The sequence below is a fragment of the Mirounga leonina genome, unplaced genomic scaffold, assembly GCF_011800145.1.
Source record: "Mirounga leonina isolate KUSES-001 unplaced genomic scaffold, KU_Mleo_1.0 Mir_93, whole genome shotgun sequence".
Taxonomy (NCBI): Eukaryota; Metazoa; Chordata; class Mammalia; order Carnivora; family Phocidae; genus Mirounga; species Mirounga leonina.
Window position 1 is genome coordinate 49,841,549 of NW_023270854.1, and position 72,089 is coordinate 49,913,637.

At 40.0% G+C, this 72,089-nt stretch overlaps 1 protein-coding gene and 1 non-coding gene across 2 annotated transcripts; one reads left to right on the top strand and one right to left on the bottom strand.

Annotated features, from left to right (window-relative positions):
* Positions 1-40,404: 40,404 nt before the first annotated feature.
* Positions 40,405-47,525, top strand: ADCYAP1 (adenylate cyclase activating polypeptide 1). The gene is made up of 4 exons (XM_034995944.1): positions 40,405-40,572; positions 42,777-42,908; positions 43,365-43,463; positions 44,615-47,525. Exons 1-4 carry the CDS (start codon positions 40,463-40,465, stop codon positions 44,802-44,804), a joined length of 531 nt encoding a protein of 176 aa, XP_034851835.1. The 5' UTR covers positions 40,405-40,462; the 3' UTR covers positions 44,805-47,525.
* Positions 47,526-56,557: 9,032 nt separating this feature from the next.
* On the bottom strand, positions 56,558-56,664 carry LOC118004840. Its single transcript, XR_004677717.1, has one exon. It is a non-coding gene; the product is annotated as a U6 spliceosomal RNA (small nuclear RNA).
* Positions 56,665-72,089: the final 15,425 nt, after the last annotated feature.

Here is a 72,089-nt window from a genome sequence, read left to right on the forward strand (position 1 = left end):
TTCCTGACTATATCCAGAAATAACCAAGCACTTCCTTGGCTCAAGATACTAACTTTGGTAAATACATAGATGTAGTATGTTTCCATTTCATTTTTGTGTTCTCTTTTCCGTCGTATTGAAGGTTTCTGTGAAATGGTACACTTCAAATTGCTTCTGTCAATTCCAGTTTTGCTTCCTTTCAGTTAGGCAGCAGCTGGGGAAAAAAAGTGCAATTTAAATAATTGAGTTATTTAAAGTGAAAGATATGAAGGCTGAAGTTCTTGCTCACTAGTATAAATTGTTTCTGGTCTCAATTGGCTTTATGATAGATGGTTCCTATTTGCTGGGTGGATTGTACTCTGTGGGTCAGAGGATTTCCTATAATAAGGTAGAAGTAGTTTCAGGACTATATCTTGGTCCAGATGGTCTTAAAAAAAGATCGCTAACCTACAAAGGCCAACTGCAGCACTTTTGGCAGTGAGAAAGAGGCCTTCAAATGGGCCACTAGGTGGTGGTGCTGCACCGTAGGAGCTGAATGCTGTCTGCCCTCTATTTCAGGGCTGGGAATATTTGTGTGGAGGTAACTGATCACTGATGTCTGTGCTCAGAAGCAATACCGTTGGCCCACGCAAAGGTGGTTTTTATATGTTATATATCTGGTAACTGGATATTCTGTTAACCTTTTGTCGAGGCTGTGATTTGTTGAGTGAACAAACTATTGTTTGTCTAAAGACCATGATGGTTTTTGTTTTTAATTGGAAAGGAACCGTAACGGCAAAATTCAAAATTTGTTGAGATTTATACGTAAAATTTTTTTACATTAATTTATTCTTTCCAGTGGTTGGTTAAAATTTCCCTGACGCTGGGATGCCTGGGTGGCTCAGTCAGTGAAGTGTCTGCCTTCAGCTCTGGGTCATGATCTCAGGGTCCTGGGATTGAGCCCCGCATTGGGCTTCCTGCTCAGTGGGGAGCCTGCTTCTACCTCTGCCTGCCACTCCCCCTGCTTGTTCTCTCTCTCTGTCTCTCTCTGTCAAATAAATAAATACTATCTTAAAAAAATTTTTTTTTTGGGTGCCTAGGTGGCTCAGTTGGTTAAGCGACTGCCTTCGGCTCAGGTCATGATCCCGGGGTCCTGGGATCGAGTCCCGCATTGGGCTCCCTGCTCTGCGGGGAGCCTGCTTCTCCCTCTCCCACTGCTCCTGCTTGTGTTCCCTCTCTCGCTGTGTCTCTCTCTGTCAAATAAATAAATAAAATCTTTAAAAAAAAATTTTTTTTTCCCCTGAGACTGAGGACTTTGATGGCTGAATGGAAAAGAACAGCTGGCCAGAGCTGGCCTCATGAGGTGGCAGAAGCTCTGCGCTGGGTCCTGAAAAAGGAGCTGGAAGGTTGCTGGGTGAGGCACCTACTCGCTGGGCCTGTTCTCAGCTGCAATATGAGAGGTTTGGATTGGACACCACTAAGGTCCCTTCTAATTCTAACAGTCTATGATTATCTGATTTTAAGCAGTTGCCAAGCGTAGAAGCTCCTGAAGGCCATTTAATTTTATTCCAATTTACCAGAAAGGTGTATGAATGTTATGAATGTTTATCGTATGGTATAATACTCTTGTTTAATGTGAATAATGCTCTTGTTGAATAATGCTCTTGAATGATGCTCTTGTTTAATGTCAGAAGTTATGTTCATTCCTGGAATTCCAAGATATGGAATAAAAACTTTGAAGTTTTAGTTAAAGAAATGATGAAACTGTTTATTATAATATTATCTTAGGCTTCATCTTTGCTGCCAATGTATTAGAAACCACTGGCCTTCTATTTGCTACATTTAAAATCACGTCAGAAGGTCAGACAAAGACAAATACCGTACGTATATTCTCATCCGTATGTGGAATCTAAAAAAGCTAAACTAAAAGAAAGAGTAGAATGGTGCTTGCCAAGGGTTGGACACCACTTGGGGGTAGAGGGTAGAGAAAACCCCCCTTGGCAAGGGGGTAGAGAAAACGGGGAGATGGTGCTCAAAGGGTACAGACCTCTTTTATAAGATGATAAATGGGGATCTAATGTACAGCATGGTGGCTATAATTTAAAATACAATATTTAAAATATTGTATTATAGACTTGAAAATTGTTAAGGGAGTATCACCACACACACACACACACACACACACACGACACACGACACACACAAGTAATTATGTGAGGGGATGGAGGTGTTAACTAACCTCATTGTGGTAATCATTTTGCAATGTACACATATATCAAATTACCACATTGTTCCCCTTAAACTTACATCTACTGTATGTCATTTTTTAAAAGGTTTTATTTATTTATTTGAGAGAGAGAAAGAGCATAAGCAGGGGGAGGGAGAAGGAGAGGGAGAAGTGGGGAGCCTGATATGGGACTTGATCCCAGACACCTGGATCATGACCTGAGCTGAAGGCAGATGCTTAACCAACTGAGCCACCCAGGTGCCCCCATGTACTGTATATCAATAAAATCTCAATAAAGCTGAAAAAATTAAATTCACATTAGAATTTTTGGATCATAAGTGTGACAATAAAGAATTATATAATCTTCTTGTAAGGATATGGTGTATTTTACAGAGTTGTCTATATATTCCCTTTGAATTAATTTATTCATTAATTTTCTTTTAAGTGATGTATTCATATATTCAGAGAACCAGTAATGTGCTCTGCCTTCAAGGAGATTACATTTTTCTAGTCAGATAATTAGACAAGCAATTACAAAAATATATGGGTATGTGATCTAAGTGGAGAAATACAAGATTCTCTGAGAGAATGTAGCAATAGAGATGAAAATTACTAATACTGTAGCAACTTTACAAGGAAAAACTACAAGTTGGATTCAATTTCACAGGGATGTTTAACAGAAAAAACGATCCTTTAACAGGGGAAACAGGAAAAAGCATTGTGTGTCTGTGTTAAATGTTTTTTTCCCTTATGAAATATGGAAACATGTAAAATTTTTTCAACATTTTGATTATAGATGCTATAGAAAAGCTACAGAAATAAATACAAAGGGAATATTTTTCTTTTAAAGTTACATAAACAGTTGGAGCTGGAGAAAAACTTTAAATATCAGTAGACTTCCTCCCTGCCCTTGTTACTCATATCCTTCCTTGAGGAAAATTATGTACTCCTAATTATAACTTCATAGTTGCCCCAAATGTGAAAATAAGAAGCAACAGTTTGTGTTTGCAATATAGAGCATTTCAGATTAATGACAGCTTTTGCTTATGCAAGAAATAAATACACTGGAATCTGTCATTCATACTGTGAACAAAACAAGGGAGAAAATATTCCTAGAACCAGTGATTCATAGTTATTTTTGTTGGGGTGAAAAGCTATCTCTTGAGAAGGACAATGGTTCAGTGAACAAATGCCACAGTGCATGGGCTGACACAAGCCATACTTGTAGCTGAATGGAGGAGGAAAAAGGTTTTTTTTACAAGGCCAGTTTTGATGCAATTGAAATATTACATTTTTAAAACTCTACTCATTGTTTTTTTTTTTTTTTAAATTTTATTATGTAATGTTAGTCACCATACAATACATCATTAGTTTTTAATGTGGTGATCCACGATCCATTGTTTTCGTATAACACCCAGTGCTCCATGCAGTACGTGCCCTCCTTAATACCCATCACCGGGCTAACCCGTCCCCCCTCCCCCCTCCCCTCTAAAACCCTGTTTGTTTCTCAGAGTCCATAGTCTCTCATGGTTCATCTCTCCCTCCAATTCCACCCCCCTCATTTTTCCCTTCTTTCTCCTAGTGTCTTCTATGCTCTTCCTTATGTTCCACAAATAAGTGAAACCATATGATAGTTGACTTTCTCTGCTTGACTTATTTCACTTAGCATAATGTCCTCCAGTCCCATCCATGTTGATGTAAAAGTTGGGTATTCATCCTTTCTGATGGCTGAGTAATATTCCATTGTATATATGGACCACATCTTCTTCATTCATCTGTTGAAGGGCATCTCGGCTCTTTCCACAGTTTGGCTATTGCGGACATTGCTGCTATGAACATTGGGGTGCATATGGCCCTTCTTTTCACTACATCTGTGTCTTTGGGGTAAATACCCAGGAGTGTAATTTCTGGGTCATAGGGTAGCTCTATTTTTAAATTTTTGAGGCACCTCCACACTGTTTTCCAAAGTGGCTGTACCAACTTGCATTCCCACCAACAGTGTAAGAGGGTTCTCCTTTCTCCACAACCTCTCCAACATTTGTTGTTTCTTGCCCTGTCCATTTTTGACATTCTGACTGGTGTAAGGTGGTATCTCAATGTGGTTTTGATTTGGATTTCCCTGATGCCTAATGATGATGAACATTTTTTCATGTGTCTGTTAGCCATTTGTATGTCTTCTTCAGAGAAGTGTCTTTTCATATCTTCTGCCCACTTTTTGACTTGATTATTTGTTTTTTGGGTGTTAAGTTTGAGAAGTTCTTTATAGATCTTGGATACCAGCCCTTTATCTGTAGTGTCATTTGCAAATATCTTCTCCCATTCTGTGGGTTGCCTCTTTGTTTTGTTGACTGTTTCCTTTGCTGTGCAGAAGTTTTTTATCTTGATGAAGTCCCAAAAGTTCATTTTTGATTTTGTTTCACTAGCTTTTGGAGATGTATCTTGAAAGAAGTTGCTGTGGCCGATGTCAGAGAGGTTACTGCCTATGTTCTCCTCTAGGATTTTGATGGATTCCTGTCTCACATTGAGGTCTTTCATCCACTTTGAGTTTATCTTTGTGAATGGTGTTAGAGAATGGTCAAGTTTCATTCTTCTGCATGTGGCTGTCCAATTTTCCCAGCACCATTTATTGAAGAGACTGTCTTTTTTCCATTGCATGTTTTTTCCCGCTTTGTCAAAGATTATTTGACCATGGAGTTGAGGGTCCATATCTGGGTTCTCTATTCTGTTCCATTGGTCTATATGTCTGTTTTTGTGCCAGTACCATGCTGTCCTGGTGATCACGGCTTTGTAATATAGCTTGAAATCGGGCAATGTGATGCCCCCAGCTTTGTTTTCCTTTTTCAACATTTCCTTGGTGATTCAGGGTCTTTTCTGATTCCATACAAATTTTAGGATTGTTTGTTCCAGCGCTTTGAAAAATGTCATTGGAATTTTGACTGGGATGGCATTGAAGGTATAGATTGCTTTGGGTAGCATAGACATTTTAACAATGTTTATTCTTCCGATCCATGAGCATGGAATATTTTTCCATCTTTTTGTGTCTTCTTCAATTTCTTTCATGACTGTTTTGTAGTTCCTAGAGTATAGATCCTTTACCTCTTTGGTTAGGTTTATTCTGGGGTATCTTATGGTTTTTGGTGCTATTGTAAATGGAATCATTTCTCTAATTTCTCTTTCTACAGTTGCGTTGTTAGTGTATAAGAAAGCAACTGATTTCTGTGCATTGATTTTGTATCCTGCCACATTACTGAATTGCTGGATGAGTTCTAGTAATTTGGGGGTGGAGTCTTTTGGGTTTTCCACATAAAGTATCATGTCGTCTGCGAAAAGAGAGAGTTTGACTTCTTCTTTGCCAATTTGAATACCTTTTATTTCTTTTTGTTGTCTGATTGCTGTTGCTAGGACTTCTAGTACTATGTTGAACAATAGTGGCAAGAGTGGGCACCCTTGACGTGTTCCTGATCTTAAGGGAAAGGCTCTCAGCTTTTCCCCATTGAGGATGATATTTGCTGTGGGTTTTTCATAGATGGACTTTATGAACTTGAGGAATATTGCCTCTATCCCTATACTCTGAAGAGTTTTAATCAGGAAAGGATGTTGTATTTTGTCAAATGCTTTTTCTGCATCAATTGAGAGGACCATATGGTTCTTCTCCCTCCTCTTATTAACGTGTTCTATCACATTGATTGATTTGCAAATGTTGAATGACCCTTGCATCCTGGGGATAAATCCCACTTGGTCGTGGTGGATGATCCTTTTAATGTATTGTTGGATCCTATTAGCTAGGATTTTGTTGAGGATTTTGGAATCCATATTCATCAGGGTTATCAGTCTGAAATTCTCCTTTTTGATGGGGTCTTTGCCTGGTTTGGGGATTAAGGTAATGCTGGCCTCATAGAATGAGTTTGGAAGTTTTCCTTCTGTTTCTATTTTTTGAAACAGCTTCAGTAGAATAGGTATTATTTCTTCTTTGAATGTTTGGTAGAATTCCCCAGGGAATCCATCAGGCCCTGGACTCTTGTTTTTTGGGAGGTTTTTGATTACTGCTTCAATCTCGTTACTGGTTATAGGCCTATTCAGGTTGTCAATTTCTTCCTGTTTCAGTCTTGACAGCTTATAAGTTTCCAGGAGGGCCTCCATTTCATCCAGATTGCTCAGTTTATTGGCATATAGTTGTTGATAATAATTTCTAATAATTGTTCCTATTTCTTTGGTGTTAGTCGTGATCTCTCCCCTTTCATTCATAATTTTATTAATTTGGGTCATTTCTCTTTTCTTTTTTTTTCTTTTTTCTTTTTTTTTCCTTTTAAAGATTTTATTTATTTATTTGAGAGAGAGAGAGAATGAGAGACAGAGAGCACGAGAGGGAAGAGGGCAGAGGGAGAAGCAGACCCCCTGCTGAGCAGGGAGCCCGATACGGGACTCGATCCCAGGACTCCAGGATCATGACCTGAGCCGAAGGCAGTCGCTTAACCAACTGAGCCACCCAGGCGCCCCCATTTCTCTTTTCTTTTGGATAAGTCTGGCCAGTGGTTTATCGATCTTATTAATTCTTTCAAAGAACCAACTTCTAGTTTCGTTGATCTGATCTACTGTGTTTCTGGTTTCTAATTCATTGATTTCTGCTCTAATTTTAATTATTTCTCTTTTAATGCATGGCTTAGGCATCGTTTGTTGCTTTTTCTCTAGTTCTTTAAGATGTAGAGTTAGTTGGTGAATTCGGGATTTTTCTATTTTTTTGGGTGAGGCTTGGATGGCTATGTATTTCCCCCTTAGGACCACCTTTGCAGTATCCCATAGGTTTTGGACCAATGTGTTTTTGTTCTCATTGGTTTCCATGAATTGTTTAACTTCTTCTTTGATTTTCTGGTTGACCCAAACATTCTTGAGCAGAGTGATCTTTAGCTTCCAAGTGTTTGAATTTCTGCCAAATTTTTTCTTGTGATTGAGTTCCAGTTTGAAGCATTGTGGTCTGAGAATATGCAGGGAATAATCTCAACCTTTTTGTATCAGTTGAGACATGATTTGTGACCCAGTATGTGGTCTATTCTGGAGAAAGTTCCATGTGCGCTCGAGAAGAATGAGTATTCTGTTGTTTTAGGGTGGAATGTTCTGTAAATATCTATGAGGTCCATCTGGTCCAATGTATCATTCAAAGCTCTTGTTTCCTTGTTGATTTTCTGCTTAGATGATCTGTCCATTGCTGAGAGTGGAGTATTGAGGTCTCCTACAATTAACATATTGTTATCAATATGACTCTTTATTTTGGTTAACAGTTGGCTTGTGTAGATGGCTGCTCCCATGTTGGGGGCATAGATATTTACAATTGTTAGGTCTTCTTGTTGGATAGACCCTTTAAGAATGATATAGTGTCCTTCTGTGTCTCTAACTACAGACTTTAGTTTAAAATCTAGTTTGTCTGATATAAGAATTGCTACCCCAGCTTTCTTTTGAGGTCCGCTGGCATGGAAGATGGATCTCCATCCCTTCACTTTCAGTCTGGATGTATCTTTAGGTTCAAAATGAGTCTCTTGTAGGCAGCATATGGATGGGTCCTGTCTTTTTATCCAATCTGCAACCCTGTGCCGTTTTATGGGAGCGTTTAGGCCATTCACGTTGAGAGTGATTATTGAAAGATACGAATTAATTGTCATCATGTTGCCTGTGAAGACGTTGTTTTTATAGATTGTCCCTGTAAACTTCTGTTATATATGACTCTTGGGGTCTTTCTCCTTTTATAGAACCCCCCTTAATATTTCTTGCAGGGTCAGCTTAGTGGTCACATATGCTTTCAGTTTCTGCTGGTCGTGGAAGCTCTGCATCTCTCCATCCATTCTAAATGAAAGCCTTTCCGGATAAAGTATTCTTGGCTACATGTTCTTCTCATTTAGTACACTGAATATGTTTTGCCAGGCCTTTCTGGCTTGCAAGGTCTCTGTGGATAGGTCTGACATTATTCTGATGTTCCTCCCTCTGTATGTAAGGAATCTCTTCTCCCTAACTGCCCTTGAGATGGTTTCCTTGGTTCTAAGATTTGCAAGTTTTACTATTACATGCCGGGGTGTTGGCCTCTTTTCCTTGATCTTGGGAGGGGTCCTCTCTGCCTCTAGGATGCGAATGTTTGTTTCATTCCCCAGATTCGGGAAGTTCTCAGCTACAATTTGCTCAAATACATCTTCTAGTCCTCTCTCTCTCTCCACTCCCTCCGGGATTCCAATTATTCTGACATTGGAACGCTTCATGGTGTCACTTATTTCTCTGATTCTATTTTCATGGATTCTGAGTTGTTTTTCCCTGGCCTCCTCTTTTCCCTTTTTATCTATTATATTGTCTTCCAGGTTGCTTATTCATTCTTCTGCCTCACTTACCCTAGCTGTTAGATTATCTAGATTGGATTGGATCTCATTGACAGCATTTTAAGTTCTGCCAATTCACCTTTCATTTCTGCCCTTAGAGACTCTATGTTGCCATTAATTGATTTCTCCATTCTAGCTATTGTCTTCACAATTGCTAGCCTGAATTCCATCTCTGACATCTTGGTTATATCTGCATCCATTTGTAAATCTGCAGCATAAGTTATAATCTCTGAGTCTTTTCTATTTTGGGGGCTCCTCCTCCTAGTCATTCTGTTGATGAGTGTTTGAGGGAATGTATAGAGTCCAAATTATTGACCAGAACCCAAGCACAATGCACCTGTTTTCTTGGGAACTTAGGGTTGCTGGCCTCTTGTTTTCCCAGCCTGTCTTCTGCGGGAGGGGCCTGCCGCACTGTTACTCAGGCAACCTTGTTTGGGCAGAGTTGCCCTGCCCCCCTGTGGCGGGGTATGGGCTCAGTGGGAATCAGTTTTTGGGGCTTTTGTTCTCTGGCGGCTTTCCCTGGCGGCTTTCTGCGTCTCTTCCGCGAGTCAGAGCGGAAGAGACCATTTCCAACCCTCTGCCTCAGAGCAGAGAGATCGCAGTCTTAAAACTCTACTCATTGTTGATGAGTAATCTGATTTTAATGATCGTCCTTTGTTTGAGATACATATATTCTGACAACTAATTCCCCTTTCCACCCCCAAATAGAATGTTTGAAGTTTGATGTTATCCTTTATTAATGTTTTCTGTATTATTTCCACACCTTGGGCTCCTTCTAAGTGCCACATCCAATTGTAGCCACCAAAATGTATTGTGAGCCCATCTCCCAGGGACAATTTTGGGGGCGTTTATATTGAATTAGAGAATGTTAGGGGCGGACATGGCTTTAAGAGCACCTAATCCGTTATTTTACAGATGGAAGATTCAATCGCATTTAGTTACGTATCTGGTAGGTCATGGAGCTCCAACTATAACTTGGAGAAGAAGAGAAAGTATGAGAGAATTTGTTTTTATGAAGAATTTACTGGGATAGCCATGGAACACACCTTATTTAATTTTAGTCCTCACAATAATCCTTTGTCATGGGCAAATCTTTATTTTTAGATGAAGATATTAAGGCTTGAAATGTAAAGGAGAGCAGTCTAGATCTAGTTTCCTGGCTTTTCACTCACTCCCTCCTACTGTTGAGAGGCCATCTGTGTCACACACTGTGCTAGGGATTCGGAGGTGTGCAAACATAGATGGATTCCAGGCTCAGCTTGCTTACCATTTAGCTGCAGAGACAGACATCGTCTAAATAATAACACCAAAAGATGTAAAATTACCCCATGAAGGCTCTGAAGGATAGGACAGGTCTTTTGTTCTACATCGTGGTACAAAACCAAGTGGAGCCATTTCCCAAGAGTGTGGTCTTTGCAACAGCTTGGCTAAACAAGTGCCAACTTCTTGGAGAGCCAGTTTGGGGAAGAAGCTGGACCAGTTGGTAGGATGACAACAGATGGACAGGGTGCCACCCTTTGAGTAACTTCTCTGGAGTCTCATGGTCTTGCTTTCCCACAGCTTCCTCTGGTGATTTTTCTGGCATAGTTTTAACAATAGCTGTGTCAACTTTTTTTCAGTTGTAGGAAAGACTTTCTTTGTGAAATTCTGCTCAGGAAGGTACAGCTCGCATTGCTCTCTCCCAACCACACTTTCTGAATCTTGATAAAACTCCATGGAAATTGATTGTGATAGTGATGATGATTTCTCCTTATTATGAACTGTGATCTTAAAAATTAAGTTGCTAGTGTGCCTGGGTGGCTCAGTTGGTTAAGTGTCCGACCCTTGATCTCAGGGTCCTGGGATCAAGCCCTGTGTTGGGCTCTGCACTCGGTGGGGAGTCTGCTTGAGATCCTCTCTCTCTCTCTCCCTCTGCCCCTCCCCCGGCTAGTGCTCACTCTCTAAAATAAATAAATAAATCTTTAAAAAAAAGTAAGTGCGTTGCCGATTTATGAGTGACTATTTGTCCATCCATCCATCCATCCATCCATCCATTTCTCTTAGTGGTTTTTCCTTGTGTCTGACACAGTAGAATTCTAAGGAAGGTTTTGTCAGTGGTTATGATGACTCTGTCAAATTTTGTTTGCTTATAAGACAGAAATCAAAGGGAATATGGAAATATGGAAAACAAAATGATTTTGTTTTGACAAAAATGGAAACTTAGATGAGTGCTGTCTTTTTTATATCCACGTTGTCATTATAAAGTTTGTGTAATACACTTTTATTTTTCTCTTTTGATATCTTTCTAGATACCTTTTCTTGCAAATATATGCATATATGCATACTTACTCATTTTTATGAAGATGAAAGCATACTCTAAACATTTTTGTGGCCCTTTTTCTTCTTAGCAATTTATCACAAACATTTTAAGTTTGATTCATAAACTCTTCATATAGTTTTAATGGCTGCATGGCATCCCATTGTAAGAATGTGCCATAATTTATTTAATTAATTCAATTAATCTCTTTTTGTTGGGTGCACTTTAGAATTTCTCAATTCTTATAAACTTTGCTGCAATGAACATTCTTGCATGTTTACTTTGTGCACTTGATCATTAATTTCCTTACAATAGGTACCTAGAAGTGGAATTGCTGTATGAAAGACTTTTGATATAGTCTGCCACGCAGTTCTTTTTCAAAGGTTGAATTGATTTATGCTCCCATCAGTAGATCATGAGGGTATCTGTCTCTCCACTGATTTTCTGTCATAATTCACTAAGCAATGCCAGTGAACATTTTTTAACTATTGAAAACTTTTCCATATATCATTGAACTGTTCCTTTTCTTGTTTTGGAAATTGCCTGTCTATATCCTTTGGCCAATTTTCTACTGAAGAGTCTGCTTTATTTTTTTTGTTAAGTCTCTTTACATAGAAAGGACATTTTCCCAGTTTATGATTTACATTTTGACTATGATAGTGATGTTTTTTGAGTTACAAAATTGCAATATTTTGATATAGTCAACTTTATTTACTTCTTCCTTTGTGGTTACTCCACCTACTGTTATAGTAAGGAAGAATCTCCATGCTCCAAGTTCATATAATTATTCTACATATTTGGTCTAGTGCTTTATTTTAAAAGATTTGTATCTGCCTGGAACCTATTTTGGAATATGGTGTGTATTAGAAATATAGTCTTTGTTCCAAAATAATTCAAAGAAATACTTAGATTTGTTTCTTGGGCTTTTCATATTGGTCATTGGTCTGTCTGCAGGGAAGGCACCAATATTACATTGTTCAGATTAATTTCTTTTGTTATTTTTAATTGCTATTTTATGTTATGCAAAATGTACATAACATAAAATTTACCATTTTAATCATTTTAAGTGTACAGTTCAGTGGTGTTAACTACATTAACAATGAACTATATCATTATCCATTTCCTGAACTTTTCCAACATCTCAAATAGAAGCTCTGTACTCATTAAACAATAATTCCTTGTTCCCCTCACTCCAGGCCCTGGTAACCTCTATTCTACTTTCCATCTCTATGCATTTGCCTATTCTAGGTACCTCGTATAATTGGAATCATACAATATTTGTCCTTCTGTGTCTGGCTTATTTCACTTAGCAGAATGTTTTCATGGTTCATCTATATTGTAGCATGTATCAAAATTTCATGCCTTTTACAACTGAATAATATTGTTATGTGTATATACTGCATTTTTAAATCCATCCATCTGCTGATGTATATTTGGGTTGCTTTCTTCTTTAGGCTATTGTGAATAATGCTTCTGTGAACAATCGGGTGTAAGTATCTTTTTGGGAAATATTGTTTTATAATACCCTTAAATATATCATAATGTATATTTTTCTTCATTATTGTTCATCTTAAATTTTTTCCCTGGGCTTTTGGATAGTGGCCCAGACTAAGGAAGTGGTTGGGGGTATGGACTCTGGATTGGTTGGTTTGTATTTGAAAAGCAGACCAAGAGGAGGACTCCTCTTTAGGAGGCAGGGGTGATGAATCAGTCAAGAGGCCAAGTCAAGGTGACTCAAATATATTACTGGGTGGTCCAGAATAAGGCATGTCCAACAAATGCATGGAGGGCAGATATTAAAGCATCAAGTTTAAAGAAACAAAAATATGGTTATTCATGATCTTCTCAGTTTTTCAAAACCTTCAGTAAACTTCTGTTTTATGATAATGATACTTTGGGGAATTAAGGAAACAGAGTTATTTTCCATGCTATAAGAAGTGAATAGAGTAGGGGTGTCTGGTCGGCTCAGTTGGTTAAGCATCTGCCTTTGGCTGGGGTCATGGTCCCAGGGTCCTGGGATTGAGCCCCACATTGGGCTCTTTGCTCAGCCGGGAGCCTGCTCCTTCCTCTCCCTGTGCCTGTTGCTCTGCCTACTTGTGCTCTCTCTCTGTCAGATAAATAAATAAATAAATAAATGAATAAATACTCTTAAAAAAAAGTGAATAGAGTAGAAAATCAGAGAGGTAAACAGGAGAAATGTGAGCACTCTCACCAAGAATTCTCAGAAACACTGGGGAGGGCTATGGACATTGTGGGGGATGGAGGCTCAAGTCAACTTCTGGAAAATAAATGCTTCAAGGAGGCTGGAGGAGTTGAAAACACCAATGGTAAGCCCTTGGGGGCATAGGGCGTGGCTTAAGGGCTGGTTTGTTTCCAGAAAAGTGTTCCTTTATGTAGGGAAGCAAAATTTGCCACCCCAAATGTGTTTCATTGGCATATCGATTATTTTAGACTGATTATTTTTAAGAAACAGAAGGCTCAGGAAGAACCTTTGACCTTTCACTTAACTGCACAAAAGAATGTAGATAGAAGACCTGCTCCAGGAAGGGAGCTGTCACCATAGATAAGTACCTTATAATATGAACTAGGTGTGGCAGACAGGGAGGAACTTAGTGAAGTCTATTTATTAAAATTCTTCTCTATGTCCCATTGTTTTTTGTATGGCCTAGCACACACTTGTTTATCAAACAACTACTCTTTATCATTTTCCTTCCCTTTGAAGTTCCAAACTCTTACCCCCTTCTCCTTAGCTCAGAATGGCATATAAATCTCAATTTCCTGACTGCCTGTGGACCTCATATTCTTATGGAGTCCCCATATATGTGTAATTAAATTTAATTTTCCCCTGTTAGTCTGTATCATGTCAATTTAATTCTTAAACGAGTCAAAAGAAATTTGAAGGGTAGAGGAAAATTTTTCCTCCCTAACACATACAAAAGTGATTCTTATGTCATTGTCATGGATTTTGGCAATCTGATAAAAATAATGCATAAAAAACCTACGTCATTTTACATATCACTTCAGAAGCCCTTGAGCCCATCTGTAGATGCTGGTCTATGAACATTGAGTGAAACCATCTCCCAGTATTAAATATATAAGTCATAGTAAAAGAAATGAATACCATGTGTTCTCCGTAAGTTGGCCATAGCACACCTGGTCCAATTACGCATCTTTGATACTACCACATGTTCATTGACAGAACTAATTTTTCTTTAATCAACTCTCCTGGTTGGGTTCTTACCTATAATATAGTGTAAAATCATCAGGTCAACTTAGAATGTTAGAAGTAGTTCTTTCATCATTAAGGCCAGGGCATTTTTCTAGTATTTATTATTAAAACTTATGATCTTTCTCTACAAACAATGAAGTTAAGGACTCATTTTTATACCCTTGCTTCTACCTAAGAGTGTGGAAAATCTGGTTCTTTTCTGTTCTGAGTGGAGGTGAGGAAATACGATGACCAAAAAGGAGATTTTTATCTTTAAGTTATTGAAAAGTTTTCTGAATAGTTCAGAGGAGAAATAAAAATCACATAATGGAAAAATGAAAGCTTGCTTGACATTATTCTTAAAATTTTAATAAGAGATAATTTGATAACTTACTGCTGGCTAACATCTGCACTGGGACCATGAGTTAGAAGTAGTTTCACTGGTAAAATGATACCTACGGGGAATAAAACAAAGCTGTCAATAAGGGTTTCATAAGACACATTTCAAAAGCCTACATTTATCTCCTTATGTATCTTAAGTTGTAGTAAAAAGTGTTATAAAGAATTTGTCTGGTCTTTGCTCAGGTTTCTGGGATGGAGATCTTAAACCCTTGGATTTTCCCCAGGGACAGAAGTCTCTGTTATTCATGGTGGGCCCCTCAGACCCTTAGACCATGCCTGAGTTTATGCTAATGAGATGATTCAAGGTAGGCCTCTAGATAGTTTCATGGTGGGGACTGGCATGCTGGGAAGACTAAACATGTGAGTAAAGGGTTGCAGCTTTTTTTTTTTAAATTTTAAAGAGGGTTTTAGCCAGGTGATATTAGCATAACCTTTGGGGAGGGGAGAGGGGCTGGAGATTGAATTCAATCCCATGTCCAATGACTTGATAGGTCATGTCTAATTAATGAAACCCCAATAAAAACTCTAGACATGAAGGTCAAATGAAATTCTTAGATGGTGAGTGTATCAATGTGACATGAAGGTGATGTGTTCTGATTCTGTAGGGAGAGGTCATGGAGCTTCTGTGTTTGGAACCTTCCCAGACCTCACCCTACAGGTTTCTTCCTTCATCTGGTCTTGATTTTCACCCTTTGTAATAAAACAATACTCGTAAATATAGGCTTTCATGAGTCCTGTGAATCTTTCTATCAAATTATTAAACCAGGGGGTAGTGGGAACCTCCGAATTTTTAGTCAGTTGGACAGAAATGGAAAAACAGATCAAGTCAGAAGTTTGGATGGCCTAGGAACTCCAGACCTTAGAGCTGGTGTCTGAAGTGAAGATGTTCTCGAGGAGGATTGTGATCTCAACCTGTGAAGTCTGTGCTAACTCCAGGTTGTTGGGTTGTTAGCATCACAATTGCATTGCAGAAGGAGTTTAGGTGGATGTAAGAAGAACATCCCTTGCCTGGTAAGGTAATAGACACTGGAATTTGCTACACACTTAATAGGCAATCAGCTGTATTATTCAAAGTTTTGTCTTGACTAGGTCTGAGATATGGGCTAAATATAGTTTATTATGAATTTTTACCCAGTTATGTGGTTCTGATAACTTATAGCCAGCTTTTTCTGGAGGGGGGCTAACACAGTTAAAAATTTACCATTTTTGGGCGGTGTCTGGGTGGCTCAGTAGGTTAAGTGTCTGCCTTTGGCTCAGGTCATGATCTCTGGGTCCTGGGATTGAGTGCACTGGGCTCCCTGTTAGGCAGGGAGTCTGCTTCTCCCTCTCTGTCTGTCCCTCCCCCTGCTCATGCTTTCTCTCTCTTTCAAATAAATAAATAAATAAATAAATAAATAAATAAATAAATAAAAATCTTTTAAAAATTTACCATTTTTTGTTGTTAATTAAGGATTTTAATAAAAATTCAGTATCTAAGATTGGTAATACATTTATGAAATTATGTTGAATGTTCAGAATGAACATCTGAAGATCTCTACAGTAGAAAGAGGTCTCTACAATGATTTTGAAAGGACCAGAAAGGTTGATGAAGCACTTATTAGCACTCTGTGGTAGAGTAGAAATCTGTTTCCTGATCTTAAATATGACAAAGTTGTCATAGAGCTACTATTTACATACAATTTCCCTGATATTTGTCAGTAGTTCTTATAATGGAAAATGTTGCCCTTTAAACATACAGACCTTCTAACAAAAAAATTTAAAGAAATCTCATGATTTGAGTATTTGGACATTCAGATAAGAAAACAAATAATTTAGTTATTTTAGACTGAAAATAAAGTACTTAAGAGCAGCTTATTAAATTCACTGGTAGCTAATATTTTCTCCACATAACAAGTAGGGATAAGGAAATTACCACAGATGTTTTCCAGTTCCTGAACCCCTAATGTTGGGCTACAAATTACCACAAACCTCCAACATGGAGTATTTGTTTGGTATGCTTAAATAATGGGTAAATACAAAGCACTAAAGAACCACAGGAACTTTAGGTGTAGGGTTAGGTTGTGTACTTGAGACCTTTCTTGTTTCTTGAGAAAGGCTTGTATTGCTATATACTTTCCTCTTAGGACCGCCTTTACTGCATCCCAAATATTTTGAACAGTTGTGTTTTCATTTTCATTGGTTTCCATGAATTTTTTAAATTCTTCTTTAATTTTCTGGTTGACCCATTCATTCTTTAGTAGGATGCTCTTTAGCATCCATGGATTTGAGTACTTTCTGACTTTCCTCTTGTGATTGAGTTCTAGTTTCAAAGCATTGTGGTCCGAAAATATACAGGGAATGATCCCAATCTTTTGGTACCAGTTGAGACCTGATTGTGACCTAGGATGTGATCTATTCTGAAGAATGTTCCATGGGCACTAGAGAAGAATGTGTGTTCTGTTGCTTTGGGATGGAATGTTCTGAATATATCTGTGAAGTCCATTTGGTCTAGTGTGTCATTTAAAGTCATTAAAGTGTGTCATTAAAGTCATTATTTCCTTGTTGATCTTTTGCTTAGATGATCTGTCCATTCAGTAAGAGGGGTGTTAATGTCCCCTACTATTATTGTATTGCTGTTGATGTGTTTCTTTGCTTTTGTTATTAATTGGCTTATAATTGGCTGCTCCCATGTTAGGGGCATAGATATTTACAATTGTTAGATCTTCTTGTTGGATAGACCCTTTAAGTAGGATATAGTGTCCTTCCTCATCTCTTACTATAGTCTTTGGTTTAAAATCTAATTTGTGTGATATAAGGATTGCCACCCCAGCTTTCTTTTGGTGTCCATTAGCATGTTAAATGGTTTTCCACCCCCTCACTTTCAATCTGGTGTTGTCTTTGGGTCTACAATGAGTCTCTTGCAGACAGCATATTGATGGGTCTTGTTTTTTTATTCAACCTGATACCCTGTGTCTTTTGATTGGGGCATTTAACCCATTTACATTCAGGGTAACTATTGAAAGATATGAATTTAGTGCCATTGTAAGGTGACTGTTACTGTATATTGTCTCTGTTCCTTTCTGGTCTATGTTACTTTTAGGCTCTCTCTATGCTTAGAGGACCCCTTTCATTATTTCTCGTAGGGCTGGTTTCATGTTTGCAAATTCCTTTAGTTTTTGTTTGTCCTGGAAGCTTTTTATCTCTCCTTCTATTTTCAATGACAGCTTAACTGGATATAGTATTCTTTGCTGCATATTTTTCTCATTTAGTGCTCTGAATATATCCTGCCAGTCCTTTCTGGCCTGCCAGGTCTCCGTGGATAAGTCTGTTGCCAATCTAATGTTTCTACCACTGTAGGATACAGATCTCTTGTCCTGAGCTGCTTTTAGGATTTTCTCTTTGTCTCTGAGACTTTACTATTAGATGTTGGGGTGTTGACCTATTTTTATTGATTTTGAGGGGGGTTCTCTGTGCTTCCTAGATTTTGATGCCTGTTTCCTCCCACAAATTAGGGAAGTTCTCTGCTATAATTTGCTCCAATATACCTTCTGCTCCTCTCTCTCTTTCCTCTTTTCTGGTATCCCAATTATTCTAATGTTGTTTTGTCTTATGGTATCACTTATCTTTCGAATTCTGCCCTTGTGATCCAGTAGTTGTTTATCTCTCTTTTTCTCAGCTTCTTTATTTTCCATCATTTGGTCTTTGATATGATTCAATATGATGATTCTCTCGTCTGCCTCATTTATCCTAGCAGTTAGAGCCTCCATTTTTTATTGCACCTCATTAATAGCCTTTTTGATTTCAACTTGGTTAGATTTTAATTTTTTTTTATTTCTCCAGAGAGGGTTTCTCTGGTATCTTCCATGCTTTTTTTCAAGCCCAGCTAGTATCTTTATAATCGTCATTCTGAACTCTAGTTCTGACATCTTACTAATGTCTGTATTGGTTAGGTCCCTGGCAGTCGGTACTGCCTGTTGTTCTTTTTTTTGAGGGGATTTTTTTCTGTCTTGTCATTTTGTCCAGAGGAGAATAGATTAATGAGAGAACAAAATGCTAACAGGGTAACAATGACCCCAGAAAAATATACACTAAACAAATCAGAAGAGACCTGAAACTGGGGGAAAAGAAAGGGAAAGAAAGAAAAAAAGAAAAAGAAAGAATATGATCAGATATGATCAGGCTGGTGAATAGGTCAGTGCCACACATTAGATTTTGGGTGTATTTTGGTCTGTTAGAAGAAAGTGCCTCCCAAAATTTTAAAGAAAGAAAAGCTTATATATGTACAAAAATAAGGGTTAATATGATGAAGGATGGACTGTGACTGTAAAGATGAAAATTATAAAAGATTTTATAAAAGGAATTGATAGAATAAGAAGTTAGTTGAAAAAAGAAAGAAGGGAAATTAAAAAACAAAACAAAACAAAAAAAAGGGAGAGAATGTGATCAGGCAGGAGACTCGAACAAAGCCATACACTAGAGATTTAGGGTATATTTTGGTCTGTTAGAAGAAACTGTATCCCAAAATTTTAAAGAGAGAACAACTTATATATATACCAAAAATAAGGTTAACTACTATGAAGGGATAGAATATGACTCTAAAAATGAAAAATAATCTTTATAAAAATATCCTTACAGTTGTCCTTATAGAGACAGTAGATTAGCAAGAAAAGTCTGAATACTGAGGCAAGGGTCTGCAGTGTACCATTCCCACATCCAAGTGGATGAGCTAGTGGAAAAAATAAATTTTCCAGTGATAGCTAAGAATAGAATTAATTACTGGTGAAAAGGTTCCCAGTGTCCTGTCTCCTCTCCCTGGGCTGTGTGTGTGTGTGTGTGTGTGTGTGTGTGAGCATATACATGTAATGACATTATACTCCAGGTAGGCTAGGAGTATGTGAGTGCATCCCTTCCCAAGTTAGGCCTGGGGGGAAATCTAAGCTTGATAAAGAAGCACCTCCCAACATATGGTTTGGCAGTGGCACATGCCTGTGGGGAACGTCTGGGCAGATAGTGCCTGAGGCTGCCTCCAGAGTCACCTGAGGACCCAGAGGAGTGCAGAAGAGCATTAGAAAGTTTCCCATGCTCTCCAGAGAGGGTTATGATTGGCTGAGAAAAGCCTGATGGATCAGAAGTGGTCTCCAGACATGAATGAAGGCACATCATGATGAAAGAAAGCAGTCGGCAGATGCTGCATGGACCATTTGAATGAGAAACCATAGCTGGAATAGATGCTCACCACTGAAGACCCAACAAGATAAGTTATATCTCTGCGGATACCCATGGAAGACAGAACCATTAAGAACCAAATACTTTGATTAAGTCCCAAAAGTTCATTTTCGCCTTTGTTTCCCTTGCCTTTGGGGACGTGTCTTGAAAGAAGTTGCTGTGGCCAATGTTGAAGAGGTTACTGCCTATGTTCTCCTCTAGGATTTTGATGGATTCTTGTCTCATATTGAGGTCTTTCATCCATTTTTTAAGTTTATCTTTGTGTATGGTGTAAGAGAATGGTCAAGTTTCATTCTACTGTATATAGCTGTCCAATTTTCCCAGCACTATTTATTGAAGAGACTCTTTTTACCACTGGATATTTTTTCCTGCTTTGTCAAAGATTAGTTGACCATAGAGTTGAAGGTCCGTATCTGGGCTCTCTATTCTGTTCCATTGGTCTATGTGTCTGTTTTTGCGCCAGTACTATGCTGTCCTGGTGATCACAGCTTTGTAATATAGCTTGAAATCAGGCAATGTGATGCTCCCAGCTTTTTCTTTTTCAACATTTCCTTGGTGATTCAGGGTCTTTTCTGGTTCCATACAAATTTTAGGATTGTTTGTTCCAGTACTTTGAAAAATGTCATTGGTATTTTGATCAGAATGGCTTTGAAAGTATAGATTGCTCTGGGCAGCATAGACATTGTGTTTATTCTTCTGATCATGAACGTGGAATGTTTTCCCATCTTTTTGTGTCTTCTTCAATTTCTTTCATGAGTGTTCTGTAGTTCCTAGAGTATAGATCATAGGCAGTAACCTCTTCGACATCAGCCACAGCAACTTCTGTCTCCAAAGGCAAGGGAAACAAAAGGAAAAATGAACTTTTGGGACTTCATCAAGATAAAAAGCTTCTGCACAGCAAAGGAAACAGTCAACAAAGCAAAGAGGCAACCCAGGGAATGGGAGAAGATATTTGCAAATGACACTACAGACAAAGGGCTGATATCCAAGCTCTATAAAGAACTTCTCAAACTCAACACCCAAAAAACCCCAAATAATCAAGTCAAAAAAGGGGTGGAAGACATGAACAGACACTTATTCAAAGAAGACATATTAATGGCTAACAGACACATGAAAAGATGTTCATCATCATTAGCCATCAAGGAAATACAAATCAAAACCACACTGAGATATCACCTTACACCAGTTAGAATGGCAAAAATTGACAAGGGAAGAAACAACAAATGTTGGAGAGGTTGTGGAGAAAGGAGAACCCTCTTACACTGTTGGTGGGAATGCAAGTTGGTACAGCCACTTTGGAAAACAGTGTGGAGTTTCCTCAAAACGTTAAAAATAGAGCTACCCTATGACCCATTAATTGCACTCCTGGGTATTTACCCCAAAGATATAGATGTAGTGAAAAGAAGGGCCATATGCACCCTAATGTTCATAGCAGCAATGTCCACAACAGCCAAACTGTGGAAAGAGCTGAGATGCCCTTCAACAGATGAATGGGTAAAGAGGATGTGGTTCATATATACAATGGAATGTTACTCAGCCATCAGAAGGAATGAATACCCAACTTTTGCATCAACATGGGCAGAACTGGAGATTATGCTAAGTGAAATAAGTCAAGCAGAGAAAGACAATTATCATATGGTTTCACTTATTTGTGGAACATAAGGAATAGCATGGAAGACATTAGGAGAAGGAAAGGAAAACTGAAGGGGGGAATCTCAGAGGAGGAGACTAACCATGAGAGACTGTAGACTCAGAGAAACAAACTGAGGGTTTTGGGGGGTGTGGGGATGGAATAGCACCGTGATGGGTATTAAGGAGGGCACGTATTGCATGGAGCACTGGGTGTTATGCACAAACAATGAATCATGGAACACTACATCAAAAACTAATGATGTAATGTATGGTGATTAACATAACAATAAAAAACTAATGATGTACAGTATGGTGACTAACATAACATAATAAAATAAAATAAAATAATAGATAAAAAGAAAAGAAAAGAACCAGATACCTTACCTGCTGAAGCACAGGTACTTCCATAAGTTCTCTGGCACTTAAGCCCTTGGGAAATGTCACTGGATTTTACTGGAAAAAAAAAAAAATCCTGAATTGACTAAAAACATAGAATGATTGAGTAATCATTCATTTGACTGAGTTTACCTAGAAATGGTTCTATTTAACTTTCTGCTATTAGGTAATATGGAAGCCCTGAGCTTTCATACTGCCTAGTAGCAGTAAATGAAGTAAATGAAATTTACTTCAGTTATAGGAAATTAAAATATAGTTTTGCACATTTGGGTTTATGACTAAATATCCATTCCCTTCTATGGAATCAGAGTATTTTCTACCTGCCTCTATGTTTTTCCATAGTTTTTCATTGATTTCTCTTTTTTTTTCCTCCCACATGATCTGAATTGCCAGGCTATCCCCGTCAGCTTTCTCGAATTTAGGGGCCAGGAGCTCCAGGGAACTTGAAAGATGTCACATTGTTAGTTATTATTGTAATAACTGTTCAGTTAAATAAGAGCCCCATGAATTTGTGTGTTGAAAAATTTCAGATAGTTTCTATCTATTTTAGCTTTGTTCCTTTTGCAATAAAAGCTTTGTATTTAATTATTAATTTGGCTGTTATTTCTGGCAATTCTTAGTTATAAATAAATGTCTTCAGAACTTTATCTGCAAACCACTAAGGGTTTTTTTCCTGGTGGTAAAGCTGTTATATATGAAATTGTTGACTCTGTAAGTAGTGTTTAACCATGAATAAATACTATAATGTAAATTAAATGTAAGTGATAATTTCTTCATGATTTTGGAAGAACTGGAAGCAAAACATATAGTTTAGACAAAATTTGCAATGTCTTAATGGTGATTGGATGACGAAAGGGATTGTGTAATTTGCTAATTATAATGAAAATAGAAGATGCTATTACAGATTGTGATAGTTTTATGGGTCAACTTGTCTAGGCTATGGTACCCAGTTATTCAATAAAACATTTAAGTCTTTGCTGTGAAGGTATTTTGTAAACGTGTTTAACATCTACAATTAGTTCACTTTAAGTAAGGGAGATTATCTTTAGTAATGTGGGTGGGCCTCATTCAATCAGGTAAAGGCCTTAAGAACAAGACTGCAGTTTCTCTGAGAAAAAAGTAATTCTGCTTTAAGACTGAAGCATCAGGGGCACCTGGGTGGCTTAGTCGATTAAGCACCTGACTCTTGATTTTGGCTCGGGTCACTATCTCAGGGTCTTGAGATTGAGACCTGTGTCAGGCTCTGTGCTCAGCAGGGAGTTGTTTTGAGTTTTTTTTCTCTCTCTCTCTGTCCATCACCCACTTACATGCACTCTCTCTCTCTCAAAATAAATAAATAAATAAATCTTAAAAAAAAAAAAAAAAGACTGCAGCCTGAGCTCTTGCCTGAGAGTTTTCAGCCTACCCTATGGATTTCAGACTTGCCAATCCCCACAGTCCCATAAGCCCATTCCTTGGAATCTCTGTCTCTCTATTTCTTTTATAATATATGGTATATGTATATACCATACACACATATATATGTGTATATATATATATATATATATGATTGTTTCTGTTTTCCTTGACTGATACAGATTTCATACCCAGAGTAGTTTTAGAGGAACAGAATCTTAAGGATGAGTTTTCTGAATTTGTTTTGGGTTTTCTAGAATTAGTTCTGTAATATGATTGGATTCAAAGGCATGAATGACTCTATTTCCAGTGGCAAAGAGGTTACTGATGGTCCATGGCATGATGCAGCAATAAAGATATGCAAACTATTACCACTGGATACTCTTAATCAAATAGTTATAGGAAGTAAGATTCTGGGTGACCATATACTTGAAACCTTAGAATGTTGTCAAACTAACAAGCATCATGAGATTGGCTGGTTACTCCTAATTGCACTGGAGAAAGTGGGTAAAGAAAAAGGTGAGTTTGGGGTTTCAAGTTTCCAGCTCAAACTCTGCATAAATGACCTGAAAATTTCTCTGTCTGCTCTGTAACTGATGAATCACTAAAGTTTGCCTCTGAAACTAATAATACACTATATGTTAATTGATTTTAAATAAATAAATTAAAAAAGACTAAGCTGCTGCTGAATTCTGTATTCAGGCTATAGGGGAGGAAAATTTCTTCTTCTTCCTTTCTAGGTTCTTTGGCTCATCTAATAATTCATCTGCCATAAAACAGATTAACAGAAAAACAAGTTTAATTTCATATGAACAGGAGCTCATAGAAATATGAGACTAAAAGAAGTGACCAAAGCAAACAGTTTTTACATCTTTTAGACAAAGAAACAATGCATTTTTGAAGAATTGACAAGATGAAGTTTGGGCTTGGGGTAGTAAATTAGTGAAGCAGTGACAAGGTGTGTTTATACAACCTTCTCAACCCTACAGTCCCTACCTCTGGTGATAAGGATGCTTCTCTTTCTCCTGGTCTGTACCAGGAGGTACCCTCCACGTGGGAGATTCCTCCCTCATTTTCAGGGGGACAAAGGAGGTCAGTGTGTCCTTCTTGCACCAACTGTTTTTTAAAAAATAAGTTTAATTCAGAATAATCAATATGCCAAAGTGGGATATTGTCGGGCAGCCTACCCTGAACCCCATCAAGGCCTCGAACAGGACTGAGAAACTGCAATCAGTTTTCAGCAGCTGCAGCATGACTGTCTGTGGGTCTCAGATTCCCAGGGCCAGTTACAGGTGACTCTAGAGATGAAAAAATTCTGGCATTCAACAGCAGTGGCCTTGGTCTACCTGTGTTCATTGTGCTTTGTAACTGAAAGTTAAGTTTTAGGAAACAAATTTTTTTTTTTTACCTTGTTGGTCCTTCAAATTCAACTACTGCCAACAAATAATTAGCTTTGGTTTTATGGATAATCCATATTCATGGCCATATGGTGTATATTTAACAATTATATACATGCTTCAAGGAATTTCATGATTTTAAAAATGCAATAACTTTATTAGTTCTTGTTAACTTATTCATCTATAAATTATTATTTTATAACTCAACATATTATTGCTTTACGTAATTTTGAACAGGATATGAATACATAATACATGTTTCTACCTAACAGGTAGAAACAAAACAGATTATTGGGATGTCACTTGTAAAGTGCACAGATCTTCACAGCTTGATAATTTTTACTGAAGTATAGATCCATGTAACTATCACCCAGATTAAGGGATAGCACATTTCCAGAAGGCTCCCTCCTGCCCCCACCTGGTCAATATCTTCCTCTAAGAGTAACCCCTGGGGCGCCTGGGTGGCTCAGTTGGCTAAGCAACTGCCTTCAGCTCAGGTCATGATCCTGGAGTCCCAGGATCGAGTTCCGCATCGGGCTCCCTGCTCAGCAGGGAGTTTGCTTCTCCCTCTGACCCTCCCCCCTCTCATGCTCTCTCTCTCTATCTCATTCTCTCTCTCAAATAAATAAATAAAATCTTAAAAAAAGAAAATAAAAATTAAAAAAAAAGTAACCCCTGCATCTCTGTCATGATGGGGTGCCAACAGGCACAATTTTTGTGACCTTTAAGGTATATAGATTTCTCTGTATCTGGCCAGTTGTATGTTTTTATGTGAGAGTGATATGGCGTTCATAAAAAGCCACTGAAAACAAAGAAGTAGTCATGAAAATTTTCTTTAATATATGTGCTCATGTCCTACAGGATCTCGGAGCAAATCTAAAAGAAATCAAGTTGTAAGTATGATGACATTTAATTTCTGCCTCTTCTTTTTATTCTAATTTAATTTTTCATCTACTGGGGATAATCTGCTATGTGCTATGAGAACAATGTAAATGAGGAGTGTGTGTGTATGCATGTATGTGTACGTATTGTATGATATCTGTAACAGATATATTTGTTGTCTCTCTTGTGGGATAGGAAGAGAGAATGGTCTAGGTAAATCTGTCTCAGGACAGTGTAAATTTTGTAGGTCAAGTAGTCTTTGTAAACGTACCTTTTTTTAAATACAATGTCATTTAATTAGAATAGCTTGAAAGTGCAAAAATCATTCTTGAACAGTAACAGATAATTTTAACATTTTAAAAGAACATTTTAACACTCTAAAACTGCTTTTGTTCAGACCACTGGGGACACTCCCTTTGGTTGGCTGTGGTGAATATGACCTGAATAAGAATCCCATGGATTAAAAATTTCAGACTCAGGGTGCTGTGAACTAAACCCCTGTAACTACTTCACATCCATTCAGACATGCCCATTTTCTAGAACTTCAAAACCATCAGCTAAAAACAACTCTTTATTCAAATGAGTTTGGAGTAGAGTTTACACATATTATGACTTAAAATAAAGTTTAAATTCTCCTTATAGACTTCCTACACTTTGCCAGGTCTAACTGATTTGAAACCAATGCACTAGTGACCAATGGTTCTCAACATTCTTCTTCACATTTTTAAATTTTTAATTAATTTTTTTTGTTAGAACAGGTAAACATAGTGATTTTTTTTTAAAAGATTTTTTAGATTTATTTTCTGACAGAGAGAGACACAGCGAGAGAGGGAACACAAGCAGGGGGAGTGGGAGAGGGAGAAGCAGGCTTCCTGCTGAGCAGGGAGCCTGATGCGGGGCTTGATCCCAGGACCCCGGGATCATGACCCAAGCCGAAGGCAGACGCTTAACGACTGAGCCACCCAGGTGCCCCACATAGTGATTTTTAAAAACGATTTGCAAAGTTGCTGTACCTCACATTCATGCCTGCACAGCAGTTCATCTTGTGAGTGGCAATGCCTTACCTGCTAAGCCCATCTCCTTTAACTGAGATATTTGCTGGAGATTTCAAACAAATCGTATTTGTGGCAGTTGTGTGCATCTGTAGATGTTTTCCGACAGAGAGTAGTGGAGAAGTAGAGAGGATCTGATTTCAGGAGCTGTCTTAGTTCAGGCTGCTCTATAACAGAACACTGTAAACTATGTAGCTTAAACAACAGACGTTTATTTCTCACAATTCTGAAGACTGGGGAGTCCAAGATCAAGGCACTGGCAGATTGATTCAGTGTCTGGTGAGGGTTTTCTTCTTGGCAGGTTTGCAGATGGCTCCCTTCTTGCTGTGTCCTCACATGGCAGAGTGAGAGCTCATCTCTCTTGTGTCTCTTCTTATAAGGCACTAATTCCATTCATGAGGGCTCCACTTTCATGACCTAATTACCTCCTAAATGTTTCACCTCCAAATACCATCACATTGGGGATTTGGGCTTCAACATATGAATTTTGGGGGGACACATTCTGTCCATGCCAGCAACTCAATAGACAACTTACAAAAATGCATTTTGATTCCGGTTATTTTGATTGTAAACTTCTCAGTGGCAGAGAGTTTACATGTCTTAGGCTTCTCTAACCCTTTCCATACATGACATTGATTGACAAATACTTGGTAATTTTTAAAAATTATTAAGTGGAGTCAGTGTGGAGACCAAGGAGGGGCTTGAAGTCACGACCCTGAGATTAAGACCTGAGCTGAGATCAAGATCAGATGCTTAATGGACTGAACCATCCAGGTGCCCAGCTTGGCGGTGTTTTTATTTTGATTTGGTTTTAGTAGATATGGTAGAGGTCTACTGACCGTGACTGCACATACTGTGCTGCTCTATGTACTACATATTTGGAGTTTTATATAATTCTGAATTCCTTTAGCTCAAGAGTTGGGATATTTGCATCATATTTTACGAGGGCTTGCTTCTAAATATAAAAGTTCACTCAACATTAGGCTATAGTAAAAGAGAACAGGTAAAAATCTTTCCCACTCTAAAATATGTGTTTCTCCCTATAGTAGAGGCATCTGGAGAGGGAAGATGAATGCCTTCAGAGTGAAGCTGACTTTATAGAGGAGTGCCTTTCACTAAATTGAGAACCTGTGTGTTCAGGGTTCTCCGGTGCTCTGTTTGAAAGGTCCTGTGGCCTCCTTCTTTTGTTCTCTGCCTATTACTCTGCGTTATGCAGTTTTTCTTTTTTCTTTTTTTCTTTTTTCTTTTCTTTTCTTTTCTTTTCTTTTTATTCTTATGTTAATCCCCATACATTACATCATTAGTTCTAGATTGCAGTTTTTCTAAAGAGATTTTATTTACTTGGTAAAACACTTGTCTTCCTGGCACAGTCTTACTTCTGAAGTGTCTGTTGTATGGATCTTTAGGGAGTGACCATCACACCCTGTTGCCCTAGTGTGTGTAAACCACACAGACAGCTCTACACAGATTACCCGATCTGCATATCATGGATTAAGGTGGCACAGTAACTTGTTGTTTTAACACACTAAGAAGTATCATAAAATTGCAAGCCATTTTTTTTTTAAAGATTTTATTTATTTATTTGCGAGAGAGAGAATGAGAGACAGAGAGCATGAGAGGGAGGAGGGTCAGAGGGAGAAGCAGACTCCCCGCTGAGCAGGGAGCCCGATGTGGGACTCGATCCTGGGACTCCAGGATTGTGACCTGAGCCGAAGGCAGTCGCTTAACCAACTGAGCCACCCAGACGCCCTGCAAGCCATTTTTAAAGCATTAGATGGAGTTAACAATTGGCTTAATCTCTTAGGCCCTGTAGCCACTTCTGTTCAGCAAGTTTATTATGGCTGTCACTTTACCTGGTTCCCTTATATTTATGTACTCCCTTTCTTCTCAAAGTGCTTCTAAATATGTTTTAATATATTAATTCTGTGTAGGGAGACCAGAATTTCATCCTAATTTAAAGATGGAAAATGATTGCAAAATGGAAGTTGAAGGTGAGGGTATATGCGTAAAACAGGCAGAGGTTTTTGCCTGCATACGCAGGAAGTACCAGATCCTCCATTCTTTGTGATTAGCTTTACCCACTGTTCATTAAAGGGCTCTTCCATATTTTCCAGCATCCTCTGGTAATTACTGCATTTTTTTCTTTTTGGAAAAGGGAATTATACCTCCTGTATTAGTTTCCTAGGGCTGCAGTAGCAACGTACCATAAACTGGGTGGCTCAGAACAACAGAAATTTATTGTCTCACTGTTCCAGAAGTTATAAGTCCAAGTCAAGGTGTTGGCAGGGCTATCTTCCTGCTGAAACCTTCAGCAGAAGGAACCTTCCTTGCCTCTTTCAGCTTCTGGTAATCCTAGACATTCCTTGGTTTGTGATGGTATCACTCCAGTCTTCACATGGCATTCTCCTTATGTCTCTTCACATAATCTTCTCTTTGTGCAAATGTGTGTCCATATCCAAATCTCTCCATATTATAAGGATATCAATTCTGTTAAATTAGAGACCACCATAATGATCCCATCTTAACTTGACAACATCTGCAAACACCCTATTTTCAAATAAGATTACATTCTGGGGTACTGGGAGGTTAGAATTTCAACAGGTATTTTTTGGAGGACATAATTCAATCCATAACACCACCTCTTGAAAATTCTGACTAATGGTGCCTCAAACATGGCACCTGACCAATCCTGCTTGCTAGATGTTGTTCAGCTCTGATAATAACCAGAAACCTGGCATGGAAAGGGTATACTTTATAAAGAGGGGGAAGGTCAGAAGACACTTAATTAAATGTCTGAGCCTCCTTGGTCTCACAAAATATGACGATAGACTTGGATCATAAAGGAGCCAAATTCTGAGTAACACACAAACTAGATGATCCACCTCTGAATAATGTAGGATAAACTATACTTCCAAGATACAGTTCACCCCCATTGAGCACAAATTTGATTTAAAACATTCAGTTAATCTTATCAGTAATGACTTAACGTGAGAAAATTTGATACGTACATAGGACATGGCCACTGTTGACGACTGCATTGCTTGGCTTTCCCCTCTGCTATATTTCTTCTCCCACCTGCCTTTGCGCCACTTACTTCTTTAATGTGTTTTCTTGGTTCTATGCTTCCTTCTGCCCTGATTTGCCTTTAACTTTCTAGTGGAGGTCATAGATCAGACCTCCATGATGAGAAGCATCAAATGGATGCTTAGCTCAGTATAAGACAAAAGAAATTTTAACAAAGAGGAAGTACACATGTATTGGAAATGTAATAAAGAAAAGCCAAGCATTATATTTAAAAATAAAACTCATACTTATTTTTCTTATTTTATATATATATATGTATATATTATATATATTCATTTAAAATGCTTTTAAGAAAAAAATGGATAAGCACAAAAAGAAAATAGAAAGAATCCATGATCCCCTTCAGAATTCTAACCCTGGTGATGAACATTGTTAATGCTTTGGTATATGTCCTTCCAGATGCACATGTATAAGTGTTTTTTACAAAATTGGTATTGTATTGTACAGGTGGATTTATAATCTGCTCTCGCTCTCTTTTTAACAACATATTGTGAGCATCTTTTCATGCGATTAAAGATTTTTCTACAGCATCACTCCATTTCATCATTTACAACAGAAATGATGTTCCATTGTAGGAATGTACTAAAGGAAATTTAATCAGTCCCTTATTATGGGACATTTTATGGTTGTTTTAAAATGCTCCTTATCATAGTCAATGGTGCTGTATATAGGGTTGCAGTTAATCTTTGGATAGATCCATGCTTATTTCCTCAGAATAAATTCATAGAAGTAAAATCAGTGGGCCAAATTTATGTATAATTGACAAACTACTCTCTGGAAAAGTTGGATCAATTTATACTCCTGCCAGCAGTGCTTGAGAGCACATATTTCCTGGCACATTTGACAATACAGCATAGTAGAATATAAAAAAATCATCCCGATTTGGTAAATTAAAAAATGACATTTTAATTTGTGTTTGTAGGAGCATTTGTGTTACATAGAATAGGATGAAGGAATAAACATAAAGTACATAAATGTAAGGAAATAAACAGTATTATGTAATTTTCAATGGAAAGTATAGGATACTGGGACAACTATCCATTTGCAAAAAGAAAAATTTTGTGCAAATTTGTTGGCCATTCATATTTCTAACTTTGCAAAATTGCCTTTTTTATATCCTTTACCAACTTTGCATGTAGGTGTAATTGTCTTTTCTTTATGGATTTGTAAGTTCTTTAAATAGATATATTTTTTATGTTCCAATAAAACTTTATTATGGACACTGAAATTTATTTTCATATAATTTTCACATGTCACAAAAATATTCTTCTATTAATTTTTTTCCTCAATCATTTAAAAATATAAAAACTATTCTTAGTGCCCAGGCCATACAAAAACAGTCAGTGGGTTTGATTTGGCACAGGGGCTCTAGTTTGCTGATCCATGAATTATTAGAAGGGATAAAGAAACCAGAAATAATAATTATGTATAAAAATAAATGACTGTACACATTTCCTTTCCTTCTCTTAATTTCTTTTCAAAAGATACATGACTATTTAAAGCAAAAATTATGGCATTGTTTTGGTGGTTTAAAATGTGTCCACAAATTCTTTGATACTCCTACCTTCAAAAGACATATGCTATACTTAATGACTCATTTCTTTTTTTTATGTGATTTTTTTTTTAGTGTAAGTGTAACTTCATTATTATTTTTTTTACAGTGTTATATTAGTTTCAGGTGTATAAACTCAACACCCCAAAACCAAATAATCCAATTAAAAAATGGGCAGAAGACATGAACAGACATTTCTCCAAAGAAGACATACAGATGACCAACAGACACATGAAAAGATGTTCATCTTTACTTACCATCAGGGAAATGCAAATCAAAACCACAATGAGATATCACCTCACACCTGTGAGAATGGCTAAAATCAACAACACAAGAAAAAACAGGTGTTGGCGAGGATGTGGAGAAAAAGGAACCCTTGTGCACTGTCGGTGGGAATGCAAATTGGGGCAGACACTATGGAAATCAATATGGAGGTACCTCAAAAAGTTAAAAATAGAACTACCCCATGATCCAGCAACTGCACTGCTGGGTATTTATCCAAAGAATACAAAAACACTACTTCAAAGGGATACATGCACCCCTATGTTTATAGCAGCATTATTTACAATAGCCAAGCTATGGAAGCAGTCCAAGTGTCCATCAACAGCTGAATGCATAAAGAAGTGGTATATATATAGAATGGAATACTATTCAGCCATAAAAAAGAATGAAAGCTTGCCATTTGGAATGATGTGGATGGAGCTAGAGAGTATTATGCTAAGCGAAATAAGTCAGAGAAAAACAAATACCATATGACTTCACTCATATGTGGAATTTAAGAAACAAAACAAAGGGAAAAAAAGAGAGAGAGGAAAACCAAGAAACAGACTCTTAACTACAGAGAACAAATTGATGGTTATTGGGGGGGCGGGGTGGGATGGATTAAATAGGTGATTGGGATTAAGGAGTATACTTGTCCGATGAGCACTGGGTGATGTAAATTCTTCATATTTTGAAAAATTGAATTCCTTATTTTTCATAAACAATGGCAACATTTCCCCCAAGTTTTCATGTGCCATTTAATTTTATTTGTACTTTTTCTTTAATACAGAGAAATTTAAACAATATTTTAGTCAATTTCTCAATCTCTTCCTTTTTGGTTTCTTTCAAATTGTCAGTCTTTCCTTTCCAATCCTAAAATTATTTATATATTTTTCTAGTATTTTTGTGATTTATATTAAAAAAATTTAGTCCATATCAATATGTTTGAGATTGTTGTAGGATAGGAAATGGCATTCTAATTTTTCTTTTTTGTGCAAGTGGATAGTCAGTTGTCCCAGGATTCTTTCTACTGGGAATTACATAATAGTGTTTATATCTTCATACACTTGATGTTCATTCTTTTGATCTACTATTTCATAAGCACCACACTGTTTTTTTTTTTTTTGGCACCACACTGTTTTAATTGCTGCAACTTTATCACATTTTTAATACCTGTGGTACAACCTTATTCATTATTTAATTCTTTAAAACGTTCTTTAAAATGATACACATAACCTCTTCACTTATTTGAAAATTTCAAGAAAAACCAAGAAAAATTGTTCAAACTACTGCCTTAAAGCTCATGTTTTGGGGGTGCCTGGGTGGCTCAATTGTTTAGCGTCTGACTTTGGCTCAGGTCATGATCCCAGGGTCCTGGGATTGAGCCCCGCATTGGGCTCCCTGCTCCGCGGGAAGCCTGCTTTTCCCTCTCCCACTCCCCCTGCTTGTGTTCCCTCTCTCGCTGTGTCTCTATCTGTAAATAAATAAGTAAAATCTTTTTTAAAAAAAAAAAGCTCATGTTTTGTTAAATAATCATATGCTTTTATGAAAGCTGATGCTTCTTTTTCCTTTAATAATAATGGTAATTATACAGTAATAACAGGGGGGCCAAATGGTAGAAAGCACAGTAACTTTGGAAACAGCTAGCCCTGGGCTAGAAAGCCTACTTTGTGTGCCTTGGCAAGTTAATTCACTTTTAAGGGTCTTGGTTTACCCATTAGTAAAAATAGGAATAATAGTACCTTATCTACTTCCCAGGGCAATAAAAGGATTAAATGGGACATTGTTTGCTAACAGAGCCTGTCACTGCTATCAAAGAAGGAGGATCTATTGTTTGTAAAACATTTTTATATGTATCATCGCATTTGACTCACAAAACACTTGACTCACTGGCAATCATAAAGTTTCTGTGGTATTGAATTACGTGATGATTCAATAAGATACGATGATGATGATGTTATAGCTACTAAATGGTGATCTTACAAAGTAATACTCTTTTTTTTTTTTACTTAAACAAATCACTGAAACTTTTGCTACATTCTTAGCTATGAAATCATTTTTAAATAATATTTAGGATGGCAATATTTTTTACCTTTTCTTTCTTTTTTTTTTTTTAAGATTTTATTTATTTGATAGAGAGAGACACAGCGAGAGAGGGAACATAAGCAGGGGGAGTGGGAGAGGGAGAAGCAGGCTTCCCGCGGAGCAGGGAGCCTGATGTGGAGCTCAATCCCAGGACCCCGGGATCATGACCCGAGCTGAAGGCAGACGCTTAATGACTGAGCCACCCAGGCACCCCATTTTTTACCTTTTCAATAATTTGATATGTATAAATGAGGATGCATGCACTATTAATGTATATATTTTTAGAAGCATATATATTCTGTAAAGCAAAGTTGGTAGTCTAGCTTAACCAGTTTGTATTGTGTTAAAAGCATTTGATTCCTATTATATGAAACATAATTTTTAATTTGAAAATTAATAAGAAATCCATTCTCTTCTTAGTTGAGTCAAGTCACAGATTAAAGCTCATATTAAATAAGTAGTTCGTATTATAACAACTCTAGAGAAAATAAATGTGTAAACCAATATAATTTACTAAATCATTAAGACTGTCTGGAGTCATTGAGAATTGAATTTGAATCTGCATTACAGAGATTCAAGCTGTGTGACTTCCTATGTTACCTAACCACTTGACCCTCAGCTTCTCATCTGTAAAATGGAATAATAATAGTGTCTAGAAAAAAGATTGTTTGAAGATAAAGGAAGTAATTCTATCGAGTATTTAGCACACAGTATGTGTTCACTAAATAGTTATTATTGTTGTTATTAACTGATGAGTAGCGAAATCATGCAGCCTCATTGGAAGGAAGAATTTAAAAGTATGTAAAGCAATAATAATTGAAGTTTTAAAATAGTAAACTCATGGCAAATATAATCATATTCCAAACAGATGATAACTTAAAACAAAATCATGCCTGTGTATATTTGGGTGGAGAGAAAGATTAGTTAAAAAGTCTTTGCAAAGTTATGATCATTACCACAAAGTGCTTAGTAATAAGGATAATGAAAAACAAAGGCTCCAAAATTATTACAACGAAACCTATATTCACAGATAGATAAGGCTGAGTCTAAACCAAGAGGACAGAGGTTTGATGCTATGAACTCATAGAACATTATCTTTTTTTGATTTACACATAAAAACCTTGTTTTATTCTGCACACAGATCTTCCAACATTTTCAGAAGCTGTCACAAAAACTAGTTTAGGATATCGGGTTTCCTGGATCCTCTCCAAGCTTTTCTTCCTGCAATTAAGCGTTATATGATCAGAGGATTTAGACTGAAGTAGAGAAAAGACTTTCTTGTTTTTGTCTTTTAAGAGGACATGTTCTGGAAATCTCAGGAGAATATGGCAGATGCTGCACAGTGAAGTCTGGGGTATATATTTTTGGTACCCAGTAAACAAACATTCAGAGAATAAGGTCTTAGAAGAGTCATATATGTGAGAGAGTTGAAATCATCCAAACCTGAAGCAAAGATTAGATCCTAGTTTTTGCTTCTTGAATGTCTGCTTTATCTTAAAACAAGCAACAAAATTTCTTGGCCCTGTGAACCTGCAATTCTGTTCTTGAATTAGAGAGAGATGCTTTTGCTCATGTGGCTTGGAAAGGCTTCTTGGTTGTTTTTAAGTGTGTGAAGCACTAAATTTTGAAGGTCAGAGAAGTCATGACACATTATTGGTAAGCTCATCAGCTTCTTACTTCATAGTGTGTTCAGAGGGGCATGATGCAGGCAGTCCAGGAGGTGATGGTCATGATGTTCTGCTGCAGAACATTTGGGTTTCCCTACAGGTGTAATTGGTATGAAATGAGTCATTAGTCATCACATTTTTCTGGAAGAGTCAGAAGAGAAAAAGTTTAGAGTGAAATTGAATACAGTTTGTAATTTCCTTTTGTCACTGATATGAGGGAATGATGTTTTACATCAAGCTTGTTTACCGAAAAAGCTTACTATAGGCTGGTTCTTATGCTAAGTAGTGGCTAGAAATGAGTAGAATGAGAATATAAGACTTTTCTAATCAGATTTATTATTATTTATACTAGGAATTTATGAAGATGCTGTGTGCAAACATGTCCTTTCATATGGTTAAAAAAAATCAGTAAGAGTAGGGGATGGGGAGAGAGGAGGTATAGGGCAATGGGGGAGGGCTACATAGCCATAAAAGGAAAAGTGAACTCATGGAAACTACATGTAGGATGCGTAGCTAGGCCAAAAGGAAAGTGGTGAAAATATCCTTACCCTAGGGAACTGAGTCCTGTCTATGCCAAGTATTTGCTAATGTTGTGAAACTATCTGCAAATTCAAACTCTCAGTAAATATACTAGACATATTTCTCCTGTTTGGATACAAAACTCACCTTTTCAAGGGCTAAAGCATTCTTTAATTTGAGTGTTGATTGAGGTTTCAAGGCTTGAAACTTCAGCAAGGACAGATGTGTCAAGTGACCAGAAAAAACAATTCAGGCAAGTATTAGTTTGACTTGTAGCTAGGATTCACCATTTCAGACCAAAAGTCATGTTTTCATATCTTAAGGACAAACAGGACAAAAAGCAATTAATACATTAGGGGATTGAAATTCAAGGTCTCTGATCATTTTCAACAAATATTTTCAAATAGCCTGTGCTGGGTAGGTGGAGGCATAGCCCCAGAGGGATGCCTTCTGTCCCTCCTGCTCTCAGAGGACGTAGGAGAAACCTACCACTGGCAAGATTTCCGTGGTTGCATTAGCTTTTCTAACTAGATGTGATTCCAGTCTAGTCTAGTCTACACCAGTCTTCGCTTCCACAGCCAGGAAAGAAACTTTGCTGCCTAGGAATTCTACTAGGTCTGGTGAACGTTGTGGGGACAGGACGGGGTTGCCTGAAAGGGTACTTGAAATTCCTTTGTGTTATCTGTTAATTGAAAGGAAGTTCTAACTTTTGGGTCCCTTCTTCATTCCCTCCCTTTTCTCCCCTGTCGTTTTCAGTTATATACAGGATATCTGACGGTTTCTCTCGCTTTTAACCTCAGTCGCCTTAGGAGGATGTAAACATCTCTTTGGGAGAGAACCAGGGTGAGATCAGGATAAAATTGGAAGGCTCTCCCCCTTGTCGTGCCCTGCCCTGTCCTGCCCCGGTTCTCCTTTCACTCTCCCTCCTCTTTCCCCTTCTCCCAGAAAGGATGCGTTGGGTGAACACTCCTCGAAGGCCCCAGGCCTCGCTTTAAGCCAGATCGTGTCTGCATTTGCAATGAACTAGTCCGTACCAGACGCGGTTTCCTAAGTGGCCTCGGCCGGGACACTTCGTCAGTGCTGGTCCGGGCCTTTCCAGCTCCACATTTCTACCTGATGCACCCCTCTTCTTCGCCGCTCCCCAGACACAAATGCTCCCCGAAAGCAGCGGCAGTTAACATTCTGATTAGAATGTTCCTCGATATTAACAGCAAATTACTACTCTCAGGGAGGACTTGGGGGATAGTTTTGGTCTTTGAGACATCCGTTGCCCGGTATTTGCCTCCATCCAACAGAAAGCAGGAGGAGCCTACGCTCACGCGGGAGGATTTGGCGAGGTGGGGATGCAACCACAGACTCTCGCAGTTTTGTTGGAGTCCGGTCCTCAGCTTCTAGTTCCTCCCCTTCCGCAGCCTTCCCGGTATCCCCCGGGCTCAAGGGCCCAGGGCCAGAACTTTTGAGAATAGGAAAGCTTCTTTACTCAAAGGACGCCAAAGTCGCCTAATCAGAGACCGTCAGTGGCTCGAAAGATCCGTGGGACCGTCCTGTCCCTAACTCGATTCCCCCAGGCAGCTGTGGGTCCCGGCTGGGCAGGTCTTTAGATTGTGCCCAGCAACGGTTGGGTCTTGGAAGCTTGATTTTCTGAAGGTCAGTGACTAAGAATCTCCAAATGATTTCTTTGCTTAGTCTTTCACTTTCGTGAATGGGTTCAGGCCTCAAGGCCCTCGGTGATGGAGTGCTTGCTGGGCCCCGAGTTCCGCGCCTAGTTAGGTCCTGAGTGCCTAAGCTGAGCAGAGTGGAAGTGGCACAGCCCTTGCAAACTAGGGCACAGTTAAGATTCTGGCGGGCCCCGGAGCCAGTAGTTCCGTCACGCACCCCACAAAGTTAATGTTGTTTGTGGTTTTCTTTTTGATAGGCCGTGAAGTCAACATTCTCCCCACATGGTGGCTCCCTTTACTAAAGTTGAGTAGTGAATTTGTACAGGGAGTCTTGGAAATTTTCAAATGTTTCTACAGATTGAACTCATTTCAGAATTCGCGTGGGTGGGAAGAGTAAGGATTTTTTAATCGGGTTCACCTTTGACGCGAAGCAAGGCGGAAGACAGGAAAGTCACCGTCGGTAATAGCTTTGGGCGCTTTAGTAAGAAAGATGTCTCTGCTTGATTATCCGGTTGGTCGTGTTCACCGCAGGCTCTTTGTGTGAGAATTTACTCCAGAGGCAGAGCTGAACACAGAACACATGCATGTAAATACTCCAACATAAATATGCGAACACATGCACTGGAGACAAAGAGATACATCCCCACATAGATGTGGTTATTGCAGGCAGGTAATCTGGAGCATCCCCAGGAATAAACTAAGAAGCAGCGAGTAGCCTCTGGTCATTAATGCCCAGGAATGAGCAAAACTTTGTCTTCTTGAAGGAAATATTAGATCTTAAAAAAGAAAGTAGGAAAGGCATTCTGAATGAGAAACATTATAATTTTGTCTTAGGAAAAGCATGCAGAACTAATATAGCTTATTTAAATGTTAGCTCCAAATTATAATAGGAAATACTCCCACTAAATTGCCATTTCCTCTAAGTTTTGTTTAAGGTCCAAATAATTAAAATGCACACTAATGGTTATTGATGGTTCTATTTCCTTTGAGCAATAAAAAGAAATAGACTTGATTTTCTCTTACTGGAGTAGAAATTTAGGAATCTTCTTAAATTGCCCAGGGGCTTGAAAGCCTCCGGGTGGCTGTAGTCTTCTCTTATTGCTTTCCCACGTCATTTTCAGCTAAAAAAATTTTTTAACGGTTCCCAATGGAGGGATTCCCGTTAGAAACCCTCAGCAAGTGAACTTGTACTGGGAATCCTCACACTTTCCCAGTCTGTCTGTATTTCCCCAAACAGAACTCAAGTTGTAAATAAAGGGGAATAACGTATTTCTCACTACCAAATTCTTAAAATTTCAAGTTTTGTGGAAAATACAATTTCACAGTTTCAATCTTTGAAATCAGTAAGAGCCACAGAAAGTGTGAAGGTGTTCAAATAGGCCATCTAGAGATCTAAAAACCAGAACTAACAGGAAACACAATGCTCTTTACTCAAATGTAGGCAGGGTCTGACTGTTCTCAGCATTAAGGGTATTCATGGACACTGCAAAGGGGGAACGTATCTGAACAGTGGGGAGACTTGGACAGTGAATTGCCACATTAATAGTATCAGTGCCAAATCTTCAGATTTAGAGGCTCTGGTGAAAAATTAAACCAACAGCAATTTTCAATGTTTGTAGCATCTGCGACCAGAATTCAGCACTCAGAGCTTGGACAGCTCCACAGGCCGCGATCGGGTCGCAGCTTTAAGTCTAATCAATCTACTCATAGCCAGACTGTCAACGACAGCCAGACTCATTAGCGATTTACTGAAAATCCTCCAAGACTTCCCTTTAAAAACAAAACGACTTCCACATTTAATTGTCTATCTAAAAGAACATACGCAAGAAATTAGGAGATCTAAATTAAATTTATTAATAGGAGAGCTTGATGGTGCTTAATTCCAGAGACCAGAGCTCTGATTGCTGGGGCTTGATGAAAAGTAAAGAGAAATCGTAGTGACATAATTAAAAACATGACTTTTACCATCCTTGAAATTCTATGAATTCGTTACCCATCTTGAGAAATGGGTAAAATTGAAAACCATCAAAATAACTGCACTTCTTAAAAATTGGATTGTATGAGTGAAAGGTGTTTATGAGAAGTCGATGACTCCGGATCTTATCATCCAAGAGGACAGCACAGAATAGTTAATATGTTCCTTGAGGGACTAGGATGCTGACGTCTTTTTCTGATACCCGATCATTACGTGACTGAAAAAAAAAAAAAAAAAAAGGAAGTCATTCCATGAATAAAAATCGGAGCGCAACAGTGCAACAAAATATTCTGTACTTAAAGGCCACAGGCAGACAGATGTTGACAAGGAAGGCTCTTCTAAAACCACGTTCAGATAGATTTCTGCTAACTGCACATATAAATAGGAGCATAGGGCCGGTCACCTCTGTAACCACTGGCATCAGCAGCTGCAGAAGCCGCAGCTTCAGACACAGCCAGAGGGACCTCAGAGCAGAGAAGGCGCTGCCGACTTGCACAACTGCCTGACCAGGCGGTTCCAGCAGACCCCAGCTGAGCTGCGGCCCTCCCTCTTCCTTCTTCTACTTCTTTGACTTTCCCTCTTTTCCTTAATCACTTACTTCTTTCTCCTGGTGGACTTAGGCCACTTTGTCTCCCACCCCCACTTGAGCTCCTCGCCTCCTCTTTCTTCCTTCTCCATCTCTCTCCTCGCCCCCTTCTCTCGGTGTCACGCTTCCTTCTAGTTCTGTGCGTCTGCAAACTTTTGAACAGAATACTGGCCTCAGCAAACAAGTCCTCCAGCTCCTCCTGCTGCTCCTGCTCATTCCTGCGGCTTCTCAGACACTAACGCCAGACGGTGATGCCTCTTGGGTTGTGACTCCAGCGCAGAAACTTGGAGGAGCCCTTTGCCCGCCGTCTTACTTGGCAACAAACCTCTCCTAGCAGCGGTAAGAGTTGAATGGTAAGGGGAAAAATATCTTACCAAACCAAACGACTCCTTTGTTGATTCTTTCACCCCTCAGCATCAGGGTACGAGTTAGCGTTCCTTCGCACCAGGTTTGGCGAGTTATCGGGCTCTAGGTATATACATATTTTTTTCTCACTATAGCGAGAGGGAAGTGGCAGGGTGCGCACAGGCTGTCATTAAGCGGTATTCAACACTGGGAGCCGGAGCTTTGCTCTGTCCCTCCCCCAGCTCGGGGAGTTTCCTGGGGTTGGCGGGTGAAAGGCCAGGGGCGTTCTGACAGCTGTGTGCCCTCTTTTCCCTTCTGCGCAGAATGACCATGTGTAGCGGAGCGAGGCTGGCCCTCCTGGTCTACGGGATAATAATGCACAGCAGCGTCTACTGCTCACCTGCCGCCGCAGGACTCCGGTTTCCTGGAATCAGGTAGGTGCTGGCCGCCCGGGCTGAGCTGAGGCTTGGTTTCCCCTAACACTTCCTCCTGGTCGTCCTCCTGCAGTTGCGCGGTCCCGGCTATGACCATCTCCCCACCGGCTCCCAGTACGCCGCTGTCAGCCTGGGTCCGGCCTCGGGTCCCTGGCCCTGGACCCGGCTCAGCACAAGGTCCGGGCAGGCTCCACTGCGGCTCAGCGCCCCTCCCCCAGCCCAGCCCGCCGCAGCAAAGGGGCCGGGGTAAAGCAAGGGAGCTTCAGCCGGCTAGAGAAACCTCCCCTCCCCCAGCCCCGCCCGCGGGGGGCAGGGCCGGGCCCCGAGCTTGACTTCTCTTCCCTATTCTTAGCTTGAGTTAGGAGAACTTCTTCTCTGGTGCCCGCAGCCAGGTTGGAGGGTTGAGCGTGAAGCTCCCGTGGACTTTGCTTTGTTACAGCTTGTTCTGGACTATCGGGGCGGGGTCTCCCTCTCTCTCCTCTGATCTCCCTTTCGCTTCAATTCGAATTCTTTCCCCTGGAAGAGCTTTCTCTCAAGTGATACATTTTCCAACTGCAATTTGAATCTCAGACTGTCTTGGGGAGGAGGAGTGTTGGCCGGGTATGGTTGAGGAAAAGCGATCTGAGAGAAGGAAGAACAAGAATGAATCTGAAAGGAAGGGGGAGCTTGTTTGGAGGTCTTGAAAGGAAAGGGGAGGAACGGATGAAACGGATGCAAGGCAGGAGGAAGAGAAAGCAGGCAGGCAGGCAGGACCAGGACAACCCTGCCCGCCCGAGGCTGGAGTAATCCTGGCTTTTTTCTTAACCCCTGGTTTCTAATCGGTTGGCACTGCCAGGTTCCTTACGCAGCCCCAAAGTCCTGGGGTGGTCAGCCTGAGAGTGGAAGCTCCCTTTGCAACGCAGCTTCCGCGCTCCGCTGGGCTCCCGGCTCCCTGCAGCTAGGAGCGCGCCTTCTGCCGGCAAAGCTGCTTCTCGGAGCCGCGCCCAAGAAAGGTCGCCTTTAGGGGCCGCTGACCATTGATTTGGCCGGAGAGATGGGTTCTGACTTCAATATTAGGATTCCAGCATCCGGACACGGGGCAGGGATGAAAGTGGCCAGAAAGACCCGGGGACTCTGGGAAGCTGGGCTATAGAAGAGGCGCGTCGCCGACGAAGGGTGGGTGTGGGGCTGACGGAGGCATGTGCTTGCCTTGTCCTTACCTCTCCACGGATGGAGGAAAGGCGAACAGAATAACGAAGTACGACTCTAAACCCTACTAGAGAGCGCTACTTGCCCTGGCCGCGTTCCGACTCTCTCCAGCGGCCCAAAGCGAGGGGGTTTTGCGTTTTAGCCCATCACTTCCCGTCCTATATCAAGGATAGAGGCGCTAGGCAAGGGCGACTTCGAGACCGCGGCGCTCCTGTTGGCTCTCCGTCCCCTGTTGACCCTTTCCCTTTCCGCCGCCCAACATCCCTAACAGATTAGCGCGAACTATTTATTTAGCGGATTTAAAAGTCCTATTTCACTCCTAGCAATTTTCAAAGTCCCGAGTGCCTGGCACTTTCCTCGGGCGAGGAGCACCAGAGTGCGCGGACATGCCACAGAATGAGCCACGGCCAAACAGGCTAAGTTTAGGGGCATCTATTATTCATGTTCCTGCCAGATCCTCTCCCGCCCAAAATAGAAGTCGGAGGTTCTCCGTGACCTACATCTGCGCGGGGAAGGGCTCCCCTGGGCTCAGAGGCTGGTGGGGGTGGCTGGCGGAGTCGGGCGCCGCACACCCCACCCATCCACCCTCCCTCTGTTTCTCTCTGGGCCTCCCTATCGGGTCTTCGCCTTGGCCTGCGTCTTGTCTCTCGTCCCCGCCCGTGGCTGCTTGTTTGGGGCTCAGGCGCCAGGCCCGTAGGGAGGTAGATCCTCTTCGATGGCCAGGCGTACCGGGTCGGCACAGACATCTCGGCTTCCCAGGGCCCTGCAAGGGCGACCCTTTATCCGCGAGAGGACGGGTCGGAGAGCAACTTGGAGGGATGGGGAATTTCTCTTGAGTGTACTTTCTTTCGCCTTCCCTCTACCCCCTCCTCCGTCCCGGAAGAAGTGTCAATTCTCCGTGGGGGGACCTTTAGAAAGAAGGAAAATCAATCGCGAGCCCCTTTCTCTGGGTCCTTGCAGAGCCGGGGAGGGACTTACACTGACCACTCCTTCTACCTCCCCGGCTATCCCCGCAGGCCGGAGGACGAGGCGTACGACGTGGACGGAAACCCGCTGCAGTACTTCTACGACTCTGACCCTCCCGGCGTGGGGAGCCCCGCCTCCGCGCTGCGCGACGCCTACGCGCTCTACTACCCCGCAGAGAAGAGGTACCACCCGCGCGGCCTCCGCTACGGCCCGGGACTGAGGTGGCGGGAGGGGTAGGGTGGTGGCCCACCGAATAGGTTGTTTTTCATAAAACCCCTCAAGCCTCTTTTCTCTCTGGCTGGTACCCATGAGAGCGACAGAAAGTTAGTAGCGGGTCGGTCTGTGTGGCCGTAAGGGTCGCGCGGGACCAAAAGGTCTGTGGCCCAAGGAATGGCCGGGAGTGCGCGCCCCAACCAGATTCGATGCCTGCCATCCCTGGAGGACAGCAGGAACTCCCGTTCCTAGCAGTCAGTCGCGGGAACATCCCGAAAGAGTAATTCGCTAGTTTTGTGCCTCCGGAGGGGCTTCCCGTCAGCCTCCCGAAGCGCCGAGGCGCGTGCGTGCCCAGCTGGGGGCCTGGGGCGACCTCTTGGGGACAAAGTCAGTGACCTCGGGCGCTCACTTTGCCTCCCCGTTAGAGATGTCGCCCAAGGGATCCTTAACAAGGCCTACCGCAAAGTACGGGACCAGCTGTCCGCCAGGAAATACCTGCAGACACTCGTGGCCAAGGGCCTGGGGTAAGAGTTTGCGAAAGAGTTAAGCGGCGCAGAACGGCGCGCGAGCTCCGGGGTGGGTGTCCGTGCGAGCGCGCGCGGGGTGGGCGGTGCCGCGTCTGCGTTCGTGCGTGCGCGTGGGCCCGAGGGTGCGTCTGCGCCGCAGGGTCTTCGGGGCGGGCGGGCGATCACAGGCGAAGGTTCTGATGTAGCGCCTTAAGTTTGGCGAGACAGTTCTGAGAGGCAAGAGGCAAGGAGAGGGCAAAGAAACCGGGGAGTTTGATCGTTTTGAATTAAAAAAACAAAGAAAAACCAAATAGTCTCCTTCCCTCCCCTCTCCCCTCTCCCAGTCATTGAAAACCTTCGAGCTTCGCGGGACGATTTGCTATAATTTCTTCTAAGCATGATTTTTTTTTTTTAAAACCATTCTTTTACTGTAAATTCAAATCGAAACCCAACAAATCCTCAAATTTGGGCAGTTAGGGAAACAAACAGTTCTTGCGCGTGCCAGACAAACCCAGACAGAGCACAGGGCTTGCGTGGAGCATCTCTCAGCAGAAGGCAACGTTTTAATAAAGCCCATGGGGAAACAGATTACATTTTTCGCAATGAATAATTCATGTGATGAAAAATATTGCCTACAGCCTGTCGACTTATATTGTTACCACGTTTTTCAACTTAGCGTGCGGAAGGGGAGGAGTGCTCATGTCTGACTAGGAATTGCAGAATCGATGTAAAACTCCCAGGAAGCAGCCAACGTGGCACTTGGGGCTCTCTGGTTATTTTTTCTGTACCGGGGAGGGGGGTGGTGGTGGGAGGGGTGAGAGGAACAGTTAGGACAAGTTAGTGCAAAAGCGCGGATGGTCAAATCTCAAAGGGCAGTATTTGGGGACAGGTTAGGCGTGACTCGCGCATGCCTCTGGCCCGGACCTCATCTCGGGTCCCTTCCGTAAGGATTTAGTGCCAGGAAAGCCTCGGTGGGGAGGGAGGAATGAGGGGTTTCCATCACAGCCCTCCCCTCCGGCTGCTTATTGGCAGAGGAAGGCGGCGCGGTGGGCAATGAGAGCCGTGCCTTCCCTGAAGGCTCCCGCGTGGGGTGGGGCCCACCTGCTCCCCGCAGCTATTGAATCTGTGTCTCCCGCCCCGCCACCTCTTCCCGACCCCTTTCCTTGCAGTGGGAACCTAGGCGGCGGCGCGGAGGACGACTCGGAGTCTCTCTCCAAGCGCCACTCAGACGGAATCTTCACCGACAGCTACAGTCGCTACCGGAAACAAATGGCTGTCAAGAAATACTTGGCCGCCGTCCTAGGGAAAAGGTATAAACAAAGGGTTAAAAACAAAGGACGCCGAATAGCGTATTTGTAGTGGTGAGTTACCAGCTACCTTGTGTATACAATCCTGACACAATGACAAGTCACTTTCCCAACTGACTGAACAGTCATCGCTCATGTGTTCTATCCAAACATGTATTTATGTATGAAGTAAAGCCATTAAATGAATATTTTGATAATATTGTTTTTTTCTTTTTACAAAGCACTAGAGAATGCACAGATATACTTTGTGGACCAATTATTGATATATATATTACAAATATATATATTAAGAATATTTATAGGTATAATAGCAGTTCATACAGAGTGTGCACAAGGATTGAAAATTCGCCTGAGCTGTTTATGTTTTTATATAAAATAAATAGAAAAATAGACAATCATTGTTTTGAATATTACTCCTATTTTTGTAAAATGGAATTAAAAGGATAGTATTTTTATCCACGACAGGCCTGAAGATATTAATACTGACCATTTGCTACTGTACATAACGATGCCCTGCTCCAGGGAGATTTGGAGGTAATGATTTGGGAGAATTGCTGAAGGGCATTCTTTCCTAGCGAGTCTCTGGGGCAGGTTGCTACAGTCCCAGCTGAACTCAACTAGGACTGTCCCCTTTTGTCCCCCTCGCTGGGTGGCAATTCCAATACTTCTGCTTTCTTTGATTCTACTTTTATGTGTACTTGTCTCTCTTCAGACTCTCAGCCCAGAGGAAATTCTCCTGATAAAAACAACAGCTCAGTGCAAATTGTGCTTCTCCCCAGAATTCACACCACTCCCTGGGGGAAGTGTTGGGTTGTACAGAGAAGGGAGACTTGGTAGAAAAATCTCCCTTTTTTGTACTTCCAGGAAACTCAATATCCCGAGGTTAGGGCAATTGGAACAGAGTGAAGGAAATGTAGGTGTATTGGAAGAGGCAGAGCATAAAGCAGTCAGAGGAGGACCCTGGAGAGGGACTGGTTTGGAGCTGCCCCAGGTCTGGGAGGCTGAGGGTAAGCCGAGTCCCACCACAGGTCCCCTGCCTGACTGACTTTGGGCGCTGGATATTGGAAATGGATGCAAAGTACAATGTGTTTTTCTCCAGTGCTGTCAATGCTTCTCATCTTGTGAAATGACCAGGATGCTCCCCTTTGAACCCGGCTCTGTAGGAGCCACACTTTTGTGATTTTCTGAAGACTCTTTCCCACCCTCTTGCACTGTTGAAGTACCGGTTACCATTTTTCATTCATTTCTCTTAAACTTGTGAATGCTTCTTACTTTTTTTGTCGTCTGATGCAAGCACTTATTGTAAAGTTTACGAACCCCTGTGTAGTTACCACTAAGTAATTATGCACTAAATATGAACCTTTTGTTTCTTGTTTATTGAGTTTGTAGGTAAAATGTATTTTTCTACATTATGGCTTATTGCTTAGTAAAATTTATTTCATAAAACCAACCTTTGTCATATTAGAATGTGTAGTGTTCACATGTTGCTCAGTTTTTCTAACTGATAAATCATTTAAACCTCATCTTCATATGTATGAGTACTATATTATATTTGTGGTCAAAAGTGAGGTAAGCAAGCTCCAACAGACCTTGAGAACCTCCCCCTTGTATCCTTTCTTGGCTACAGAAAGCATGTCTGTCTGTTTCCTATCAATTCCTTGAACATGTGAGTAATCTCTATAAACAAAAGAACCTTCACCCAGCAACCAGATCAAGCTACAACAGGCAAACCAGCCAAACTCCCAAAATTCAGGCACAGATTCTTTTGGGAAAAAAAAAAAAGAGAACAAGAAAAGATTAAACATTAGCTTGTAAAGTTTAAAGGACTTTTCTTTTTCCTTTACGGATTTGATTCAGTACGAAGTCATAAATCAAAGAAAACAGAATTGGATTTGCATTCCCAGGCGGGATGGATGCTGCCAGGAGATCACATTGCAAACAGAGAAAGCACAGAGGCATTCGATCTATGCCCGAGTCCTGTGTATGGGATCAATCTTTCTTTAATTCTGCAGTCTCCTCAGGCAATGTGACACGGGATGCAGTTTGCAGCTTTAGTGCCTTTCTTCGCCTTTTAAATCGCCACGAATCACAGATGGCTATTTAGTGGCCCTACAATGCTGCAACACATCGGCTTGCATTTTAGTCTTAATTATTTGTTTCTTGGATAATGGGCAGAGTTTTCTGTATTTGTGTCAGCTGTTAGTGGTGAAATAGGGCTCTAGTTAACCTTTTATTTATGAAGTCTAATTTAGTGTTCCCGTGGCTAGTTGCAAGCATTTACAGTGATCACCCAGTTTAATCTTTTGTATACTTTTTAGAAATGCCAAGAGCCTTACTAACCTGGAGCAGATTTATGATATAGTGATAATTTAGGTAGATGTTAGTCTTGGAGCTCTTATTTTGTGTGCAACTGATTATAAAAACATCTTAACCAAGTATTATTACACACATGATATCTATAACTAGGACTTTGATAACTGTTATATAAAGTGTGTAAAATTTGTATGAATAAATTTTTGTAAACAATGCAACTTCGTCTAATGTTTGGAGAAAAAAAGACATTTAGGAAATAACTAAAATCTCTTAAAGAATTATATTTTCTTTAGCAATCATAAGATCTTTCATGTCTGAAATATATAAGCATCCATGTATTTTCATAAACTGTACTTTAATATATGCTTGATGTGTTAACTGAATTCAACTAAAAATTTAAAGTAGCTACTCAGATGGAGATGCCTAAGAAGATATTAAGTTCATAAATAGGCATGGATGTTGGAACACTTCTCGGATGCACCATTTAGATAAATTTCCATCCCCTAGTGTATATATACATTGCTCAATATTTAGAAAGTTACTATCCACTGGTGGGAGTTAGTACCTGGGTATTAGTTATGCTTCTAAAATAGCAATCTGACATGTTCTTTTACAAGTAACTCTTCAGACTAAATTGGTCTTGATAAAATTCTGCATAAAAATGACTTAAATAATCAGTTTTGGAGGTTTTAAAATATGTTTAGAGATCTACAAACAACTATTTTTGATTAACGTGCTTTGGGTGGAAGGAAAAAGAACATGAACAAGCAAAGAGTTAATTGAATACCTTTAAAAATGTATTTTGAAAGGACAAAATGTGAACAGTCATTTGTGGATTCTTTGTTTTATTAATTGAGATTAATGAACTTTAAAGCAAAGCCTTCATATGAAATTCCCATGGATTTCTCAGTTGTGTTTATTTTGGAGCCCTTGATGATTTCTGGGCTTAAAAAAAATATTGAAAGTCATTTATAATAAGTCAAATACCATTTAATTTAAATTGCCAGAATTTCATCTTAAAAATTAATGCATTCAATTAATAAATCAATAACTATGTCACAGTAATATTAAAGAATGAGCAAAAATCAGCAAGGATTCAAAAACTATCTTCAGAACTTGGCTCAGTATGTAAGGCCCAGAATCATATAGGGAGGAACTTACGATCTAGAGATCTCATTTGTAGTAAATTACAAAAAAAAAAAAAAAATACAGTACAATTCATGTTTATATTGAATTTTATTTAATAAGTTTTTACTTCTCCATCTTTAACTGCCTACCCCATTGAGCTGCTGGTGTGGTAAATGGAAGAATGAAGAAAAATAATTTATTTGGTTGGGGGCTAATGACTTGTCAAGAAAGTGGAGATAAACCCCAGATTGGCTGACTTCAAGTGAAGTTCATGTATATAGCACCTTGCTATATTCTCTTACGTGGGATCAATCAAATGATAGTTTTCCCTTGGAAGGCTTGATATATTTAGGTAGCCAAGAAGTGTGCCTTGTTGCTATTAGGTCTGGGAATACATTAATACAATACAGTAAATATTTATTGAACATCTAAAACCAGGCACACTGGTTGAGAGAGCTTAACACCTGGGAGTTAAAGTAGTATTTTTCCAAAGAATATTCTTCTGCTACAAGATCCTTATTCATAATGTAGATTGCAGGCCTCCACCAGGACACGTGAATCTGTGTTTTAAGTAAAAACCTTAGATTAATGGGCCCTAAATTTGAGACCACCTAGATTTAGAATTTGGTGACATACGTGTGCATATATGTGTGCTGAGACTGGGTGTTTTTTTTTTTATGTTAAATAAGCAACAAGTCATGCTACCTATACACAGTAATAAATATATCAATAAGCTGTATTCTCCCAGGATGGACATTAGATTCTTTGAAAAATTGCAGTATTTCCGGTAGGTTATTAAAGCCATAGTTAGCATTATTTTACTTATATATTCTGGTTGGACATCTCTGTCAAAAGGGCTTCTGGAAGGAGAGTGATCCTATAAGTAGAGTCCAAAAAATCCAATCACATGACCAAGAGATGAATGAAATTAGAGAAACCGTGCAGCCATCTGGCAGTAAGTCTGCAGATCCAGAAGTCAACTTCGGATTGTATCATACCCAAATTTGGCTTGAATGTATCCCCACTACTGTTTACAAGAGGATTTCCGTTGGATGCCCTGCTATGACCTCAGACTCAACCCTAGTGTTCACATGGTTACAAAATTAGGAACCATGATTGAGTCTGAACTCTTCTCTTACATTGCAACCTTTTTTGACAAAGGGAGGTGCCTTCTCCTCTTGCTGCTGCCCATTGGTTTGTAACTGGGCAGCCCAGTGTAGTCATTCCCACTGTTCCCCCAACTCAGTCCTTCCTCTTTGGGAGGATGGATTCATATCAGTCTTTGAAATGCTAATGTTCCTTTTCATCTCCGGACCATCCCTCTATGCCCCAATGTCTTTTCTCTGTCTACCCCATCTAAATATTCTGTAAGGTCCAGCTCAAGTCCTCTTTTTCTAGGGCTCTTTCTCAGCCTCTCAGAGTGACCATAGCTTCATTCCTCCTATGTCCACCCACACACTGTTCTCCTGTGACCCTCGCTCTCTGTAGTACTACTTTTTTTAAAAAAGATTTTATTTATTTATTTATTTGATAGAGCACAAGCAGTGGGGGTGGCAGGCAGAGAGAGAAGCAGGCTCCCCGTAGAGCAGGGGGAGCGTGATGTGGGACTCGATCCCAGGACCCCGGGATCATGACCTGAGCCGAAGGTAGTTGCTTAACCAACTGAGCCACCCAGGCGCCCTGTAGTACTACTTCTGATCTCTAATTTCACACTGCTCTGCTTTGTTTCTTAACTGTTTTATAAGCTCATGGCTGTCTTCCCAGCTAGATGAACTCCTGGAGGCCGTGGCCAGTGCATTGCACTTTAATGCCAACATATTTCTGGGAACATAGTAAATATCTCTTTGAGTGACTAAAATAACCAGAGGACTTAATTCACCATGGCATCTCCCCCTTACTCTAATAGGACAGCTACAAAGCATATATAGGAAGTGAAATTAACTTACTAATTACGTGTTCATCATAAATGAAACTAGATCTCCCTCCAGGAAAAGCTATATAGAAAAGAATGCCAAATTAATTAGATGTGTTCCTGCCATAAGATAAAATGAACTTTAAATTCACATATAGGCAAAAGACTGCAAAAGACTCAAGCTCTAGGCATTTATTTTTTCATTCTGATAAAGAAAAGAAGGATTGTATTTTCATACTAAAAAGAATTTACCTTATGCCTCAAGACAGTAATACCTTTTCCTAGAATAAAAGAAAAAGGGGATTCTTGAGACACAGACTGGGAACTGGACTGCTCTTAAAAATGGTAATTTACAGAGTAGTTTTCTGCAGCTGCCAAAGAAACTTCTCCCATCAACAGAGATGTGATTTGAACATGAGTTCATAGACAGGAAAGAGGATATAATGAAAAATATTTTTTAACAACAATGGAACATTATAGTAGGTGCTATTATCTGGTCTAAATTTATTTTCTTCTTGGCTATATCTTTGCTATACATTACAGAATCCTAATTCAGGGAGGAATATTACCTATAAACCTAAAAGAAAATAGACAATATGAAATGTGTCTGTGCACATTTCTCCTTCTCTTATTAACTACCCTGATTTTTGCTCTGTTGATCACATGCCCCTCTTGGCTTTTATGGGATACTAACTCTAGATACAACTTCTAGATATAACTGATCAGGATAATTGTACTCCTGACCACAATTCAGGACTTGACATGTGATCTATTTTAGGATAGTGAGATTAGAGAAGAATTTCTTTTTCCTGAAATTTTTGCTGGAGGTTTTTCTTCTGGGGAAGAAGTTTTACTTTCCTTCTGTGTGGTGTAGTATATAATGTAACACACCATATAAGAAGCCAGCCCTACAGTGGAGATGATACCAGGAAAGACAGAGAAGAGTGACAGAAGAACCATGTCCTTGACAACATCATTGAGCCCTTGAATCAAACCAACACTTAAGCCTGAACTACTACTGGACTGGTCTTTTGATATAAGCCAATAAATCCCCTTCTTGCTTAAGCCAGTTTTTGTTGTTGTTTGTTTTATTTTTTGTAATCTCAGTTAGGACCTGTGTTCCAAGTAATGGAAAACCCAATTCAAGCTGATTCATTATCTTTTCTTCAGAGCCTAGAAGAGGGTGTTAAAACTGGTCTGCAGAAGTTCCGGCCAACAGCAAGTGTTACAAATCCCAGTGCCTCAAGACTTCACATTCTCTGCTAAAATTCTACTCTAATGTTTTAATATTTAAAAATTATAAAATGCCTGGAAGTGAACCCTAATAACTTTTTTTTGACTATAGTAAGAACTACACTTTGAGGAGCCCTCCACATCCTTTGCTACCAACTATGCTACTTCTTTGAACCACTAGTGCCTTAGAAGTGCTCTGCTCTGAAATTTTTAAAAAACTCTGCTTTCTGAGTACAGACTACTATCCTATCATTGCTGCCATTGCTTACATCCATGAACCTTGCAATAAAACACAGCAGAGAGCCACTTTGGAAGACAGTTTGGTTGTTTCTTACAAATTAAACATACTCTTACTGTAAGATCCAACAATCAGGCTGGATTTAGGTCTACACAGAAACCTGTCCATGGATGTTTAGAGCAGCTTTGTTCATAATTGCCAAAATTTGGAAGAACCAAGATGTCCTTCAGTAGGTGAATGGATAAATAAACTATAGTACATCCAGGCAATGGAATATTCAGTATTAAAAGTAGATGAACTATCAAGCCATGAAGAGATATGGACAAAATGTAAATGCATATTACTATGTGGAAGAAGCCAATCTGAGAAGGCTTCAAACTGTATGATTCCAACTGTATGACATTTTAGAAAAGGCAAAACTTTGGAGACAGTAAAATGATCAGTAGTTGCCAGGGATGGCAGGTGGGGCTGGGGCTGGGGTGGAGTAGGGACGGGAGAGTTGAATAGGCAGAGCACAGGGGATTTTTAGGGTAGTGAAAAAACTCTGTATATTATGGATAATAACGGGTATACCATTTTATTTTTGTCTAAACCCACAGAATGTACAACACCAAGAGTTGTCTTAAGGTAAACTATGAGCTTTGGGTGATTATGATGTGTCAAAGTAGATCCATTCTTGGTAAAAATTGTACCATTCTGGTGAGTAATGTTGATAATGGGAGAGGCTATGCGTGTATAGGAAATCTCTGTACTTTTCTCTCAGTTTTGTTATAAACCTAAAACTGCTCTAAAAAACAGTCTTAAAAAAAAAAAAAGACAAAACTCAATAGAGAGTCACGCCAGTTTTCTGACATTCTATCCTTCATTTTCATAAGCTACCTGGCCTCTTTCTCCCTTCACTATTTCCTCACCCACCTTGGATCAGTTTAATGACCCTCCCTGGGACCCTAAATGCTTTCATTCTCTGACCATTTCTTCTACACTCACCTTAACACTTCTCAAACTTGGATCAACTCAACTGTGTGCTTTCTCCTGGTTGCTGAGGGCTGTTGGAAAAATCTGGCGTCTGTTTTGATCCAGCCCTGGTTATAAATTTATGATTACCTATGTCTGTTGGATCTATAATGCATTCATTTCTAATCAGTTCTTTTTTCCATTTCCTGTACTTGTTCTTTTTATTCTTTAAGATCTTCAATTCATCTTGCCCTCTAACTTCATTGTTAACTTTGCCTCCCACTTTGTAAAAACAAAGAAAAACAAAACTACCTCAGTTTCTTTCCCTTTACCACCAAATGTTTTTTCACTTCAAGTTCCTATCTCAATTTCTTGCCATCTGTGTGTCCTCCAAAATTTTACTGAAATTTCTTTGAATCAAATTGTCCCATATTTTCTGAAATACCTCTGCAGTCCCCATTCTATGTTATCTAGCATCTCCTTCATTCATTAAACTTTCTTTTCACTTGAATCTACCGGTTTTCCCTCCTGCTCCCATACCTTTCTGCTTCTTTTCCCAGTCTTTTTATGTTGCCTCTTCTTCCTTCTTAAATGTGGATGGCCTCAAGTTCTGTTCTTCCTCCTTTTTCCTATATTTTATACTTTTCACCTATAGTATAGGTAAAATATACTTTTACCTTGGATGAGCTTATCTGTGATGGTTTGAAGGCTCTCAATTCCACAGCTCTTGTGAGTGAACTCAAACGTCCAACTGACATATTCATTCGATGTCCAATGGGTACCTTAAGCTCAGTATATTCCCAGTGAAATCATTATCCACATTTATTCCTCCTCTCTGTTTCTGGCATTGTTATCCACCATGCTACCCAATCTAAATACCTCAGAGTATTCTTCCCTTTCCTCCTCTTCACTCATTCATTTAATTGGCCTCTAAGTCTTATGAATTTTCCAATCCTGTTTTCTGCAAAGCTCCATATTCACACAATCTTTTGCTGTTTTTGCAATAGCCTCCTAACATTTTGGCTCTAATTACTCCTCCTAGTCATTCTTCTCTGCCTCCAAAATGATCTATCTAAAACAAGACCCTGGTCATGATACTTCCCTATGCTGGCTTAAAAAAATTTTTATGACTTCCTGTAACCTATTGGTTGGAGTCCAAAGACTTTGGAATGTCTTTAATAACTTCCCCCCCAATCTACCTTTCTCTTCTCATCTATCACCTTCTATTTATGGCTCCTTCTCCTTGGAATGCTCTTCTATTCTTTTTTTTTTTTTTTTCATGGTGAAATGCTACTGATCTTTCAAGGAAGGACCAGCTCCTTTCTCTGTTTTCCTGCTGCATTTTGTCATACTACTAGTTTAGTATTTAATTGCACACATGTCTTTTGCTGCTAGGTTGAGAACCCAAGGACCATAATTATTCAACTACCAATCCTTAGGGCTTATAGTTTCTGGCACATAATGTAGTTTCAATCACTATTTGTTGACTTGGAATTAATCCCGTGGAAGTTGGTGAACAATTATTTTCCATATAGACAATAGGAAAAAATAAGTTATAACATGAAGGATTTTGGTTAGATATTAGGAAGGATTTGGGTAGCAACAAATGTCTTTTGAACGAAGAGTCAAAGCTTACTCCTTTGAATTCCCAAAGTGTCTCTGTCCTGAGGTTGTCTGAGTTCTGTAGGACTGTTTTCCTCTCTTTTTCTTGTCTTCTGATCCAAGTATGTGATAAATCTTATATTCTCAGGCAACACATGGGAACAGTAACACAGAACTTGCACATAGTAGGTGCTCACTAAAAGTTGTAGTTTGGTTAAATGACTATGAACTTATTTTCTAGGAAAACATAGGCCTCCAATTTAGAGTCCAGTTCTTTGTAGTTGCTCAAAGGCCCCAAGTATATTTGACCTTGTGCATTGACTTGTGTGTCTCTAAAATGTAAGCTTTGATGGGAAATGGGAAAAAAAAAAGCATTCAAACAATAGACATGAGACTTTCTTAAGTGGTTGGGAATTTTCCATCTAGCCTGTAGATGCAGAAGTTCTTGGATGATCCCCTGCTAAGATCTCTTCTGGCTATCTCACTTTGAGTGTAAAAAGGGATCATCAGAGGAAGGCAGTCTCACTTCTTTACTGTCATATACTTTCTTGCCTGTGGAAACGAGATGCTTGGTCCGACAGTGAGCTGGGGAAATAAAGGATGCTTTTAACATTAATTAGATGGAAGCTATCTTGGGATTGTGATTTTGCAAGGGGCACATCTTGCTCATATAACTTTCATAATTATGGAAGGGGCTGGTAATCCCATTTGCAGATTCTGTGTTCTGATCATGAGATTATTTATTGCACTTCAATTAGAGAGAGGGAAGGAGAAGAAACAAAAATGTGAATGAGTTCAATTTGCTGATTGCTAGACATCCTAGTAGAAAGGCTGTTGAAAAAGATATTGAAACTGCCAAAGCAAGGCTTCTAGATTCCCATAAATCTAATCAGTACATGTTTCTCTCTATTATTACTGGTAATGGGGAGAGGTCCTGCTTTTCTTACAAGGATCTTTGTTTGAGATGTGGTAAGGGAGAATGCCTTTTTTTAAAAACAGTTTAAAGTTAACAAATCCATTTTAATGGAGTCCATGACGTTACTGTGACGGGCATCCTACCATAGAAGGGAAAAAATAAATTTATGAAGTAAGGGTTTGTCTGATTATACCTTGAGATAACTAATTTGTAATCATTCTAAGCAAATTATCTCTGTGTAGACTAGAGTCATTTAGACTTTAGGCTTAGTTTTGCTTTTCATTCAAGTGATCTAAAAACTGTAGGCAACTTGATCACTCAACTGTTGCAAGAATATTCAACTCAAGTCTCTGAAAATATCTATTCTTTCTGGTTCCTTTAGATGACCCTGAAGAAATCCTTCAGAGAACTGGGCTGGAGACTTGGTGAAAATGAGCACTTGGACACCTACCATATTCTATCATTACTGTGATAAGCAGAAAGGATCTATTTTTAGCAAAGGATATCAGAAAATATCAGGCTGGAGGAGATTTGGTGAGCATGATTCTCCAGGCCTTCCAGTTCCTTGGGGATGTGCTTGGGAGGGTAGCCTTGGTCAGTTGCCTGCTCAGGGGTAGATCTTGTTAGGCAGAGGGAAGACCAAAGTCATAGATTTCCAAATCTCTTTGACTCCCAACTAAAATACTCCATACCCCAGCTTAATTACTTATATGGTTACAGAAATTATCTTTAGCAAGCAAGCTACCTGTGTCCAATATCCTAATGTATTTTCTTATTTTATAACCCTTTGACCGTTGTGCACAGATTATATAATAATGACCAGACATCACCAGTTTCCAGGCACATGGAATGAAGTATGTGAGGATGACCAGTCTGAACAGACACAATCAGTTCTGAGCAGGACCATCTACATATTATGTGGGACCTAGACAAAATGAAAATGTGGAGCCCTTTCTAAAAAAAATCCTTAAGAATTTCTGGGCAACAACAGCAGAGTATTAAACCAAGCGCAGGTCTGTTCTGAGCTCAGGGTCCAAAGTGACTGTATAGGTTGTAAGGTCATAAAGGTGGCCCTGGTTCTAGATCTAGGCAGGCTGAGTACATTAGGCATCACTAGAGCCTACCCCAGAACCCTGTCTTTATTTGTTCTTAAATGCTCTATTCTTATTGTGTGTATGTGTGTTATTTTGATATGCATATAATTTTATTGTCAATTCAGTTTGTCATTTACAGTGAAGTAGAGGGGAATAGATTTTTTTTTAAAGGTTTTATTTATTTATTTGACAGAGAGAGACACAGAGAGAGAGAGAACGCAAGCAGGGGGAGTGGGAGAGGGAGAAGCAGGCTCCCGGCAGAGCAGAGAGCCCGATGCGGGGCTCGATCCCAGGACCCTGGGATCATGACCTGAGCTGAAGGCAGACACTTAATGACTGAGCCACCCAGGCGCCCCTAGATTTTTTTTTTATTGTGGTAAAAAACGTATGGGATCTTCCCTCTTAATTTTATTTTTTTAATATGGACTGCTTCACGAATTTGCGTGTCATCCTTGCACATGGGTCATGCTAATCTTCTCTGTATTGTTCCAATTTTGGTATATATGCTGCCGAAGCGAGCACTACCCTCTTAAATTTTTAATTGCTTACTATAAACACAAAATTGTACAGCAGATCTCTAGAACCTTTTCACTTTGCATGTCTGAAACTCTATACCCATTGAACAGTGATTCCCCATTTGCCCCTTGCACCAGCCCCAGGGTAACCACCATTCTACTCTTTGATTTAGTGAGTTTGACTACTTTAGATACCTCAGATAAGTGGAATCATGCAGTATTTATCCTTCCTTGACTGGCTTATTTGCTTAGTAGAATGTCCTCAAGTTTCATACAGGTAGCATATGATAGGGTTTCCTTCTTTTTTATGACTGAATAATAGTCCAGTGTGTGTGTATGTACCCGATTTTCTTTATTTGTTTATCCATCAGTGGACATTTAGGTTGTTTCCACTTCTAGGCTATTTTGAATCATGTTGCATTGAACAGAGGAGTGCAAACACCCCTTATCTTCATTGTGTTTTAATTGGTCTGAATATCACTAATAAATAACAGTGCATTCTTTTGGAAATAGAGTTCACCTATTAAAATGAATAGCACAGAATAATTTTACTGGTTTTGCAGTCTACTCTCTATTGAAATGACCACCTTACGTTACCCAGCTGGCAATGCAGGCATCAATGCAGGCATTCCCGAGAACTGGACTCATTCTGGGAGAATGTGAAATGGTCCAGGCCCCATGCTGTATGCTCTGTGAGAGTAAGGGGCACATTGGTGCTACCTCAGCAGCCTCTATAGGGTTGCATCCCATCAATAGAGTAGAAAGATACCACTCTGAAAAGGATGCTGTGAGACTGAATAAATATTTGCCATAGGGCCTCAGCTCCTCCAGGCAGAGAGGCCTGGGGCATTCAGCTATGAGTACGTCTCTATTAAAAGTTAAAGCTTGAATTACATGCGCTAGCAATGCCTCTAACAGCATCACTAGGCTCTTTGCTGACTCTGGAATCTGTTCTCTTGTTTGCCTGAATCTTAGTTGTTGATGAGATTCCTGATAAGAATGTTTCTGGGTCTTTTACTCACACAATTTTGTTTTGCTTCAGGGAGAAAAATGGGAAAGTTCAGGTTGCAGCAGTTCCCCTTTGTGAGGAACAAATAGCTTGGTTAAATATGCAAGTGGAAAGGGAAAACAAGAGAGAAAACTGGCTAAGTGAATGCTAGTCCAACCATGATAGATCTAACAAGCTCTGGGTACTTCTGCCTTTCTCAGTTTTGGTCACTTTGCTGATCAAACCTGTGAGCTGGTGAATGAGGGTAATGCTTCCTTTTATATAGACAGACCTAAGTGTGTAAATCACCTACAAATGCCGTTAGGCTATTTGTACCTGTAGAAGCTTCACTGAACACCTACATATACTATGAATTCTTTCTTTCTTGTGTGGTGCTGAACATTACTTTTGTTCTAAAATTCTGTGACTTTCCAGTCATCTGTGATAATGAGGAGTGGCTGCTATTATCATATTTTAAACTTGTGAGCTGCTGTGGCTCTCTCCTCTCTAGCAGTGCTGCTCAGGAAGGGTCAGGATAGAATTATGTGCAGGAGTACTCAACATGGAGCACTGGGATACAGCTGAGGAGGGAGGGCATGGTCCCAGGGGAGTGGCAGCAAGTGGAATGCATGTTCAATGAATCAGCAAGGCAGTTCTGTTATTTATGTGATATTTGGGCATGAACATGACACTGGCTTTTATTCTGTGATCTTTCGGGAGCTAGGAAACCAGCCTTTTATCAGTCTATTCCTTAGAGTATTGCCTGCAGGGTACTGTGTTTTGGTCTTCACATCTTAAGGTGTGTGTGATAAAATTGGAAAGGGACCACAGATGAGCAATGGAGTTGATTAAAGGCATGAAAAATAGGACTTATGCTTTACAAAGAGCTATCAAAGCAGTTGTGGCTGTTTTACTGGAGAGGAAATACTGAAGGGATTCTTAGTAAGCTTTGAAGTATTAAATATATATTTAAATGGCACTGATTATCTCTTCTTGAGCAGACCTAAGAAAGCTGGTGGATAACATTTAAATTAGATACAAAAGAACGCCTTTTAAAAAGGAAAGATGACTGAACAAGGGAATGAGTCTCCTAAGAAAACTGAAGAATACTTCTTTTTTCCTGTTCATGGACAGGCTATATGATCACATGGGTTAGATAGTGGAGGCTTCTCCCAGAATCTGTATTCCCTGGTCTCAGATCTTCCTTTGACCCCACAAGATGATGTTAGCAACATTCTCTCTTGGATTAGGGGGGTTGGGATACCTTCCTTACATAACTGTCTTAATATTTGCCTCCCTTTTAAGTTTCTCCTTTAGCCATTTGCCTTATGTTTGCAGGGACACTGGCTTCCCTGATATATTACAGCAGCCTGTGGACTGTTGCTAGGGGGCTCGGGCCAGTTCTGACCATAGTAAGTGGAAACCAAGTAATGCAGTATAACCACATCTGTGCATGTTGGAGGGGACAGAATCCCCCACTGCTTGGCCTGACACACGTAGGCAGAAAGATGTAACAAGAAGACTGGATGGATTTTGAAGACCATGGTTTGCAGCCTGGTTCTGCCATTTCCTAGTTGAGTGACTGTGGGTGAGTGACTCAGTTACTGAATCTCATGTTCTTCCTCTATAAAATGAGGATGAACATAACAATACCTACTTCACTGGGATTTTATGAGATTCACATGCCATGAGAAAGTTCTCTGTAAATTACAGATTCTCATGCAACAGTCAGCCTTGACCACTGGTCAGGGTTAGCTTTTTGCTGATACTCACCTGATTTCTGGTGTCCCTGTTCCTCTTCTCTGCTACCTGCTCCTTCATGCTGGACCCTCCCAAGTAATATTTGGGGCTTCTTAAGTCTCCATATGCAGCTTTCCTTTTCCTCATTCTTTCAGAATCCTAATCTCGAAGAGATGGCAACAGTGGGTGGTAGTGGGTTGGTCAGATTAACTTCTCCAGTCACTCAGATTTTAAATGTGCATCCTTTATGAGATAACATGTTGTCCTAATCCATGAAAACACCTGCGTCTTTAAGAAGGCCCATTAAAGAATGAAGGTCATGCTGGTGATAACTGGAATCTCAGCCTTCTGACAAGCCCGTAGGGGTGTATTTCTGGTAGAGAGACCCCATGAATCCCCAAGTTACACTATGAATGGCATTATCTGAGGAGCCAGGGACAGGGTCTCCCTCCCTAACATGCATACTTACTCACATAGCCTCTCTGAGAATAGTCAATTCAGAGGTTAGGCTAGGGGCAAGTCAGAGAGCTAAATTCTGAACACTTGTCAGTGAAATAATGCTTCCTCTTAAAATAGCTCAAGGATGTTTCTGTGCAAGGTGCTTTCTGTGGATATTTGCATATATAGTATTAATATTATATATATAAATATAAAATCTATGTCTATGCATAAGGTGTATCTTTAGCTACAGCATGTATAAAAACATATATTTAAGCACATGCCCAAATATAAGTCATGAAACAAAAATGATTGAACTCACATAAGTTATAATATTTATGTCCTAAGGGTGGCTAAACTTAGCTACAACATCTAATTTGCAGTGACGTCTTTCTTTAACAAGTTTTATAAGAGGGATGATTTAAGTCAAGGAAGAACAGTGACTCATTCACATGGTGGGCCAGTGGCTGAGCTAAGTTTAGAATAGAAGGAATGCTAGGATCTTCTGGGGCTTAGAGTTTTACTGTGAAGTCATTTTGCTCTTCCACACTTTCTTTTATCATTCATTTAGGTAAAACTAGGAACTTGTAATGCAATAGCAAGATTCTCATTTTCCTTATTTAATTAGTTCACTTAATATAGCTCTCTGTTTTAGGTTCTATTTTGGGACATCGTTTTAAATCGTTTGGGCTTGGTTTGGTTGTTTTGCAATTCATGGTAGATACTACCGAGTTGATTTTTACCTTTAAATTATGACAAAGGTAAAGGCCTCCAGCAATTAGATGTGGAAATGGGGAGACAATTGGGAAGTGTAAGAAATTTTTTTGCCTCCAAAGGGAGGAGTCAACAATTTGAATAATACATTATCTACATTCATTCAAAAACCTCTCATTTACTATATGAGCTAGGTACTAGGGCCAGAAGGCAGAGAAATTACCCTCAAGGAGCTCACATTATTCTGGGAGGAAGATGGAAATGCAAATAATTGTCACGCAGGGAGAGAAATATAATAAGAGAGGTATAGATAAAAACCTTACTGTGGGAATAGGGAGGAGGGATGAAGCTGGAGGGGTAGGGGTGGCTATTCCAGGCAGTCACTGACAAGTGCCAAGGCTTGGGGATGTGGTGGTGTGTGTAAAGCAGTGTGTAGAGCATGGTGTGTGTGCAGCAAGGCCTAAGTGAGTCTCTTTGGATTTTAATAGTTGGAGCCATTTAAATGCTGAAAGGTTGCCAACTGAAATTGCTCCATGGGAGGCTGAATGGATGTTGCAAAGGGAGGGAATCTGGAGTCCATGACATTTTAAGATTCTTAAAGTTCTCTCTAAATGCTTCTCAAGATTCTCCAAAAGAGGATTCTGATACTCTTGTTTCTGGCAAGGTGAAGGATAGGTCAAGACTTGTGACCTGCATACCTTTTCATAGTAAGTCTCATGCTGAAGGGGAGCAGAAGATGCCACCCTAAAATAGGCCACTTGGACAAACTGATTATTTTGAATTAAACTTACTTAAGAAGCAGCTAGTACAAGAAAGGTACTCTGATCTCCTTTGTTCCCCTGGAAGAAGGAAATAAATCTTCCATGTGAAAGACACCCTCCCTGTGCCAGGAGGGTAGAAGGCATCCTTATCACCAGAGATGGGGAATTCAGGGCTGAGAAAGCTGTATAAACAAACCTTGTTATTTCTTCACTAATCTGCTACGCTAAGCCCCAACTCCTTTGTCTTGTCAGTTCTTCACCAATTTATTGTTTCTTTGTCTAAAAGGTATAAAAGCTGCCTGCTTTGGTCACTTCTTGGACTGTCATATTTTTATGGGCAAACTAAATTTGTTTTTCTCTTGTTACTCTGTCTTATGTCAATTTAATTGTTAGACCAGCCACAGAACTTATAAGGGAAGAAGGGAAAAGTTTTCCTACCCTACAATGTACCGTGGTGTAGGCCCCACCCATCTGTGTTTTAACAAGCTCTCCAGGTGAGCATGCTAAAATTCAAGAATCACTGGTCTGAGGAGAGGGGTTGTTCCAGGAACTTCAATTCCTTAATTGACTCAGCAACTCCATGCTTCACAGATTTTCTACCTGCAACTGACTGTTGCTACCTCACCTGACCACAAAAAGCTGCTGCTTTTCTTGGCTCCTTGGTCTGAATAGGAGTCAACAATTTCTCACTTGTTCAAGCCTGGTCAGACTGGAAGTTTCAAAAGGATCTTTACTGAGGGAAAGCAAAAAGGGAACAAATAATATTCAGAAGCATAAAAGCCATTGATTAGTATAGGGATAACTAAAAGTTCAGTAAAGTCTATTCACTTATTTAACATCTGCATTGAATATCAGAGACACAAAGATAAATTAGAAATGGCTCTAATGTTAAGGGGAAAAGACAACTATGCAAATAAACGTGTATAATGAAGCATGAGAGATGCTGTCATAGAAATCTGGCCTTTTCATGGGACTCATCAACAGAAGTGGGGCCAGGTTTTGTGGGACCCAAAGAATACAAAATTATGAAAAAAAAAATTAGGTGCAGGCCTTGAAATTCAGTCTGAAACTGCAGCTTCATTGGCTTGCAGGTCAACATGTCTTTCCTTATCACGGTTTAGGTGATAGCCTCTTCCGGCCAGGACCTGTCTGAATTTTTCTCGGTGACATATCTTTTAGATAGCACAGTGCCTGGCACTTAATATGGACTCAGTAACTATTTGTTGAAAGAAAGAATGAATCTATGAAACAAACTAGTTCTATCTTTACCCAGACTAAGAGACCCCCAACTGCAATGACTTTGGTTTGATCTTAGTCCTGTGGAAGGCCTGGAGATAGCTCTGTCACACATAGCTTACCCTTTTCTCTCAGGGTTTCTGTGAAACCTGGACTGTCTATATGGATGTTATTACCTGGTTCTCTCATTTCCCCCTGAAGCCTGGACATGTGTGTGAGAAAGGTCCATGCCTTCCTAGCTTCAAGGAGCATTAGGTTTGGTTTGTTGGAATGTTACTGTTACATTACCTAGGCTTCTTTGCTCTGGCTTCTGAAACTATTCTACTTGTTCTTGGTCTGTATCTCAGGCTCATGCTTAATTTAGCTGTGCTTAGTCATAATCCAGATGGTAATTGCTGGTTACACCAATTGGTTAAGCTTGGCTCTCTCATTAGGCTTTGGCTATAATCTGATTTGATGTTAATGTTCACTCTATGATTCAAAATGGTGAACTCCATCTTTTCTCAGCATAGAGGATTTATTTCCATATTTTCCATCCTCAGTGAGACTGTCACCCCTATCTGCTTCTCCCCTCTGTGATTACCTACTCACTTTCAGCATTTGGTTTAGATTGTATGTCAACTTAGACCTCATTTACAGAACCTTCAGGCAAGGCCTGACATGACCCAAGCAGAACTTTTACTCAGAGCCTTGGCTGTTGTGATTCTCCCGAGTATTCTTCATAAACGCCACTTGGCACAATTTCCCATTGCCTTGGCCACACCACCAGTAACACAGCTCTTGCAAGTTTGTGCCTGTGTGTCTACAGGGATCTTCATATTTACTGCTTTGTCTTGTTGCCTTTGGGATTTCTAGATGGCTTTGCTTAAATTGCTTAACATTTGCCTTGTTCATCCCATCTTAAATTTTTCTCTATTGTTGGACATTAATTTGTTTCTACTTTAAAATAATTCTATGTTCTGGGGTGGTGGTAATAGTCTGCTTCTTTTTTGGGCGATGGTTCCATCGGTAGGTTCAGTTTGTGAAATTTATTGAATTGTATTGTTCTCTATAAATATGTTAAGTTTAATAGAAGATAGACAACCTATTAAATGTTATCAAAAAAGTGCATATTTGTACACAAAGCTTTTTATTTCTTTCAGTTTTATATGCATAAATCTATTGGATTACAAACTTTAAAGGCTCCTGCTAAATTGTTTTCAAAGGAGTATATGAGTTTATATCCCCACCTTCAGCAATAACTTTTATTACTGAAAAAATACTTTGATAATATATAAGCAAAACTGTTACATTATTCTAATTTAAAGTTCTTTAAGTATCCATACATTTGAAATTGGTCCAGTTTAGAAACTTCAACTTATAAAAGTAATCTTTCTCTTTGTATGTTTACACATACATATGTATATATTTACATATACACACAAAACACATAAGGATATACATATCCATATATACATATATGTAAAAATATCTTATATATATCCATATACCCATTGTGGAAACACTGGAAATGTAGAACACTGGAAAGAAAAATAAGTCTAGATGAACTCTAAACTCTGAATGCTATGACCATAATATCAAAAATTTCATATCTAAGACCATATAGCAAAAGTCATGACAAAGGATGCTATTCCCAAAAATAATTTCTAATTAGAGCTGTTTTTTTTCTTAAATGAAACGTTAGGTACATTTTAATCTAATGAAAAGCACCCTGAAATAGTAGACACCATTGTTGCATGTCTACAAGTTCAATATTTAGACAGTTAAGCTCTAGGGATAAAGAGATTCTTTTAGATAGGATTCCATTAAACATTCAAATGGTGAATATTTTACTCCTACTAGTTGTATTTCACTTAAAAAGTTGCAATCTCTTTGTAATTTTGAGCATCTAAGAAAACCTTGCTTGTTCTGGCACATTCTGAATTTTGTTTAGGAAACATTTCATTTGGGAACAAGCAACAGTGGAAAATCTGATGACTCTCAGGAGTGATTGCTGCCCAGAAGGTGCATCTTGTTCCAAAATGCACCACTGTGTTTACACTTCTTGACTCTAATAGTCTTCTATCTTTCATACTGAAGGACAAAATGCCCATTACTACTCTCCAATTCTCAGAGAATACTAAAAGTTGTGTGTCAAGCCTTGCTAAGACGAAAACATTTCTTACTCGAGTGTTTTATTTCTAACCATGCTTTTTTTTTTTAAAGATTTTATTTATTTATTTGATAGAGAGAGAGACAGCGAGAGAGGGAACACAAGCAGGGGGAGTGGGAGAGGGAGAAGCAGGCCTCCCGCTGAGCAGGGAGCCTGATGCGGGGCTCGATCCCAGGACTCTGGGATCATGCCCTGAGCCGAAGGCAGACGCTTAACGACTGAGCCACCCAGGCGCCCCTCTAACCATGCTTTTAAAGTAGGTGCTTAAGCCAATTAACACTAGCCTGTCTTAGGTTGGTTTCTCAGAAGCAGACCTTAAGAAGAGGACCTTAAGAGGCTTTCTGTGAAAGCCATTTACTTAGTAGGATTCCCTGATAGGGGGTTGGGAAGTGTGATTTGAAAGGGGTAGAGGGTGTAGTATGAAGCAAAGTTCTACAAAGGAGAGCACTCATTCAAGTTATCTCCATCAGGCTGTAGAGAAGCACGGTTTTATCCTTTTATCCTCTGCACCTGTCAGTCATGCATGGGATAGGGCTGTCCCCAGGGGGTATAAATTTGGGTTCGGACAGCTGGAGGGCAGACCACCAGAAGGAGTGCCCTAGGAGCCAGTGAGCATGAATGATGAAGGGATTCGAGGACATGGAAGTGGGTCATTGACAGCATTTGCTGCATCAGCTTAAAGAGGACACAGGAGAGAAAGGAGCTGGGTCATCGTGGACAGAGGAAGTAGACATTTTCATCCAGCTGAGCTGATAGTCCGTGGCTTTAGTTCCATAATCCCTAGAAGTCACCATTTCCCATTGTCATCACAGGCAACATCTGGGAGGACTTTCAGTTGTGGGTGGGAGGGGAAATAATGCCAATAATAATATAATTGAGAAAACTCGTATTTATGTTATGTGCCAGGTTCAGCTACATGCTTTACACATATTTCTACATTTGGTGAGGCCCACAGAATTTTAAGTTGCTTGTCCCAGGTCATACAATTAGGTTGTAGCAGAGCTGGGTCTCAAATGGTGGACTGAGAGTGAGTTCATATTCTCAGTCACTGTGCAGAGCTGTTCCCTAGCCCATCAGGCTCTGCATTTGCTTTGCAAGGGAGAGGGCTCCAGAGGGCAGAATTTTTCATAAGGATGAGGTCATAATTCTTTCTTAGGGCATCATTTCCTTAACAACACTTACCACAACTTATAATCATACATATATATTATATACAATCATGTATGTGTAATCATATATATTGACTATGGTCTGAGTACCTCAGTGTGCAAGCCACTTGGGAGTAAGGACCAAGCTTTTGGTTCACTGATGATTAGTGTGTTGTGAGTCAGTGAGGGGGCTGCTCAGCATTTCCCCCACTTCCTGCATTGCAGCAGAACATAGGACGGGCTCCTCTTTTTACTTACGTGAATTTGAAGGTTAGACTTTCCTTGATGGCTCTGTGAATCTGGACAAGTTTTTTTTTTTTTTTTTTAACTTCTTTGAGCATTGGTTTCTCTGGTGAAAAGTGGGGATAATTGCACCTATTTCAAAAAGATGTTGAGGTGGCTATACCCAATAATTGTACAGAGGGTCTGGTATACAGTAGGATTCAGAAATATTGAATGGGATCAGGTGCAAAGCACAATGCTGTGAGGGTGGCTGGGAGAGGGGCTTTGTTATTTCCCCTTCGAGTTATAGCCAGGGATTCAGACTCTGCAAAGGGCTCTTGGCTTTGTTTCCAACAAGCCTTGACTGTGGCCATTCCTAACATAGGCTGCGCACGTGTCTGAGTCCATGCAGAACCACAGGCCTGTGTGTCTTGGCTCTGTTGAGAGTTGAAAGAGGGCTTTCTGTGAGCCCCCACTGCTGCCTTCCATCAGGTAGAAGAATTGGATCGAATGGGTTGTTCCTTAGCCACATAGCTTAGATCCTACAAAGAATCAGGTTCCTGAAGGCACTATTAGACACTTAATATGTGAAGGAGAATAGAATATGCTGCCCCCAAATATGCCACTTTGGCATATTGATTATTTTGAATTAAACTTACTTAAGAAACAGCTGGTGCTATAGAATTTTTGAATCACTATAGAATTTTATACACCTGGGACTAATATAACATTGTATGTCAACTATACTTCAATAAAAAAAATAGGGAAGGAAACAGCTGGTGCAAGAAGGACCCTCCTTTGTTCCCCTAAAAGCAGGAAATAAATCTCCCATGTGAAATATACCCTCCTGGTACAGGGAGGGCATCCTTATCAGCAGAGATGGGGAATTCAGGGCTGAGAAGCCTGTATAAACAAACCTTGTTACTTCTTCACTAATCTGCTACCCCAAGCCCCAACTCCTTTGTCTTGTCAGTTCTTCACAAATTTATTGTTTCCTTGTTTAAATGGTATAAAAGCTGCCTGCTTTGGTCACTTCTTTGAGTCTCATATTTTTATGGGCTCCCATTAGTATGAAATTAGATTTGTTTTTCTCCTATTACTCTGTCTTATGTCTTTACTTATTAGACCAGCCAAAGAACCTAGAAGGGAAGAAGGGAAAAGTTTTCTGTCCCTACATCCGCTTAGGAGCCAGTAACACTGGAAGCTTGTGTTATCAACAAGAAAGTATTTCTCAAGGAGGTTGAAACGTATCTGTTTCCCTACCCTTCCCGTCCATTCAGAGCAGATTCCTGTTGTCATGGTAACAGAAACAAGAGCAAGTAAGAGTTTTTGAGTGCCCTAGATGCTTTTGTACCGAAGGGTGAGGTTGAACTGAAATGTGGATTTAAAATGAAATATCATTTTCATCTCTCTCTCTCTAAAGAGGGCAGATGTCATGATTGTGCCTCAATCTAGTCCCCAAAAGTAAGCATATTCAGTCAGTGCATTTGAAGAAAGAAAAGAGAGAAAGGGAGATGGAAAAAAAAGATGCTCTTCTCTTGTCCCCTTGCTCCCTCCCAAACTATTTCATCTGGTGACATGCCTCTGGGAACATTTTGCCTCTCTGTTTGGGCTCATGGACTGTATCCCAAACACATATCAGTTTTGAGGAAATTTATGGCTCACCCCTAATCCCATCTCTATATTTCAAAAACACATAGGTTAGATTCTGTTTTTTTTTTTTTTTAATTGATTTAACTAAACAAACAAGAATGAATTTGGTGTGGAGTTTAATGAAGAAGGGCGAATTTTACTTATTATTCTGTCTGATCCAAAGTGTGCTCCCTACCTGGAGACTCTCACTCAGTTTGGATGCCCTCTTCCTTGGCGGCAGCATTGAGGCTCATGTCTGTATACCCTCTCAGTTCTGTGCGGCAGAGATGGCAGACCCTCAGAGCACACCTCAGGCACGAGGGTGTACTGTACGTGCCCCACACTCCGACTTACCTGACTCCCTTTGGAATCTCCATGACTCAGTTCCACTTCTGTCATCTCATCCCGGGGCATTGCCTGTCTGATTCCATGGTACCCTTGCACTCCAGAGTGTGTGTTGAAGGCATCAATCACCCAAAGTAATCTCCATGCTCAATGCAGTGAGCAATTATAACTAGAAATCTGAGCTGGAGCCCTGAGTTCTGGGTGGGACTGTGCAAAGGCGACAGGGAGGGGGCCAAAGGAAGAGAGGATGCAGAGGTAGGGAGGGGATTGTGATGCTGATGCTGGAGGCAGTGGAATAAGGGGCAGAGAGCTGGTGTTCAGCAGGCTTTTGTGTCCAGGGGGCATCCAGGATGTTGTCCTTTCTGGCTGTGGAAACTCAGTCAAGTTACTGAACTTCTCTATACTTTAGTTTCACCATTTGTAAAATAAAATAACACCTACCTTAGAGTTTTGAGGATCGAATAAAATAATATATGCAAATTACTTCTTGCTATACTTTGGGAGGCTCAATGCTTGATAAACTTTATTATTATTTGTAAATACTATTACCATTAAAGATGAACTTTGTTGATCTTCAGAGGCTGTCTCAAGAGAACTTATTCGTTTGAACCAAGCACCTCTGTTGGTAAATTTGAGAACAAGAAATCTCAAAGGTTTAAATGGCAGGATCTCATTTGTAATACTTCATCAAGCATATTCAGTACATTTGGATACTTGAATGCAAGAAAAGAATTTAAAGAAAGCACTCTTAACATTTGCAAAGCTGGGGGCACCACAAACCATATGTCTAAATTCTGAGAAGTTATACATCAACTACCAAATTGTGTCTGTTTTTATTTTCCTTCTTGACACATACACTTCCTTTCTTTTTTAAAGATCTAATTGGCTTTATTAAGTGATTCATGAATCAGGCAGCATCCATCTAGCAAGTAAAGAGATGCTTCACACATACACTTTCACGGTGACCTGGAGGGCTGTTTTTGCTTTTGCTTTTTAAATACGGCTTTAAAATAGCATTGATTAGTTACAAAATTAGTATGTGTGTAATAAAAATTGTGGTTAAGCACTTATTCATTGTGCTTCAAGCTTTACAGGCACTATCTCATTTAGTCTTTTTTTAAAAAAATTGTTTATTTATTTAACTGTTTTCTACGCCCAACGTGGGGCTCAAACTCATGACCCTGAGATCAAGAGTCACATGCTCTCTGGACTGAGCCAGCCAGGTGCCCCTCTCATTTAGTTTTATGACAATTTGGTGAGGAATATCCTACTATTTGTTTACTTTACAGCCATAAAAACTGAGGCAAAACAAATATAAAACACGTAGGAAAAAAATCACCCATAATTCCACACTCAAAGCATGTTTTTCCAGTAATTTTGAATTTAGAATTGTTGGCCTCCTTAGTGGTCTGTGACACAGGGAGGGCAAGCTCTGGTCCTTCGCCTGAGGCCAGTCCCCGCTCTCCTCATCCTTGCCTCAATCCTGCATGCACTTGTGTGGGCACCCCTCTCTGATAGGTACCCCCCTGAGGCTGAGGGGGAGCACTCTAGGTATGGTCCAGCCTCTAGAGAAGGGACTCTGGAAAGTGGTTTGCACAGGTTCTGGAAGTAGCTTGTGTTGTTTGACCCGGGAACTCTGGGGTCTTGGATACTCTGAGTGTGGTCTAGGAGTGGGGGTGTCGGCTCTGGGTGTGCATGTACTTTTGGCTCTGCAGATGCCCTCATTGGCAGGGGTGGGGGAGGTGCAGCTGGACAAGGGCTAGAAAGGGGATCCATGACAAAGCTCTTCTTGCTTGGGTCCAAGGGAGGTACTTCCTTACTGCTACTGAGAAATCTGGTAGCTAAAGCATTTAAACATTTCTGCACACCACTCTTCCCTGCAACTTTTCTTGGCACGGAAGACAGTAGAGTGAGCAGTGGGCAGAGAGTGGCGAGACCAGCTACCGAGGACTAAGTGTCCAGCGCCGGCGCGGTGGGGTCCAAGGAAGCCCGCAGGACCCGCAGGGGTCCGCGCTCCTGGGCTGCAGCGCGCGGATGACGTCCTCCCCGACGACTCCACTCGGGAAGGAAAAACCGCCTCCCGACTCTAGCTCCAGTCCCCTGGTCGTTGCCCCTGGAGTGGTGACGACTGTTTGGGGGAAGGCTAGGGTTAAAAGGACAAAGCACATTCTAGGGGACATAATAACTAAAACTGGAAAATAATTTATCTTGTTAGGAAAAGAACAGTGCCTACTTATGTCAAAAAAAGATTTCTGCACAGTTTAGGAAGCTAATTAAAGCATATTAATAGTCTGTATTTAACAAATAAGTCTAGTAATGCATTACTATAATTATATTCTGGTAGCAAATTACCTTTGTAGTATCACTATCTCAGTGCTTGCTTATAGTTTAATAAAACACATTTAGAATCAATACCATATGTTGCTGAATTAATTAAAAACACCCATTTGTATTTTGCTGAGTAAATATGAGTCACTGATTTCAACAGTTCATTCCCTCATGCAATAAATATTTATTGAGTGCCTACTGAATAGATACTTGCCAGGTACTGTACTAGGCACACTAGGTACCATTAATAATTAAATAATTTGGATTTGCATCTTTTAAACAGTCGATACAAAGAAGTAAATTGGAGATTCAGGCTCAGAGAGGGAAAAGTCTAGTTTTCCAGAGAGGATGGGGTAAGTATCTGGTTAGAAAATATTTCTCCAGGGGCACCTGAGTGGCTCAGTCAGTTAAACATCTGCCTTTGGCTCAGGTCATGATCCCAGGGTACTGGGATCGAGCCCCGCATCGGGCTCCCTGCTCAGTGGGGAGCCTGCTTCTCCCTCTCCCTCTGCCTGCTGCTCTGCCTACTTGTGCTCGCTCTCTCTGTGTCAAATAAATAAATAAAATCTTTAAAAAAGATATTTCTCCATTCATAATAGCCTCTTATTTTCCAACACCAGTAGTTGATTTCCCCTTGCTTAAAAAAAAAATGTGAATTTTGGAATTTAGAAACATTCCTCTTAAAATTTGCTGTAATTTCCAAATCCTGCTTATTACTTATCTTATGTCCCTCTGGAGTCATGTTCTAATCATTGACCTGACTCTCCTATTTGCTTCATGACTCTACTGTGTGATGTTGGGGTCCAAGGGAGGATATTTGATGGCTGGGTCAAAGGCATTTAGATGCTGAATGCCAGTATCTCTCTGCAGGCATGCAAGAACTGAGATATGGCAGTAATTCCAAGAGTGAATTTCAATGCTTGACACCTAGTAGATGCTTAATAAAAACTGGCTGGGTGTTGTAATCCCACACTGTGCCAAAGATTTCATCATCAAGGTTTAGACCCCTATTAACAGTGGTACCAGGTCACCTGCATTTTGATGATCATAAATGTTGTTCCTGCTTTGTTTTTCTTTGTGTTTATATATGTTTATATAAAACAATGGAAGTGGAAAGCAAAAAGCCATCTTAAAAAGAATGGGTATGTGGAGCTGAGAAGACTGAATAGCAGATTCCTTTAGAGATCACGGCCATATATTTTAGCTAGTCAGAATTCTTTCGCCGTTTATTTAAACATCAGCTTCCTGACAGCATTTCAGTATGATATTTGAAATATTATCTGTGTAACTATATGCCTATAAGTTATTCGAATCTTGTTAATCTAGAAATAGGGAAAAATGCATTAGTGATCAGACCACTTAGGGATTAAGGAGCGTGACTAACGGCCATCATCCTTAAATCATCTTCTAAATGCCGTGGGAGTGAAACAGTGAAGCTCCTTGCATCATGGACAAAAGCTTCCTTCTTCAAGAAGTGATAATAACGTCCCCCCTTTTCCCACAGTACTGGAATTTTTTAATTTCGTTGGGTACACAGGCTGGAATCATATTTCATCTGGTAGGAATTTATGTGGATAAATAAGCTTTACTTTAAAAAAGTGACTGCCTTGGAAAACTGATCTTAGAATGAATGCTGCTAGTCCTATTGCTTTCCTTCTATCACCTCACTGAAGTGAGCCACCCTGAGAGTTTGGTGGGAGGAAGAGAAGACTATTGGTTTTCTTGGTG

What these genes read in the sequence shown, in the direction of transcription:
- ADCYAP1 (XM_034995944.1), top strand. Translation starts at nt 40,463, where the DNA reads ATGACCATGTGTAGCGGAGCGAGGCTGGCCCTCCTGGTCTACGGGATA. An exon ending in CTCCGGTTTCCTGGAATCAG is followed by an intron (nt 40,573 to 42,776) that starts GTAGGTGCTGGC and finishes CTATCCCCGCAG; the next exon opens with GCCGGAGGACGAGGCGTACG. An exon ending in TACTACCCCGCAGAGAAGAG is followed by an intron (nt 42,909 to 43,364) that starts GTACCACCCGCG and finishes CCTCCCCGTTAG; the next exon opens with AGATGTCGCCCAAGGGATCC.